Below are 72,089 nucleotides of genomic sequence, written 5' to 3' on the forward strand. Positions count from 1 at the left end.
GCCTCTCTCTGTTTCCCTTGCCCCGAGTGTCTCCAGTGCCTTCCTCGCCCCTCCGGGGTTGATTTAGTTTGACTTTTTGGGTCGTCCCTCCTCCGGGCCCCCTCCTCCCTCCCTGGTTTGTCTTTTGCTCCTTTCTTGTTTTTTTTGGACATCTGGGATCTGTCCCTTGGGGGTACTGTTATGGTTTTGGTGTCTAGTCTTATTTTGGTAGTCTGTTTTGTGCTCTGTTTCCTGTTTTATTTTGAAGTCTCTGGTTTTCTGTCTTGTCTTGTACTATTTACTTCCTGTCTTGTTTCCCTCCTTTTGTTGATTGCTCTGCCCTGCCTAATGTGTTTCACCTGTTTCCCAGCCCTTGTGTCACCTGTCTTGTGTCATCTCATTAGTCTGTGTATTTAGTCTTGGTGTTCCCCTTGTCCAGTGTCAGATGATTGTTTGTTTGTGTGTTTTCCAGTTTCCCAACCGTGTTCAGTTCTGTCTCCTCATCCGTGAGTTTTGGTCAGTAGTTCTGTTTCTGGTTTTCCGTTGTTTTGTTAGTCAGTTCTCTGTTGGATTTTTGGACTCTTGGTTTGAATAAACCTTCCACCTTAAACATTCTCCTGCCTGCCTGCCTGCTCTCTGCATTTTGGGTCCGCCATTCCCTACTCCTCCCTGCTACACCTGACACTTTCAGAGTTCAAAATCATCAAATGTGGATTGGGTTGTTGAACTTTCACTGCTTATATTGCCAAGAAACAATAATCAACAGGGCTCAATTTCTGAAGCACCTAATGGACCATGATCAATCATGGACCTCAAGATTGTCCAGCGGCTCCTAATCAGCCCACCATGGCCCCTCCAGATCCTCCACAGGCCACTGTCACCCCTCTAGATCCTCCACAGGCCACTGTGGCCCCTCCACAGGCCACTGTTGCCCCTCCAGATTCTAATATTGCCATGTAATACAATAGAAACAGGCAGTTTTGCGGCACTGATTCATGGTTGTTACATAGAAACTACCAGAAGCATTTCCAGGTAATCTCTACACCTGTTATTCTAATATTAACATGTAATACAATAGAAACAGGCAGTTTTGCATTTTGCGGCACTGATTCTGTTAGGCTATGGTTCTGACCCAGCAAACAGAGAAACAAACACGGACTAGGAGTATGATTAACACAAATTATTTTTAATGAATATTCAGTTCTTTGGGTGTCCAAGGAAAGCAAACGCAGGGTAGGTTGGCTCTGGGCTGGATAGAGGCTGAGGCAGACAGGCAGAGGAATGTCCACAACTGTCATGCAGTAATCCGAACGAGATTGTTGGAGTGAAGGACTGGATTGAACTGGCAGCAAGGCACACCACGGCAGCAGGTCTCGCAGTGTAGGTCTGAGCAGGAACAACAAAAGGACGTTAGCAAAAAACACAAAGTAACAACTCAAAGACAAAAACTAGCTGACTGATTTCAACTTGGGAGCCTAGTTACCACACTGGTAGGTGCAACAATTTGGAACCAAGGAGAGCCAAGCCCAGAATATATACTGCAGGTTTGCTGAGTGGAATTGGAAGCAGCTGTGCAGAGAGGTAGATTCCCAGCCACGCCCCTTGACCTACTTCCAGGAGAGTAGTCAAACACCCATACAGACACCCAACACACAGTGGGGACAAACACACATACACACACCACAGACACAGTGGGGACAAAACAAGGGGAGAGAGGCACACAGAAACGGGGAGAACAGCTGCCCACATAACGGATTCTGTGATGGTTGGGGTCGGCTGGCTGTGAGTTTGTTTTATTTTCCAGTTTCTATTTTGCTCTCACTGTCAGTTTCTTGGTTGCTCCGCCTCTCTCTGCGTTTCCTCTGTTTTTTTTCTCCTTCTCCTCCTACCTGCTACTGCAAGCTGACTACACACACCTGGTCAACCTTTCCTCATCACCCCCCTGCCGCGCTCACCTGCTAGTCATCTACTCCAATCAAGCATCTTCGCTGGATTGTTGTTTCTGCCTTCCTTGGTGATACACGCTACAGCTCTTCTTAGATTAAGTATTACTCGTAAACCCTATCAGTTCTGTATCTAATTTCTCTCTGTGTCTGTCCTCCACAGTTATCATCACCTCATCTCCATACCCAGTCAGCTGGCTTCACCATCCGGTCCCCTCCTTGCGGCTCTCAGCCCAGCCTGCCTCCACCTGCTTCTCCAGCCTTCCCCCGGCATCCTCTCTGCTTCCCCCCCCAGAGTTCCAGTGCCGTCCTCTGGCCTCTCGGTCTCCCCGCCTTCCCAGAGTCCCTCTTCCCCTGGCTCCCAGAGCTCCAGTGCCTCTCCCTGGGCTTCTCACTCCCAGGTTTCCCTTTATTTCCCAACCCCTTCGTTACCTTCCTCCTTTTTTCTTCCCAAATAAAAACACTTTTTTTCCCCCTACGTCTCGCTTTTGGGTCTGTTCTGTTACCAGCATCACAGATTCATGGTTATTACACAGAAACTACCAGATGTGTTTCCAGGTAAGAAGTCATACGATTGAACATATCATTTGTAAAGTATTACCTTGAAACAAAAGCGAAATGTTTGGAACATAAAGGGTGGATGAATTTCAGCATTATAATATGGTAATTACCAATTTTAAATTCGAAGAAGTTTTATCTAATTTGGAAGGTATTACGCCGATAGTAGCCTATAATACTGTGAAAACAACATATATTACCCCATTATTACCATGTTATTACAATATTAATATATCTTTATTTTCACACTGTTACCCCACTATGACCATCTTATTACCGAGCCGTAATTTGAAGTGCTACCGAAAGGTGTTTTCAATATGCCATGTAAGTTTGACAAGTTTTTGGTTCTCATAATTTATAGAATTAAATGCTTGTCTCATAACTCCTCTCTCTGAATTATTAAGCTGAACAGTCACAGGGTTTCCACATGTCCTGGACTACTTGACATGTTGTCCAGGAAATGCCTCATTTTATTTAATTTGATAATAACTCACACCTTTCTTGTTTTTTACATCCTTGTGTATTACTCTTATAATCATCCGAAATGACACAATTTACTTGAAATTGTTTTTCAAGTTGGGGGAGCCCAGATTAAGCTAACCAGGACTTTGAAAAAAAAACGTAGAATTCACTCAATTAATTTGTACTGTAGACATCTAAACACAAACTTTTTCTTAAACACTCAGTGACACCACTGCTCTTCTAAAAATCACAAACGACATACTGTCAGCATCAGACAGTAATATGCTGACAGGTGCTATATTTATTGATCTTACCAAAGCATTTGATATGGTTGACAATTATCTTCTCTTAGATAAATTACATGCTATTGGTCTTTCTTCAGACTCTTTATTATTTTTTTATTCTTTTCTTCATCATAGAAGTCAATGCATTGCTTTTAAAGGCAACCAGTCTGGCTTTAAAATCATTGATAAAGGTGTTCCACAAGGTTCATCCTTAGGCCCGCTCCTATTCTCGATCTTTATTAATGATTTACCGCAAATGTGTACTGACAGTTTAATTCACTTATATGCAGATGACAGCGTAATATATTCATCCAGTTCTGATGTTTCACAAATCCAATTATCACTTCAATCGGACTTTAACCTAGTTCAAAAATGGTTTTATTCTAATAAACTCCTATTGAATAGAAAAAAATCATACACTATGTTGTTTTGCACTAGACCTAATTCTTTGCCTATATGTAAATGCTGGTCAATTAGTTTTCTTGATAAAACTGCTTTAACAATAGTTGAAGAGTATAAATATCTTGGTCTTTGGCTTGATACCCAGCTTTCCTTCAAACCTCATTAATTCAATCTGCAAGAAAATATATGGACAATTGAAGTCACTTTATCGCTCTGTAGATTGCTTTTCACAACAGGTTCGAAAAAGAATTATAACTCATTTGATACTTCCAATAATTGATTATGCCGATACTATATACGGGAATACTACGGATTCAAATCTTCATCCTATTTCTGTTCTTTATAATAGTCTTTGCAGATTTGTGCTTAGATGTCCTTATAGAACTCACCATTGCCAAATGTATGAGTCTTTGAACTGGCTGGCTCCCAAGTCAAGAAGGCAATTCCACTGGTTATTACTTATTTTTAAGTGTATTTATTTTCATTTCCCTCCATATTTGAAATGTCTTCTAATTTCTTTTAATACACAGTACAATTTAAGGCATACGGATCAGCTCTTCTTTTATGTACCTAGAATTAACAAAGAAGTAGGTCGTCGTGCATTTAAATTTAAAGCACCATCAGACTGGAACAATCTCTCTTGCTCGCTCAGATCTATAACTTCCTTTTATGTTTTCAAATCATCTCTTTTTACTTATTCTCTCTATCTTGTTCCTGTTTCTGATCCTTTTTTTTCTTTTTTTTCTCATATACTGTACATGTTTGCAGTTATGTAACTGCATGCGATAGTGAAGTGCATAAACATATTTATACCTTGATTTTGTATTTGCATTTTCGCAGATGGCTCACTGATTGACTTTGATTATGGTATGGGCTAAAGGGAAGGGATTAGGTTTGTGGGAGCATTGTTAGTGAGTGCGTGTATATGAATGTGAATGTTGTTGTATTTAAATGTTTGTTATTGTCTTGTGCTGTATTTACTTTAATTATGATTCTCCATCTTGATGTTGGTTTCTTTTGTATCTTAAAGGACCCACTTGAAAATGAGATGGTGCATCTCAAGGGGTTATCCTTGAAAATAAATAAATAAATAAAACATCAAGGGGCCACCCCAAGACTATGATGGACAGGTGGACATCAACAAATTCTGGGATGCTGTTGCCACAGAAATCATCAGTTGGGGTTTCATGACATGTAAGTCATGCAGAAACGCGATTTTGAGAACAAAATGTTATGAAAATAAGTATGTGAATTCATTGAAAGTGGTCCCTAACATTACTACTTTTTGTTTCCCAAGGTGGTCGAAACAATCCTTTTATCGTGCCCCCAAGCTACCACAAATGGGCTCCATGGATTGGCCCACATACTAGACAATCCACTGTAGTCCTGAACACAGAACATGACAAATTACAAGCACCTAAAATGACTACTGATGTTGATGACCAAATGTCTAGTGATGGCGATGACATGCAGGTAACAGAAGAGCGCCTAGCTGATGAACTCCTTGACTTAAAGGTGAGTTCTAAAAGTGAAATAAGATTTCTGAAATAAATGTTTTGGCACTGACAAAATATGCTTAAGATAAACAGTGACTTAGAAATGCTTTTGTACAACAGGTAGAGGAGTAAGGCCGTGAGAGCACTGTGCAAGCAGTGTGGTTTGGACAGCAAAGGCTCCAAGATGGATCTTGTCCTAAGACTGCGTGACAAGATGTCCTATAGGGTCGCCTACAACAAAGTTTTTGAGAAGGTCTGGGGTGCCTCTGGTGATTGAAATAAAATGACATTTCAATAATTTGTAAATCATTTAATCCCTGAAAATGTACATAACTATTAATAAACATGTTGTGTTATAGGTGGCAGTGCTGAAATTACTTGTCCATGTGGCATTGTGTGCTCTGTCAAATTTAATCACGAGTCCACGTGATTATATGGATATGTTACTGTCATGGAAACACTTTCCCAACATCATAGTCTACGACTATGCAAGGGGACTGGTGTTACATGGCAACCGCCGACAACCAGGGACTTTCCATCCTTTTCAAGGACTGTTGGTGGAGCCTAATGTGGACAACATTAAGCAGGCTTCAGAGGGAAAACTAACAGTGAATATGTCTTGGTTGAAGCACGCCAAAGTACCAACAGATGATAATGGCCATCCTCTCACTGGGTCTTCAGAGCATTTTGTTCTTAGAGATGTTTTCCACCAGGGCAACAGCAGAGATGAGAGGGATGTGCTGAGAAAGATCCAACACGTGCCTGAGCTTGCTGGTTACATCAACAGCCAGTGTGTGGAGCAGCTGTTTTCAGGCATGAAGAAGAACAGTTACTTCTTGAACATGACGACACCCTCAACCCATATATTTCTACAAAGAAATATACTGCACCTCTACAATGTGGAAAGGAACAAAAAAGCAGAAGAGAAATACAAAAAGATTGTTCCAGAAAATGGGGTGATGCAGTTGGACAGCTATGGAAGATTCATGTTGGGCGTGCTGTTCCTTTGTGCTTTTTTCTCCTTTAACACTTGTGCAAAGCTGGAAACAATATAAATATGAAAACTTGTATATTTTTGCTGTGTTAATGCCAATGGCATGACATTTGGGAAGTTTTTATAGAATTCCAAAATTGTAATCTCAGTTACAATTATAGATTTAAATTGTGTTGTGCACAAATTTAGCAGATGGCCTCCTGTTTAGAATGGGTACATTTGTAAGTTTGTTAGAGTGGTGCAAGAATTAATCCCTTTTTTCTTATATGCTGTTATGTCAGAAATTCTTTTACATTATTTCATTGAACAGCTCCTTCCCTACAACCTGTGATGTCCGCTACGTCCTTTGGCTACAGTGGAGGAAGTGAGGAACAACAGAAGTGTGAGTCAGCTGCTCTGATTGACATTAGGTTTTATGAATGTTCTTTCAATTAGTAAACAATGACAAAGAGCAGACAGACTTCACCAGTCTTCATAAAGTCAAGCCAAACAAGGCATGCTGGGGTCAGGAGTTTCAGAACATGCAAAAAAAAAAAGGTGACGCAAAGCAACTGTACTATGAATTGTGCTTACTATTAAAAGGTACAGGTCTTGATTTTTTTTTCTTCCCCTTAGTTATTGGAGGTTTTGGATAGGACCAAAGATCCTAATGAACACCTAGCTTTTGTGGACAACGTAGTCCTCACTCGATCGGACTTTTGTAGCCTGGGATTGATTGAGGACATGGATGGAACAGTAAGAATCAAGACCATACTGTCTTTACGCTAATGAGATGATGCTTATTGATTATGCAAGTTAATTAATTTCATTTCATTGTTAAAAATTTTTTATAACCCATGTGTCTACATTCTGGCAGATCCTGAACAGCTGTCTCAAAGTTATAGAAAAGGTAATGTTTGTAAAATATTTAAACAAAATGGAATCGATACACACAATTTCTTTTCAACAATAATAGATCAACTATATCTGTAACAGAGAGTGGCGGGAGTGTTTGCAACAAACAGCCATGTCACAGCAACTTGGTTTCCACCAGTGTCCTTGATCCCTATGGATCACCTGCCGGTAATTTCTTTATTGATTCTTCAATATGTTAGCTTTTTTGTTTTTTAACTCCTCAGTGCATTCTACTCCCAGTTTGGATGCCTGGACACTGGACTATATGTGTACGTAAATTTAGTTTTAGGCTTTTAGGCTTTTCTGTTTAAACTTACTATAAAACAAAGTTTCCCATTGCCAATCTTAATCATTGCCATGACTGCAGTGCATCACAGCTATACTTCTTTAAGCATTGCCTGGAGTTTTCTGTTGTGTTCTGTACAAGGTCAACCTCAAAAGTCATAAGAAAAATGACAGCAAAAATGTGTGTATGTGTATCTGTTCATATTCTAACACATTTAACAGATAATGAAACCACAGAAAAGGGAGATTTATTTTCTAGATCCCCTTTATGGCATTGGCTGGAGGGATGATAGTCGAACCCTACCATTCAGGTTTTTAGGGCAATAAGGTTTCGTTCCATCTGGATGGTGGTAGTTCTGTTTTAGACCACCTGTCCTTTTTCTTTCTTCTTTTTTTAAATCTACGGTTCTGTTTTATATAAACTTTAGATGTCACATTAATGTATGACACACAATTCCTATTTGGTGCTTAAAAGCGATGGAAACAGAACCATAGATAAAATTTCACAGCAGGGTAGTTATGTTTGAGCCCTTTATGACAAGAGTCTTATAACCATTAAGAGTTCCTCGGGACATTTTCTGCTATTTTGCCTGGTGGGTGGGGTGTGTGAATTCTTGTCAAAAAAAACCAACAGATTAACACACCAGTAGTTCCTGTGATCAAACAATGGCCAATTTACTCCCATTAAAAATGTAATTTTTGATCCTTTATTTTTTGTAACTTAAACAAGTGCTTTCCATTATCTTAAAATGTAATTTTGGACTACTGGCCATACATTTTTAAATTTTACCCATGTCCACCAGACTTGGTCCCATTTTAGACATACTGAAAGTTCTCTGCCACAAGGAACGAGAAATTTGCGGTACTCTTAAGGTTAAGTTGAAGTTCCAACCTCTGGAAAGTTTCTAAATGTTCAAAGAATTGATTATATGTTGGTGTATAAATGTTTTTTAAACTTTATATTACATTTACTTTTCCAATACACTGTTTTCACAGAACTATCGCTCAGACCTTGTCCCCTGGACCTTGGAGGACTTTTGGTGCAGATGATAAGGTATTTATTTAAATAACTCTTATGAACTGTACCACTTGATCATCATTCTTTTATTAAAAATTGTATATTGCTCATACCACAGGGCCTACAAAAGCAAGGTTCATCCAACAACTGCGGCGTGTTTGTTTTGATGGTAAGATGTTGGCTATTCAGTATATTTTACTGGTCATATTAGTGTAGAAAAGTTTTTCAACTTATTATTCTCGCACTTACGGCACTATTGTTGCTCATACTGCTTGTATTTCTTGACATTGTTAGACATGTTGAGTAAACTTTTTACACTACATACACTGTCCTAGGAGATAGATGCTGATTTGATGACATGATGTTGTGGTGGAAGTTTTTCTTGAAGCAGCAGGGTTTTGCGATCAATGATACAAGCTGAAACGAATAAAGACTGTTTGAGAATTAAACCAAAGTTTGGTCTTTGAGTATTTATTATACATTTGCAAATGCAGAGAATCACTGTTTCACAAGTGCCGCAGCACGTCCTGAAAGAGTCCTTCTAACCTAAAGTCTAAACATCCAAACATCATACAGTGAAAACCTCCGTTAAGCCACCCCTCTCAACTTATCTTTAGCTGCTGACCATTTGGTTGAACACCATAAATAAACATAAATGAGTTTACAGCCCCCCTTCTGCTACCGTTCTTCTCCTTAGTCTAAACACCTGCCCTCAGCAGGAGACAGAAGCACATATAGTCGTCATTCCCTTCTTCACCTTATCTGTTAAAATAAACAACTGTGAGGAGGTTCAGCAAGAAAAAGAAAATAACTCTACTAGGCTGAAAGGTCACAGTTGTCAGCTGTTTCACTTGGAGCCTTTCAGTCTGCTCATAAAGAAACCAAATATTGTGGAATATTAAACAATCATTAAAACAATAAGGTTAAAATAAAATGTTGCCATCACAATGTGACTTCATGGCACCTCTTCTAAATCCTCAAATATATTCCTGGGGACGTCATCAAAATTGATACATTTTTTCTTTTTTTTTTTACTTTTACAGTATGCGTTTTATGTGGCAATGGAGGCACAGTGTGACTTCAACGAGGTATGCATAAATTATGACGACATTTCATTACTTGTAATTTTGTTTTTGAGATACGATCCAACACTTTACTAAAATCAAGTCATATGTTATTTTGATTGTACTATGTTATATGTAGCAGCCTGTATGTCCAAGACAAATTTCCCTTGGGACAAATAAATAATCTTGAATCTTGATTGACTTACTGATTTCCCAGTTGATTCCACCTGTCAGACTTCTGCTACTGCCAGGAAGAGCCTGTCACTCTACCTGTAGCCTTCATGAGAAACATGTTTCCAGTGTATTTTGGAAATGACCATACAATTGTGTTATTTGTGATTTATTTATTCTTTTCCAAAGGGAAACATGCATCAAATAAGGAGATGGTGTTGCCTGGTTCTCCTGGAAAACTTTATTTGATGTAAGTGTCTATAAAATTATTAAGGCTTCATTTCAAATTTTAACATCAATTGTCTCAATGATAATTATATTACTACATTTTTTGTATAATGAATGGATATCATTGACTCACACAGATCTAAAGAGGAGATGGCCAAAAACAGGAAAAGACGACTTGAACATCAAAGAGCACAGGTATGCTGTCATGATTACTGGGATAGTCTTTAACACACCCGTCGCTATGGGCGGGCCATAGGGGGCCGGGCCCGCCCCCAAAAATGCTTGTGCCCCCGCACTTGAGGCACAGACCTCTTAAAAAAATTACTTTAATTTTATATTATCATAGTTGCTAATTTTGTGTTGCATGTTGCATTCTTTATCATTAAAACATTAAAAATATAAATAAACAATGGTGTGATTTTTGTTTGATTGATGGGAATCTACACTGCAACAGCCTATCACGGCCTTACTAAAAAGAAAGTTAGGCTACGACGTGACGTAGTCTACGTCAGTGTAGCCGCTCAACAGTTACCGCACATTTTTGAAAGCTGGATGAGTTTTCGCCGGCTTTACTCGCTTCAGTTCGTCATGGATATCCGTAAGTGGTTAAAAAGCCCACCAACATTCTCCTCTGCCAAATTGGAAAGGACACCGACGCCTCCTGATGTTGTCGTTGGAGAAGGAGCCCCTGGACGACAGTCTGAGCCTGATGCTAGTAGCTCCGTGGAGCCCGACCCTGGGCCTGGCAGGACCTGCAGGTCAAGTGCAACTGCGACTGGGGCAGCATTTGGGCCACAACTAACTGTTGAATCAGGGGGTGTGATGGACAAACCCAAACAGGTTGTGTTTAGGAAATATCTAGTCAAAATGTTTGGTTAAAAAAAAAAAAAGTTCCTCTAGCTGGTATTTGAACAGGGACTGGCTTGCGTAGGCTACTCGGTGGAAAAGGACTCCGCATTTAGTTATGCCTGCAGGAAATTCACATCTATATCATCGGACGCGACCTTCTTTATTAAGGGCTTAAATAAGCATGCAGCTTCAAATGACAGGAGGGACTGAAGAGAGGACATGCTGCCTCCACTCAAAGTACCGGTAGGTTCAAAGTCTCTGTGCGTGTGTGTGTGCGTGCGTGTGTGTCTCATGGCACATGCATAGCAATGCATATCCTTCTGTTGACTGCTTTAAAATGCAATGTTTGAGAGATGCTTCTGGTGTTACATCTAATATGTTGTATAGTCAAGTGTTTTATGGATATTCATAACATTGCTTCTATGTAATGTGTTGTAGGCTATATAGGCTACCTGGTCATATTGCTGTTGGTTATGTTTAACGTGATTATTACGTGCAAATAGTATAACAAGAGTATATGATTATTATAAATATACGTACTGTACGCTAATAATAATTGTGCCCTCCCATGTATTTCATATGCCCCCCTTAAGACTGAGGTCTGGCGACGGGTCTGGTCTTTAACCAATGTGAAAATCCATGTACACAGCAGGGATAAGCCTAGGTGTCAACTGGTGTAGGATAAATGAGTGTTAAACATTGTCTAATAATTATGGTACACTTCTAATAAGCACGCTCCATTTATTACATATTTGCGATGGATCTGCTAAATTTTGTATCTTGTTTATTTTTCCATTTAAACACATTGCTCAGTAATGGTTACGAGTATCAGTAGTGGGACGCAGCTGTATTGTGGGCTGTCTATCAGCAACTGAGGATTTCAATACACACCTGATCACAAATGTAAAAAATTGTATGTACTGCAACGTTAAACAAAATGCCACTGTAATGATGGATTCATTGTAACATGTTTAAGAACAAGCCATTGGTCAAAAATGACCAATTTAAATGGAGTTATGACTATATGTGGGATTTATTTCTGATTTCAACTTGGGTCTTGTAACCAGGTCAAGCACCCAATCCTGAATGACATTCAGAAAGCAATGAGCTGAATCAACAGGCACCAGCTTTTACTCCGTGGGGAGGTGATGGAGCCTACTGTTCTCCAAATGGACCCAGCAAATCAGATAAAGGCACTTCAGGACGTCCTAGAAGGACAAGTGGATGATGGAAACGGAAAGGATGATTTTCTCATTACCTTTCAGCACCAAGACGACATGGAAACGTTCTTCAAACTTTGTGTTGATGAACAACACTTAAAAATCAATGCCATGTTCTTCGAAGAGTGATATAATACGATCCGTACCTGAGACCCAGACCAGTACATGATTGTTATAGTTCTTATTGTCATTATTATTGTTGTTGTTATTAAACTTATTTTCATAGTTATTGGTGTTATTATTATCATCATTATTATATTATCATTATCATCATTACTATTATTATTAATTTCATTATTATTAATAACATTATCATTTTTGTCATTATGTTCATTAATATCATTTTAGTATTTCATTAAAATTTTTACTGTTTGCCTGCTTGTTTTATGTTAATATTTGTTTGTTGTTCAATAATTTGTTGCTAATAAAAAAAAAACAGTGTAGTGATCCCTTTAATTTTGATAACATTAAGAAATTGATTTAAGAATTAAGAACTTGATTATGATAAATACACATTCAAATATATTACTTTTTTCATAATTTAATGCATAATTAAGGTAATTTAATGTTTAGTTAGTAATACCAAAGATTAAGTTCATTGTGTTTAAATCGCTGCATTTCGCCACATTCATTAAGATTTCTTGTCCCTCTTCGGACACCATATTAAATGAGTTGGGCAGTGGGCAGGGTTAAACGTTTAACTCCGCCCACATTGAGGTCTGCGGGTCTGCAGTCAGGGGCTTCTCGGTTGCTATGGACTCATCACTAGGCTTCCTCAGTCATTGCATGTTTTAGCACATAGGTAAAGCTGCCAAAGTTGAACATTATATTCAAAACATATATGTTTATTTTTAAAGCAGATTTAAAATTACATTGTAACAATTTAACAGTTCGCCCTTATGAATGCAATGGACAGACGGTGGCGGAATGCCTCGACACTTAAATTCAGTGAACACTCAGTGTTCGACCTACAGTCTGTTGAGATGCCTACCCAAACGCAGAAACCAAGCGCAATCACACCATAAATTGTTAAGAAAAAAGATCTGTATTTTGCCGTTATCCAATGACACGAAAAAAAAGTAATCCACAGCGATCAGTAGATCCATAAACAGAGTCACGGTGTATCCAGCAAGCGTCACATTCACCAGCCAGCTAAACAGGTGAATGAGGCCTCTCCAGTTCGCCGTTTAAACAAATTGGAATAAACGTATAAAAGTCCAAATCTACACAAAACCCGCAATCAATTAGTAAGATGACATCAAATGTATAAACATGGCATTTAGGAAACCTTTATTGCAACCTTGGCACAGCAAGGTGTCCAGACATAGTGCAACAGTAATTTTCATTTTTTACGTCCTGCTGCTCCCATCGTCAGCCAGGTAATATGTTTTTTACTAAAGCAATATATGAAATCTGATGTATTACCTACCACAATTTAGTTTTGTGTTATTAAAGATATTTATAAAATATCTGGTCATGCCAGACGTAATTATTCCACTCATTTTTTAAACAATGCAATTACCCGTTTCAGCCACCAGGGGAGTAGTGCTCCCCCTGCCCCACAGCAAACTCATGGGTCAGACCCATCTGGTAGCAAAGGAGGACAGAGACTGAGAGCTACATGGAAAAATATGCACCAAACAAGCCACTTTGAAATTTAGCTGTTTTATGAATACAAAAGTTGGGTGACCCGCCCGAGACTAAAACGTTTTGGGTAACCCTCCCCTCAACAAAGAATAAAAAGACATGACCCTCCCCTATTTTCCTCCGGTGGTCCATTCCATAAATACCGAACGGTCCCTTACCAAGTAGCCTACCTCTAAGTAGCTAGCTCAAGCATGGATGACCTAAAATTTTCTGATGTTAAACTCAGACAAAACTGAAGTGATTATGCTGGGCCCTAAACACCTCCGAAACTCATTATCCAAAGATATAGTTACTTTGGATGGTATTGCCCTGGCCTCCAGCACTACTGTCAGAAATCTAGGAGTTATTTTTGATTAGGTTATATCCTTTAATGCCCACTTAAAACAAACCTCAAGAACAGCCTTTTTTCACCTTGGTAACATTGCCAAAATTAGGAACATCCTATCTCAAAACGATGCTGAAAAACTAGTCCATGCATTCCTAACTTCCAGGCTGGACTATTGTAATTCCTTACTATCAGGATGCTCAAATAAAAACTTTTAGACTCTCCAGCTGATCCAGAATACTGCAGCGAGAACTAAGAAAAGAGATCATGTTTCTCTTGTATTAGCTTCTCTGCATTGGCTTCCTGTAAAATCCAGGATTGAATTTAAAATCCTTCTCCTGATCTACAAAGCTCTAAATGGTCAAGCACCATCATATCTAGAAGAGCTCTTAGTACCTTATTGCCCCACTAGAGCACAGCACTCCTAGGATGCGGAGTTACTTGTGGTTCCTAGAGTCTCTAAAAGTAGAATGGGAGCCAGAGGCTTCAGCTATCAGGCTCCTCTCCTGTGGAACCAGCTCCCAGTCTGGGTCCGTGGGCTGACACCGTCACCACATTTAAGAGTAAACTTAAAACTCTCCTCTTTGATAAAGCTTATAGTCAGGGAGTGAGGATTTGCAGCGTCCGACTAACCCGGCCCACCTGCTTCTCGTCATAGTCGTCAGATTCATCTACCATATAATCAATGATACAATCAAAGTAGAGGGAGACAGGCCAGTACAGCCCAATCTGGTTGGGGAGAGTTCTAGCCCGACCAGGCTCCTCTCCTTAACCTGACTCTCTTAATTGTGCTGTTATAGTTTTAGACTGCCGGGGGACTTCCTTTGACACACTGAGCTTCTCTCTCCTCTCTCTTTCCATCTGTGTGCTTCCATGTTCCAGAAATGCTTGTTACTAACCTAGCTCTGGGGAGCTTATTCCCCGGAGTCCTTATGTTTTCTTTTCGCCCAGTATGTTTCCTTGGATTAGGGTGGCCCCTAAAACATGGTTGCAGCCTGTCGCCATGGTCCTGCTGCACGCCCTGCTATGCCCTGTTACACCTGCTACGCTCTGCAGTGCCCTGCTACGTCCTGCTGCGTCTTACTACGCCCTGCTACGCCCTGCAGTGCTCTGCTACGTCCTGTGACGCCCTGCTATACCCTGCTACATCCTGTGACATGCAGTGCCCTGCTATGCCATGAACTAATACAACTACTATTTCTAGTCACTGATCCATTATCTTTATTGTGACTATTATTGCCATTGTTCATCACACCCCCAACCGGCACCGTCAGACTAGGGTGACCAGGTTTCCGGGAGCTGAAACCGGGACACTTTGCACGTTACCGTAGTGCTTGTGCACTATGGAGGAAATATTTATTCATAATTCAAATTGAAAGTCCAAAGAGAAATTGAAAGTCCAAAGATAAAACAAATCGAGATCAAATTAAAAATATATATATTTTTTTTATTTTCCATTTGGCTTTGGCTTTTGAATTTAATATTTGGCTTTTGAATTTCAATTTAACATTGACTTTTAATTTTCATTTAATATTTCGCTTTTGAATTTCAATTTAACATTGGCTTTTAATTTTCATTTAATATTTGGCTTTTAAATTTCAACTTAACATTAGAATTTCATTTGGATTTAATATTTGGCTTTTGAATTTCAATTTAACATTAGAATTTCATTTGGATTTAATATGTGGCTTTTGAATTTCCATTTAATATTGCCTTTTCATTTGGACTTGACACATGTCAATGTAAATGAGGAGGCGTGGCCCAAAGGCTGGTGGGAGGGTCTGAAACGAAAGGGGCGCAGAGGCATCTTATGAACAGCAGGGGGAGCAGACTGCTGAGGAGCACACTGTTAAGCGTCTGTCTGCAGCTTCACCACTAGGCTTGGCCTCTTGTTTCACATGATAGAAAATGATGATGTAGGTTAAACAAACGACATTTCATGCAACAACAGTGAAGTTTTCATGTAGTTACTATAATTGGGCCCGTGTTAGTGAGGACTAGATTAGGACTGTATTTAAAGCTGATTCTGGTTCCCAACTTCACCCCAGGTGTGTCTGTTTAAAACACGACTCAGACAACTTCTCTCTTTTTTTTTTTATATAACTTTATTTTTGGCTTTTTCAATACACAGAAACTTACATATACAAACAAACTCGGGACACAGTCCCACATTGATGCCCTCCCCACACACCCTCCCATGGGACCAAGAGTGCAAAAGTAAAAATAAATAAATAAAATAAAAAATAAAGATCCAGTTCTACAGCGGCATATTAATGGGCTAGTCAGACAGTTGACTAAAGAGAGCGCTTAGATAACATGGGCTGTTAGAGATTCAACTCCTTCACATATTCGATGAGGGGAGTCCACACTCTATTGAATGTGTCACAAGAACCTTTCAGTGTGTGTCTAATCTTTTCTAACTGAAGTAAAGATAGAACCTCCTGGATCCATCTCCTGAAGGGTGGGCATTTATTAGATTTCCAATTCATTAAGATTACTCTACGTGTTATGAGACTACAGAACGCTACTGCTCTCCTTTGTGTTCTTGTGGTATGTATTTCCGAGGGTGTGACTCCAAATATAGCAGTGAGTGGATTGGGTTTGAGTGATGTGTTGCATAGAGCTGAAAGGCAGTCAAATATGGAGGACCAGAAACCAACTAGGGAGGGGCATAACCAAAACATGTGACCCAATGACACAGAATTTCCACATCTAGGACAAATAGGGTGAACAGATGGGTACATTTTAGCTAGCCTGTCATTGGAGTAGTGTACTCTATGAAATACCTTGAACTGTATTAGTCCATGCCTTACACATATAGAGGAGGTGTGTATGCTGGAGATGCATTTAGCCCAGACATCATCCAGGATTACAATTCCCAGGTCCCTTTCCCAGGCTTTGCGTATTCTAGTGTGTAATGGGAGGTCAATCTTATGTATAATATCATACGTCTTAGAGATCAGGCCCCTGTTCCATGGATTCAGATTTAATAGGTCATATGCTGTGTCTTTATTTGGTGGCTTGGGGTAAGTAGGGAAATGTTTGGAGGTAAAACTGCGGACTTGGAGATATCTGAAGAAGTGTGACCTTGGGATATTATGATCTCTAACTAGGGCTTCAAAGGGCAGAAAAGAATTCTCATCAAAAAGGTCAGCAAAGAAAACCAGTCCATGCCGATGCCAACCAGCGAAATTCTGATCCATCTGTGAAGGCGTGAAAAGGTGGTTAAAGGATAAAGGAGAGAGGCTATTCAGCTGATCCAGGTTAAAATGTTTACGAAATTGTGTCCAGATTCTAATGGAATTAGAGACAACGGGGTTGAAAAGAGTCTTACTATTGGTCTGAGTCGACAAGGGAGCGGTTATTATAGAAATAGGGGATATAGATGCGTGTGATGAAAGTTCCATCATTGCCCAGACAGGCCCGTTTTTGTCAGAGAATGCCGTCACCCAGTATGCCAGTTTGGAAATGTTTGATGCCCAGTAGTAATGGAGAAAGTTTGGGAGACCCAGCCCCCCTTCCGATTTAGGTCTTTCCAGATAGGTCTTCTTCATTCGGGGTGTGGAATGATTCCATATAAACAGTGAGATATAGCTATCCAATTTGATAAAGAAATGTTTTGGGAGCCAGACAGGAATCGTTACAAACAAATACAGGAACCTAGGTAGTATTGTCATCTTGAGGGCATGAATGCGGCCCGCCAGCGAAATGGGAAGGCCCGACCCCCTCTCCAGATCCTTTTTTGTGTGTTCTAGTAAATTGTCAAAGTTAGCCTTCTTAAGTGTTTTGAATGAGCTGGTTACATGTACATCTAGGTACTTAAAGGATTGATATTCCGTTTTAAAAGGAAATACATCATAATCTAGTGTTCTGCTAATATCATTTATAGGGAAGAGTAGACTTTTTGATAAGTTTAGTTTATAGCCAGAAAAACTCCCAAATTCCTGTAATAACTGCAGGAGGTGAGGTATAGATTGGCTTGGGTTGGCGACAAAAAGGAGCAGGTCATCTGCGTAAAGCGCAGTCTTATGGGTTGTGTTTCCTCTTGTGATGCCCTTGATCCCTTCGTTAGCCCTGATTGCAATGGCAAGCGGTTCTATGGCTAAGTCAAATAGGAATGGTGACAGACAACAGCCCTGACGCGTACCTTTGTATATGGGAAAATATGCTGATACATAGCCATTTGTTTTCACCGCCGACATTGGGTTGTAGTATAAAATTCTAATCCAGTTGCTGAATGTATCTCCAAATCCAAACTTCTTCATGACTGCATGTAAATACTCCCACTCTATCCTATCAAAAGCCTTCTCGGCGTCGAGTGACAGGATTACCTCAGGCTGTTGTGTTGGACGGGTGGAGTACATTACATTGAAGAGCCGCCTCAAATTGAAAAATGACTGCCGACCTGGAATAAAGCCGGTTTGATCTTGATGTATAAGGGATGTAATCACATCATTCAATCGGTTTGCCAGGGATTTGGTCAGAATTTTATAATCACAACAGAGGAGACTGATGGGTCTGTAGGATGAGCAGTCAAGTGGGTTCTTATCTTTCTTTAATATTAGTGATATAGTTGCTTGGGTGAGGGTTGGTGGTAAACAGCCAGTCTCCAGCGATTCGTCATACACTGATTTAAGTAAAGGCACTAATCTGGAGGAGAATATTTTGTAATACTCGGCTGGAAACCCATCAGGTCCAGGGGCCCGGCCATTATGCATGGAGTTGACTGCAGCTTGGATCTCACTAATGGTGACAGGTTGATCAAGGGAGAGTCGGATGTCTGGACTAAGAGTGGGGGCGTCAAGAGAGTCCAAAAAGGATTGCATTTTAGTTGTATTCGTAGCATCATCTGACAAATATAGATTTGAGTAATAGTTTTTGAACTGGCTGTTTATAAGTTTTGGGTCACCTGTGGTTACACCTGGACCAACGTTAATCTCTGCAATTTGGGAGTTGCTAGCTGTCTGCCGGAGTTGATGTGTGAGCATTCGACCAGCTTTCTCACCGTGCTCAAACAATTTTTGCTTGGTTCTAAGCAAATTTCTTACTGCCTGATGAGTAGAGAGGTTATTAAATTCCATTTGTAATAACATACGATCTTTATGTAATTCTGGTGTGGGGGATATTGCACACTTTTTATCAATGTCCGTTATAGACCGCTCAATGTCTAAGAGGAGTTTGTTGCGTTCTCTGTTCTTATATGCCACGTATGAAATTATCTGACCCCTAATGTAGGCTTTATGTGATTCCCACAAGGTGCGACGTGATACGTCCGGACGGTCATTTATTTCAAGAAAGAGGTCTATTTGTCCAGCAACAAAATTTTTTTAATTCGGTGCATAATAGTAGAGGGGTCAAGTTGCCATGTTCGTAGCGGTAGGATGTTTTCTGGAAAATGAATGTCTAACTGTACAGGAGAGTGATCTGACACTACAATACTATGGTATTCTGAATTGGTAACATGTGGGAGGAGATTATTATTAATAAGAAAATAGTCTATCCTTGAGTAGCTTTTATGGACAGGTGAGAAAAAAGAGAATTGTTTTGTGTCTGGATTTAGTTTCCTCCATGGATCTACAAGACTATAGGAGTGTATGAAAGAATCAAGGACAACTCCAGATTTGGACAGTTGGCTATCCGGTTTTGGATTGGATCTATCTAATTGTGGATGCAGTACGCAGTTCAGGTCTCCAGCTATAATGAGCTGATGGGAGTTGACATCAGGTAAGGATGCAATTACTTTAGTGAAAAATTGAGGGTCATCCCAATTTGGACCGTAGATATTAACCAGGATAGTTGGCGAGTTGTAAAGCTTGCCAATTAATATGACAAATCTGCCATTGGGGTCCTGAATTGTTCTAGTATTATCGAATCTGACTCCCTTCCTAAAGAGGATTGCCACACCCCTTGAGTTATGGTTAAAGTTAGAATGATAGACCTGGCCGATCCAATTATTTCTTAGTCTTGTGTGATGATTGACTTTCAGGTGCGTTTCCTGCAAGAACACAATGTCTGGGCCAAATGATCTCAGATGACAAAAAATCTTATTACGTTTAACTGCGTTGCCCATGCCTCTAATGTTCCAAGAAATGAAGGAGACAGAGCCAGGCGCTCTATGCATCTGTCTCTTTGATATCATGTTATATCGGGTTTGTAAAGATATGTTGTGTCCTCAAGCCCTTGAAAAAAGTAGTTGGATCTAATAATAGAAACATACAGTGCAAACAAACTTAAAATACAACTCTGAAAAGTTGAAAAGCAGTTAACAAAAAACTCTTGGTACCCTTCCTTGAGGGCTATTAGCCCACCCATGTAGGTTGCTCCATCGCCTGTTGAGCATACCATCGAACAAGAACACTTGGTGTCTATCTTCTAAAACAGTGGTTCTCAACCGGGGGGCGCGCCCCCCTGGGGGGGCGCGGACACTCTCCCGGGGGGGCGCGAGTAGGCTACAGGATGGGAGAAAAAAATAAATAAAAAATTCAGAAAAAAAATTTCCCTCATGTTGAAATGCAAGTGGTTGGACTGTAACACACAATCATCCTCCTGGCGACTTGTTTGTAAAAAAACTAATCTAGCGACTTTTACTGGTGATTTTGGAGACTTTTGTGGTGTCTGGAGACAAAAAGCAGGTATCACTCTGCAGCTACTGTGGTCAACGAGCAGCGGGTGCTGCCGTGAGCCCCTCCCCCGTCCAAAAGCCCTCCCAGGCGGTCAGTCTCTCAGTAGCCTCGCGCAGCAGTCCCAGCCTGCAGTCAGAGCAGAGAGGAGACACACACCACTCCTCATAGAAACTCAGATTTTGCTCCTTGCAGACAGAGTGGACGCCTTCACACAAAAACTTGACCTATAGCATGGCCGCATCAGTCAAGGGAACAGCGAAATGTTCCCCAGCCTCGCAGACTTTATCACTGATGCACGTCACACGACTTCTCCTCTCTATTTCAATCAGCGTCTGAGCACCTGTCAGCAATGAACAGCCACTGACCAAGCGGGAGTGAGAACGGGTCAAATTAATTTCCTTGTTTCTGTTATGAAGACGATCGTGTGTGTGACTCGAACATCTCACATTTACCAACAAAACGTACAGCGAAAGACCGCGCAAAACATTTCAGACCGTCCTGCCAACGTGTGTACATTTTAACATCAATGTACGCTGTAACGTTTTTTCATTATACAGTCACTGAAGCGGCTGCTGTTTCAGTAATGTCTGCTCTCTGCAGCGGGCGGGGCTGCTGCTCCATTTCCCCCGCGACTGACGCGCGCACACACACACACATCCACACACACACACACACACACACACACACACACACACACACACACACACACACACACACACACACACACACACACACACACACACACACACACACACACACACACACAATCACACACGGTGGATGCAGGAAAAAACGCAGATGACCTAAATTGAGGACAGCTATGCTCGTTATTGTAAGTGCAATGATAAGTTAAAGTCCAATAAGTACTTTATCAAACCGTATGAATGTGTGTGTGTGTGTGGCCACTGGCCAGGATTGGACATTAATTAACAATGTAAAGACCAACAAGCCACTGACAGTGACAGATATGTTCATATTTGATTCATATACACATTCAATAAATTATTTTTTGTCTTAAATCCACCAGCCATTTTCCTATTATACCAACATTTGCAGCATCCAGAGCCTTTTAAGGTTCCTAGGAAATTCAGCCCAGAATAAATAATTAATAGTACTAGTTATTATTCTCCCCCAAAACAAGTTTCCTTTTTATTTTTTAAAGAAAAAAAAAAAAAAATTGCAACATACAAAAGACACCACAACTTTTATCGCAATTTTAACAAAAGCTCCCGCGGAAATCAGGCATTTTGGGCCGCAACAATCTCAAAAAAAGGCCACGAAATCCTGGAGGGACTGCCCTTGTGTGTTTTTTCATGTGTTATGATGCCATTCACCGGTGTTTTTTGTTGTTGTGGTGCGCGGTAGGCTACTCCTGATTTTGTCAGTCATCTCATCTCTTATATGCTGTGTCTCTATGATCCTATCCTGTCCTATTCATGGTAGCCTACTCGCGGGACATTGCGCCTCCATCACATGCTGTAGTAGGGGGCCGCCTTGATAATCCTGCATAGGCGCCGGGTGTTGGCTAGTTACGCCACTGACCTCCTGCCCTCTGTCGTCATTCTGGGCAGCATTGATGCAGGAATACTCTCAACTCTGTGACGTCACCTTGGAGATTCTCCTCCCTTTCACGTCGGCATATTTGTGTGAGGCAGGATTCTCAGAAATGACTGCACTCAAAACGAAATACCGCAATCGTGCACAAATCAAGGATGATTTGAGGCCATGTTTATCAGACATTTCGCCAAGAAATTGGAGGGGGGGGGCCCAACTGCAATGAACCAGCTTTGGGGGGGCCCAGCTTGCAAAAGGTTGAGAACCCCTGGCTTAACTGATATATGGAGAATTAAATTCCCAGATGTTTTATCCTTCACCTGGAGTAACAAAGACAAAACTAGGCTTTCCCGTATAGACTTTTGGCTAGTGTCAAATAGTATTAAAGAACAGAATGTGACAGTTAACATTCTTCCCTGTCCCTTAAGTGATCATAAAGCCATTTACATTTCTATAAAATTATTTCCCTCAGATGGTTGCAAAGCCAATTATTGGAAATTAAATAACTCTCTCCTTAAAGTTGAGGAGGTTAAACAGAAAATCCCACAGTTGATAAAACATTTTTTCAACAAAGCTGAGATGGAAAAATCCTTTAATGTTAATTGGGAGTTGTTTAAATATGAATCAGCCAAATATTTTAGGAAGCTTGGCAGCAATCTTGCTAAAATGAGGAAATTAGAGGAACAAAAAGTCATCACAGGCATATCGGTCTTATCTCAAATATCACCAGATGCTTTAACAGAGGAGGAAAAAATAGAAATGTTTAATTTACAAGAGAACCTGGACAAAATATATAAGAGCAAGGCGGAAGGAGCTTTTATAAGGTCTCGGAAGCAGTGGTTAGAAGAAGGAGAACAGAATTCTTCATATTTCTTCAAACTGGAAAAGTACCATGCAAAAGTTAATACCATTAATGAATTAATCATTGACAACTCTATAACTGATGATCAACAATTAATATCTAATTTTTGCTCTTCATTTTACAAAAAGCTATATACTTCAGAATATTCAGAAAATGATACTTCTATATTCCTCAACTCTCTACATAACACCCCTCAACTCGATAATTCGGAAAGGGACCTTTGTGATCTCCCTTTAACCCTGGCAGAGATCAGTGAGTGTTTGGAACTTTTAAAAGACAACAAGTCCCCGGGGACAGACGGTTTATCGTCAGAATTTTATAAATTGTTTTCACAGCAGATGGCGCCCTTCTTATTGCAGGTATTTAATGAAAGCTTATCGACCAATACCTTACCTTGGAGTATGACTCAAGGTTTGATCACTTTAATCCCTAAACCACACAAGGATTTACTTTATATTGATAACTGGCGTCCAATTTGTCTTTTAAATAATGATTATAAAATTTTGGCCTTAATCTTTGCCAGAAGAATAAAAAAAGTGTTAAACTCTATAATTGATGAAACACAATCAGGTTTTATGCCCAATAGGCATATCTCCAACAACATTAGACTAGTCTTAGATCTAGTTGACTATTCATATTTAATTTCAGATGACAGTTTTGTGTTTTTCTTAGACTTTTTCAAGGCTTTTGATACTGTCGAGCATCATTTTCTCTATCATTCACTTAAGAAGTTTGGCTTTGGGGATTTCTTTTGTAATACGATCCAAACTCTCTACAATAATGCAAATTGCTCCCTTAAACTTAAAAATGGGTCCTCGCCCAGATTTGAAATCAAACGTGGAATTCGGCAGGGATGCCCTATATCTCCTTACCTTTTTTTGCTTGCAGCCCAACTTTTATGTGAACACATTAAATGTAGTCATTTACAGGATATTTCCATCGCTGATAAGACAATTGCTTTAAGTCAACTGGCAGATGACACAACGCTGTTTCTAAAAGACAGCTCCCAGGTTCCTCTAGCAATTTCTGTAATAGAAGTCTTTAGTAAAGCCTCTGGTCTCCGTTTAAATCTTAAAAAATGTGAATTACTAGCACTTAAGGATTGTGATGTTGATGTGATCTCTAATATTCCTGTGAAAAATAGTATTAATTATTTAGGGCTTATTATTGATAAATAATTTCACTCCTATTGTTGAAAAAACAAGAAAGAAATTCAACCTTTGGCTTTTACGTGACTTATCATTAAAAGGCAGGATTCTACTTTCGAAGGCTGAAGGAATATCAAGATTAACATACGCTGCTCTATCTTTATATGTAGATCAACAAATGTGTAAAATTATAGACAAAGTTCTATATGATTTTGTGTGGAAAAACCGCACTCACTATCTGAGAAAGTCTGTTTTAATGAATGAGTACAATAAAGGTGGTCTCAATTTCCTGGACTTTAATACTTTAAATAACACATTCAAAATTAATTGGATTAAGCGTTACTTAAAGTGTCCAACTTCATTGTGGAATTTTATTCCCCATTTTGTCTTTTCCTCAGTTGGTGGACTCCAATTTTTATTGGTATGTACCTATAATATTGACAAAATTCCTCTGAAACTTTCTTCATTTCATAAACAAATTATGCTGGCTTGGTCTTTGATTTACAAGCATAATTTCTCTCCTCATAGGTTTTATATTTGGAACAACAGATATATTTTGTATAAAAATAAATCCATTTTCTTTCAGCAATGGGTTGACAACAACATATTGCTTCTAAGCCAATTACTCAACCAGCATGGTCAGCTTTATAATTATGTTGAGTTTATTCATCACTACGGCATCCCTGTCTCTCCGAAGGAGTTTGCTATTGTTTTTGATGCAATACCTTCAGCTATCGTTGCACTCTTTAAAGGTTTTAATGGAGTTGGTGATCACCCTATACTGTTAAATGTGAAAGAAACAACTGTTGGAAATATCTGTTTTTCACTACAAGCTAAAAGTAAGAATAAGGCGACTCGTCAACTCTTTCAACAAGACGTTAAGAGTACGCCTGCTGCTTTATCGTACTGGTCTTCATATGTTGAGGATATTTGTTGGGAAAAGGTTTGGCTATTGCCACACAAGTTCTTCTTAACCAACAAAGTTAAAGAGATCTCTTTCAAAATGCTCCACAGATTTTACCCAACTAACCATTATCTGCAGAAAATGAAAAAGGACATTGATATCAGCTGTTCTTTTTGTGGAGAACTAAATGAAACTCTTGTACATTTATTTTGGTCTTGCCAATATACCAAGAGACTTTGGAGCAGATTATCACATTTCATTGCTGTTCACATTTACCCTCAATTCACATTACTTTGGGAAAATGTATTGTTTGGATTCATTCAATATGATAAAAAGCTTTACTGTGAGTATTATGTGATAAATTTGATAATTATTTTAACAAAATTTTATTTACATAAATCAAAGTTTTTGAAAAAGAAGCCAAGCTTTTTTGAGCTGGCTGCCAATATTAAACAAGACATTTTTTCCATTTCTACCTGTACAAACAAAAAAGCTGTCAGATCATATGATCTTTGTAAGCTTTACAAAATATTTGTATGAATTTTTTATTTTTTTTGCTTTGTTTTCTTTTTGTTTTCCTTAGTAACCCCCTGGCTCGTTTAGAACATAGACTGTTAAGATGTACAGAAGACGTTCCTTCCTACTGTATGTCCACATTCTTCAATAAAGTTTATAAAAAAAAAAAATAAAAAAAATAAAAACTCATGAGTTGTCTGCGAGCCGAGCTGAGTCGAGCTTGTAATGTTTCGGACTGTCTGCTCAACCTAATTGCATTTAGCATACTACATTTATACACCAAACCTACAGTAGGCCTAGCTAGGCTACGTGCAGAACATTGTATGTTATTTCAGAAGTGAAAGAATGGCTTTTGTTGTTGATTTGCTTTACCCTGAGCTAGAGGAGAAGCTGCACCCGCTCGATGCTCGCTCGTCTGAATCAGATCCACTCATGACAACGTAGCCGGCTGATTCAGTTGATTCGCGGGATTTTCTGACTCCGCGAGAACTCACGAGTCATCAACAACTCATGAATCACCAACAACTCACGAGTCATCGAGGGCTCGTGAGTTCTCGAGTGAATCCCACGGTCTGCGAGCTTCCGGCTCTGAGTCTGCGGGTCGGGACTGTCTCTCTGCTCACTCAGGCGCTTGAGTTGACTTGTGGAGTTGCTGTTAACTACGAAATTGTAATTAGGGCCCGAGCGCCGACAGCGGCGAAGGCCCTATTGAAACTGAAGGAATTATTATTAGGGCCCGAGCGCCGACAGCGGCGAAGGCTCTATTGAAACTGAAGGAATTATTATTATTCTTTCTTTCTTTCTTTCTTTCTTTCTTTCTTTCTTTCTTTCTTTCTTTCTTCTATTATTTTCCCGTCAAATGAATTGGCTTTTTGAGGGGCTTAACATATTCAAAAACTCACCAAATTTGGCGGTCGCATCAAGTCTGGTGAAAATTTACGTATTTTAAGGGTTTCGGGAATAGGCGCACAAAAATGGCTCGCTAGCGCCCCCTAGAAAGTTAAGAAAATTGAGCCCCTGCAGTGCGTTTAACGTAGACTCACGAAACTTGGTACACATATGTAACATGTCAAGATGTACAAAAAACGTCATTACAGCCATACCCTAAACCCAACAGGAAGTCCGCCATTTTGATCTCAAAGTTCGAAATTAGTGCGATTTTGGCCATTTCCACATGTCGTACTTTAACGAACTCCTCCTAGAGATTTCATCCGATCAATTTCAAACTCGGTCTGTGCCATCTTAAGATATTAAAGATGAAAAGTTGTTAAAAGAAAAACTTTTCGTCATAGGGCGTGGCCGTGGCGGGGCGGCCATTTTGTGCGTTTCGCCGCCGAAACAGGAAGTGGGTGTAAGTCGAGTGTACGTTGTCCGATTACCTCGAAACTTTTCAGGATTCATAAGAGTCCAACCCTGAGGACAAATAAAGGCCGATATTTACTTAAAGTCATAGCACCCCCTAGTGGCAATAGGAAGTAGGCCTAAAAGTCAAGGTGCTATACTTTAACGAACTCCTCCTAGAGATTTCATCCGATGGACTTCAAACTTGGTCTGTACGATCCCAACACCTTAACGATGAAAAGTTATTAAAAGAAAAACTTTTTGTCAGACGGTGTGGGCGTGGCGGGGCGGCCATTTTGAGCGTTTAGCGATGACCAAAGAAGTTGTTGTAACTTGAGTGTACGTTGTCGATTCTGCCCGGAAATTTGTCACGATGGAAAAGGGTCCGGGCCTGAGGACACCTACAGGCCAAAATTGACTTTTGGTCATAGCGCCCCCCGCTGGCATCAGGAAATCTGCCTTATATGACAAACATCATCTGATTTACATGAAACTTAGAATGTGTGGTCTACATGTGATACTGAGCCGCCCCCTATAATACGACCACGCCCACTTACTCAGGCCACGCCCCCTTTCATAACATTTGAACCGTTTAAGGTAGAGACTCGTGTAAGGTGTCATTGAACTCAGCAGAGACTTCCTTTTTAATTGGTTATGGTTTGACCCGCCCCCTATGCTTTATCCACGCCCCACTCACAGCTAATGAACCGTATGACGAGTCTTGTGTGAGGTATCGTTGAACTCGGCGGGGAGTTCCCTTTAATTGGTGACGATGTGGTAACCGAATGCCGCGACGCTAGGATGCTCGTCCATCCGCTATACCTTTTCGCAGTAGCTTTAATTTATAAAGCTTTTTGCAGCTAAGATGGCTAGGAATAGTAGAAGCTAATGTTGCAAGAGGTTTGTGTGTGCCGCTGTTATCATGTTAGATTGAATTGTAGTAGGACTCAACTGAACCGGGTTAATGATGCTAGAGACTCGTGATTCGTGAGTCAATTTAAAGACTCGGGTTAAAGATCAGAGTGAATCACAACTCGAACAGGTCTAGTAAGGATGGCATCCACTTTGGCAACTCCACAAAAATCCACTTTTTTGCTACCCTCTTTCAGCCCAATGACTCGGATGTTATTTCTTCTCAATCTATCTTCCAGTTAAACCAACTTCAACTCAAATTTCCTGTGGTCATCAATGCAGGCTTTCACAGTGTTTCTCATCTAAACTGCAACGGGGTCTGCTTTTTCGCTCCTGCAGGTATTCCGCTAAGTTACCTTGGTGACAAATCAAAGGATTGGCGTTGAATAAAAAATAATAGACCTGGTTTTTAATAAAAATACGGAGATGGGGCGGGGAGCTCTAGTCTCGAGCAGCCATGCAGTTCGTTGGTCACGTGATCTCTCCTTCCTGCCTAATTTTTGAAGACATTTGCTGACAAATTATCCCCACTCCTATTAGATGTTCAATTAATCCTTGCAATGTGGCATACTCCCCACCCACTCTACGCCATGCTATTATTTCTCTTATTTTAAAGTAGGATAAAGATCCCCTTCTTTGTGGTATTTATCGCCCTATTTCTTTGCTGTGTGCTAATGTCAAGGTTTTGGCTAAGATGCTGGCAAGACGTTTAGAGTTAAAATTCTCTGTAAAGAAAAGACACTCTTTTCACAATGTTTTTTCACATTTGCCTTTGTCCGCTGATAGCCCAGAGCTATCTTTACAATGGATGGATGGATGGCGGAGAAAGCATTCGACCGTGGAATGGTCGTATTTGTTTTTTACATTTAAAATATTTTAAATGCAAAAAAAATCCCAGTTCGTATGGCACAAAAGAACACCCAGGATCAGAAAAAGCATCTTAAAAAAAACAAAACAAACTGGGTGGTTTACAGATGGAAGATGCCTCATGTGGTTCATCCTCTCTAGTGCCTCTTTTGTGTCTCCCCTTGACGCAACAACGTTATATTATATTATAAAGTGATGCACGCAACGTTTTAACCCCTATAAATTCCAATCCTTTATTCCTCCCCTCTATAACTGGTAGGACGTTTGCCATTTGGGCGAATCATGGGATTGTCTCTGTAAAGCATCTTTACATTGATGGTATTTTTTGCGTCAGTTGACCTGTGTTTACAATCTGCTAAACACCCACTTTTTCAGGTACTTGCAAGTCAGAGACTTTATTTGCAATCGATTTCCTGTCTTTCCAGCTATCCCGCCTTCTACTTTGGTTGACACCATTCTCAGTATTAATCCTTACCGTAAAGGTACCATTTAAAAACTGTATGACATGACTACGGCCTCTGACAATCTCCATGCTACTTGGTCAGGGGATTTCGACATAGTGATAGAGACCGAGGTTTGGCAATCAGTTTTGAAACGTGTCCACACATCTATTTGTGCCCGTCCTATTTGTGCCCGTCATGGAGTCATACAGTGTAAAATATTTTATAGAGCCCACAAGTTCAAAAGTAAACTGGCTCGCATTTAGCCTGACATTGATTCAAATTGCGATAAATGTCACCTAGGACCAGACTCACTTTTGGCCATCACATCCGTTACTATCAACCCGTCGCCCTTGATCGGCTTGTTTGATGTCCTGCCAACTGACCACTCACTGCCGTCCTTTCAGGCTGATTTTGTTGCTTTTCTTACACTATTAGCAAGGCATGCTATCCTTATGCAGTGCAAGAGTCCCCATCCTCCCTCCCACACCCACTTTATAAAGGATGCCCTTTATGTTATGAAACTAGAGAAAATAAAACTACTCCTTCATGGCTCCACTATTACATTTTCTAAAATCTGGCACGTCAGGTCAGGTCCCTGCGGCTAGATATTGTCCCCATGGGCGGTGTGCCCCCCGACACTCCACCAACATCATAAACCCTCTAGTCTAACCCTGCTTACTTTGTTTCTGCAGTACTCAGTCACCAGTGTTACAATATAAAGGCATGCCACCTGCCAAAGTGGCTAGTGAGAGAGACTGTGTTACCCGCCACTGCCAAAATCTTCCCGCATTTGGCAGGTTGGTGGGTGCTAATGTCAAGCCCTGGTAACTAGGCATATTAATCACCATATTCTAGAATCGATTACCCATAAAAATTGTAATGTAAATGAATAAAAAGCTTATAACATTACAACAAAATCCAAGTCATAACAGTGGTTACAGTGTATAAACTAAGCTAAGATAGTCTACCTCAGCCTTATCAAAAATGGCATATGTATAACAAGGGTTTGAAGTTCTACACATTAAATTCAGTATGAATGTTCATTTCCAGTGCTAAAGAGTACAGGCAGTAAAACGAAGAAGAAGAAAAAACTGTTCAAATACAGAGTGAAATGCATGACTTCAACCTAAATTAATTAAATATACTGTGTAGAAATTAAATTACATAAAAGTAGGTCACTTCTTGGGAATTTGGATAAAACAGGTTTTAATTTTGAAAATAAAAAATTTGTTAAATTACAAAATCTGAAGGTATATCATTCTCAAATTCTTGGCTGTTCAGAAATGTACTGGTGCAACCTCCTCATTTTGTATTTTTTTCATAAAATAGACGTTTTTCCAGTTATTACTTTGTTTTTGTCAACACCGTCAGACACAATAAAAAGCACATTATTTTTATTTGGTCTCATATGTCATTAATTTCATTTTCATTTTTTATACTGTTTCACGTGTACTCCTTTAAAAGATCTAACATCATAAAATGTTTACTTTAAGCCGAAATAGAAAAAAGTAATGTTTTTTTTATTTAACAAACATTTATTTGTATTAAAAGAGACTAGTACCTTGGGTGCCTGGATAGCTCTGTTGGTAGAGTGGGCGCCCATATATAGAGGTTTAATCCTTGATGCAGCGGGCCTGGGTTCGACTCTGACCTGTGGCCCTTTGCTACATGTCATTCTCCCTTTTCATGTCTTCTGCTGTCCTATCAAAATAAAGGCTGAAAATGCCCCCAAAAATTATCTTTAAAATCTATCTTTTATTCATTTAAAACAAATAAAACTCCCTCTGACGGTGGTGACTTTAGAACTGAGGTTGGTGACACTAATCTGGTGACAGTGGCCTCATGACAACATACAATTCCAAAATGTATACCACACAAGATGGCTTCTTGCTTAACAACTTAATTTAACTATTGGGTCCAAAAAATAACAATCCTGAGAATGCATATCATGTGAGTAGTTTTTTTTCACCACCGTCAGACATCACCACCATTTTCTGTGACGTACAGCCTGATGGTGGTGACAAAAACCTCCAAATGGTCCTTAACAGAGGCTAGAATATAATTGTTGATCACAATAAATACGGGCTCATGGCTGTGGTTTGGCCTCAAGGCCGAATCACAGCTGTGAGGATATCCACGAAAACCTGACGGTGACGTCTACCTCTACTCTTTCACATGATATGCATGAGTTGTTCACATTAGCCATCTTGTTTCCCCTCTATTGCTAGCTACTTCAGACCTCTTCTTAAAAAGTATACATTTGTCATAATCTAATCTAATATTTTTAATACAAAAAAGACAGTGTTGACATGTTATGGTTGCGACAGTGGCAGTGTCCAAATATATGAACGAATATATGAAGTTTAAGAGAAAATAGCAAACTTAAAGGGATACTTCACCGATTTAGCATTCAGCTTTGTATCAGTAGAAACCCGTTAGTATTTCTGAATGACCGTGCTTCCCTCCCTCATATCTCCCTGAGACGAGAGATCTCTGCATTGGGGGTCTGGAAAAAATCTTCCAATGACGTAAAATGACGATTTTTGCGTCATCGGAAGATTTTTTGGCCAGAGGCAAAGGACCATAGACAGTATATAATGGACCAATAGACCCCGTTGCTCTGGATGGAGACCAGTGAAGGCTATTAGAAGCACTTTTCCGGTGATGGCCAGCTTTACTGCGCAGCCTCCAACTGAGAGAGACAACGTAAATGTGACGTGAGCAACGTGTCTGAAAGTTGTAAGCCTTCTGGTAGCTGTGCCAAGAGAAATCTCAATCATTCCCAATCTTACAGAGATGGAGAGTGTAGGTATATGTAAGGAGATAACATATGCACAGGCTAATTATTGCTAACTAAAATGCTAGTTAACATTAGTAATTAAACCTAAACAGCTCATGTAAGTCGAAACTGCCTGCAAGCTGTACTATACGGTAATTCCTCTACTATGTGACACAATCGTTAGCCTATTTTTATAAAAACATCTGCTACGGAGCCATAACGTGAGATACAAGCTAATGGAGCCTTTTATACATTGTCTTGTTTCTTTAGAACTAAACAATGGACAAATAGAGTCTTTAAACGCTACCAGGCCTGCTAGCCCTCCAAGCTAGAGATGCTCTGTCGCCGGGTAAAAGAGGTGGGCTGTGTTAACACGGACTGGTGCAGAAATGAAATCCAACTAGCTACTGCTAACTGCTGGTGGAGCTTGTGACTGTTAAATGCCGACCATTCGACATTCCACGCTAAATTACGGCTACTCAGTGTTTAGCTACACCAATGCTAGTATGCGTTAGCTGAACTTTACGTATCCTGCTTGAAAGTGTCCGCTCATTAGACAACAAACTGGACTACATCCAACTTCAATGAAACTCTCACCGCGAGTTCAGAGACTGCTGTGTGGAGTTTGTGACTGTTAAATGCCGACCATTCTACATTCCACGCTAATTCATGTCTGTGTTTATACTCAGTGTTTACAGCCCACCAAGCGCTAATGCTAGTATGCGTTAGCTGAACTTCACGGAGCATATAATGTGTGTGCACCAAATGTAGCCTGTTTTTATATAATGTCGTTTTTATATATTTTAAATGTGTAACACCACTTCAGTCACAATGAAACGTTGTTTCGTGTATATGGTTGAAATGACAATAAAACTTTGAATGCCTCTGTTTGTCTGTCAAGCGGTAGGCGTGGCTTGGGAGTGGACTCATAAAGCAGCGAAGCAGGTGCATTCCGGGATTTGGTGTCTTTCATCCATATAAGCCAAAAACACATTTTCTGGCTTTTCTCGGCCTAGAAGGCACCAATTAAAAAAAAAAAAAATCACATTTCTACTACATAAGTGACCCAATTTAAAGATATATTCAGCTTTCCAGTGGTGAAATATTCCTTTAAGGGAGCTTGAGTGATCTTGAAGCATGCAGTAGAGCTGAAGGTTTGAAAATGGGGTCCGCAGGAATGTAGTTGACCTTGTAGTTGCCTGATTTTATTGCTTTTTATAAATATCTAACGGTGGTGACGAATATGTGGGACACATTTTGAGCAACCACAAAATAATAGTAAATATTGTTAAAAACTCACTGTTTGTATTTTTTAAAACATATTACAATGTACTATTTCATGTGGTAAAGATATTATTTAATTCAATTATTACTTTATCAAGTTGAAATGATTATCTCCTATCCGAGGACGACTGATTTTGTAGGCAATGGGCCAGCAAATAATCATTAAATTAATTAAAGATTTAAATAAACCTATAAAAGAACCACATATGTGCAAAGGACCCCCTGATTATAATCTTGATTCTTTTTATTCATGAAAATGTTATTAATTTCCAACAGAATTGGCACTTTTGTTAGGGGACATGTTTTTGCCAAAGTTTCAAGAATCAGTGAGGTACAAACACAAAAGTACAAGATATGATTTAAAATGTGCAAACGCATAAACCAAATACTACAAAACAATCTTAACAAGGCTATCAGTCTGCTTTTAAACTCAGTCACATCATTGTGGTGGTATCTAGGAATAATGCTATAGTTGATATTTATTGTAAGCTGATACATTTTAAAGTTAATGATCTCATGAATAAATTTAATTTACTTTATACTCACTGACATCATTTCAGCTAAACTAATGACAGATCAGACTCTGAGAAACAATAAAGTATAACGTGCAAAATAGAAGTATAAGTAGAATAAAATAGACCCAACTTATGACAAAAATGAATTGCTACCTATTTTAATAAATTTTTATTAACGTTAGTTGTAACATTGTAATGCCCCTTATTGCTAAATCACCTCAACACACTCCTGTAGGGAGTTGGGTTGGTCCCCCAAGTCCCCATATGGACCAAACTATGGTGGTGGACTGGTAGCTAGAGAGGTGCTAGTTCACCTCCTGGGCACTGCCAAGGTGCTCTTGAGCAAGGCACCGAACCTCCAACTGCTCGGGGGGCCTGTCCATAGACAGCTGCAGCCCCCTCACTCTGACATCTCTCAATTAGTGCATGTATAGGTGCTGATGTGTGTGTATTTCAGGCCTCTGTGTAATGTGAATTCTAATAACAGAGTGAAAACATTGTAATTTCCCTTGCAGGATGAATAAAGTATAAATTATTATTATTATTACCATTCATCCGGTTCCACAGCTGAATGAATGAAATGCTCCAAATGTAACAAGATACAAGTATCTCATATTTTGGCATTAAGTTTTCACCATAGTTGATTCATTTCCTGTGAAGTTAACGTGCCACAGCGCCACTCTGCCATTGCAACCCATTTTGGGGTTGGAGGGTGTAATATTCTTAAATCCTAAAATCCTGTCAACCATGTTTTCAACAGGAGAAAGCATTTTGCTGCCACCTACTGTCTACACAGTCATCAAGTGCTGCCTACACTTAATCCCCCGCTTTCCAATGCCACGGCCTTGGCAACAAGGGCGTCAAATAAAACCAGTGACAGTGTTTGCATTGTTTTACTACTTACACAATTATTTTAAGAATATAGTATAATATTTAAGTATAAATTATTAAAGTATAATTATTTACAATACAAAGCGTGATTTCTGCCTATGTAACCAGTGGCACAAATGAAGGTGTTACTCTTTATGGAGAACACTACCTCATGAGCTCTCAGTCCCCTCTTTAACTGCAGGCTTGCTATACTGCTGATTGTGTTTTTTTGGCTTCTAGGGTTGTGAATCCAAATGTTATTTTCAGATATTGGTAGGACGAACAGTCTCCAGCGGCGGCTGCTGCAGTCTATATCTGATATGTGGGTCTACTTGAGTGAGAAATCACTCCTCTCCAGTGTTTTCCTTTCAGCATAGTTTACATTCCAGAGGATGGAGGATTCTGTCTCCAGAAATCACGGTTAGAAAACAAAATGTGTTACTTTTACTGTACAACACGCCCCTCCTGTGTCATTAGTATGCATAACAGGCACACTCCGGTGAACAGGTCGAGGTTGGAGGTCAAGGGTGAGTGGAGCTAATGCTTTCATGCTCTTGATTCAGCTCCTCTCGGGTGTAATATGCGCCTGTCAATTTGTTTGAGCTGCGGATTTACATAATGAATTTATATTAGCCAGTGTTTTCCATACACTCCCTCCTTTACTCCCCCTCTCTCTTAAGTTTCTCTCTTTCTCTCTGTTGCAATTACTTCCCTTGCTCTCTCCCTCTCTCTACACTTGCGCTCGTTCTCTGCACCTCCCTTCTCCACTCTCCTCATCCTCCTCTCATCAAGTTAACCAAGTGTCCAGAGAGCAGTGTTTAAATGCAAACAGGCCTCATTTCCAAACTGACGCCACAGCTCAAGTATGCCTTGCATACAAGAGCCTGAGCCCCGCTGAGAGGCCTCGACAAGAGATGGATGGATGGAGATGATGGAAAAAGAGAGAGAGTGACTGACTGATGGAAATGGAGAGAGCACTGGGGACGTAAAGTGCGAGCATAATAAGAAACAGAGCAGCAGGGGGGCGGAGCTCGTAGGTGTCGGGCCCTATTGACATTTCTGCCAGAAAAGAGGTGATGAAGAACGAACTGCTTTGTTAGTCACAACATTCTTCTTTCCCCTTACAATGATGCATTTTTAGGTCTGCATCAGCATTTAATCATGTTCACCACAAGTGTAGTATTTTCTGTTTTTTGGACTTCAGTAATATACCCCAAAACAGATTATAACAGAGTATTTGAGCTCTGTAGACTTTCATGATTCTGTGTATTACACTCATTGTGTGTTAATGTTTGTTTGTACTGTAAAAAACACTCAAATAATCGCAGAGTCTTCGATAATAATAGCAGAGATGTTGCAGGCTGGTCACAAATAAAGGATGGGTGAAAAACTTTGGATGAAAAAATGTTGATGAGTGGGTGAAATTACCTGTATTTAAATAGCTAACCTGCTAAATTCAGCATAACGCATATTTCCACAGTACTAAGTCCATCATTATAACAGTCATGTCACATTCACCACTGTTTCACTTTTTTCCCCTGACAGAAATACACTTTTTTATACTCTTACTAGTTCCAATAGCTTCTATTTTGCGGTTTATAAAATTTCCGTTTTAAAGTGAAACTATACAACCTTTGAAAGACAAGTAGGCTAGGTTGTGGTGGCTGGTATAAACTTACATTAGCAAACTGACATTAGGCTACTGAGTTATTTTGCCGACTTAATGATATTCTACTTCTACTGTAACATTACAATTGCACATTTAGCTGTTTGTGGGAGACAGAATGGACCCAAACGCTAGGCTCAGCAAAAACAGGTTTATTAGGAAAAACAGTAAAGAGGGGTGGAGTGGGGAGGCAGACGCCAAGGACAAGAGTGAGGGCTCAGGGGCTGAGGTAGGATGGTGAGGGAGCTTACTGGGATAGGATGGCGAGGGAGCTAGGAGAGCGCGGGGAAACCGGGGGGCCGAGGGACCCGAGGGGGAGGCACTGGAGTCCGGGAATAGGTGAGTTGAGGAGGGGATGGCTGGAAGTAGAAGCGTAGGCAGGGTGTAGCAGAGAGCTGTGAAGAGGGGACCGAATGGTGAAGCCAGCTGACAGGAGGTAACTGAGAGGTATGGAGGAGATGGCTGCAGGGAGAAACACAGAGAGAGTCAGTAACAGACAAGGACAGGTAAGTACAAAGATTTTTAGAGAGCTTGTATTGCGTGTCAACAGGATGACTGAAGCAACAATCAAGCAAAGATGATGAGTGGATCCGGGGTTCATATATTGGGCTTGATTGTAGATGGCTGGCAGGTGTGTACGGCGGGAGAGGTGATTGTGGAATGACGAGCAGGTGTGTGTAGTCAGCTGGCAGAAGCGGGCAGGAGGAGGGGAAAACACAGGAGACACAGAAAGAGGCAAGGCAAACAGAGAAAACTGACAGTGGAAATGAAATAGAACTAAGAAACTAGAACACAAAACAAAAGCTCACAGCCAGCCGACCCCAACCATCACATTTAGCATTCGTAATCATCACTTGTGTTTAGCAAAAGTTATATATGCTTAAGTTCTCAACGAACTCAACAATTCTTGCAGATGTTTAACAATAAAACAGTATTTGGGCACTTTGAATCTATGAACCTAAAATTAGAAACTAGAGTGAAAGCTATTTTTGTAGAGTTGAAAAACCCATCTCCCCACAAGGTCCATTAGTTTGGTGTTCGGAAGCTTGCAAGGTTAAAGGTGTTTATTTATCATGTGCACAACAATTACAGGGAAGCAGTTGACAATGAAAATCTTAAGTCTCAGGCTTCCTCCAACAATGCTAATAAAATATGTATAAGAAGAAAAGCAGGATCACACAGGAAAAACAAAATCACAATCTAACACAAAGTAGTGAAAGTTAAGATAAGGAATAACATTTAACAAAATAAAGTAATATATATTTCACATGAATAAACTACAATAACCATGTATAAATACATTCTAGTTTTTTAATTCTGAAAAAACATTTGGGAGAAGGAGGCAACACACAAGCATATTAAGCAGCTGTAGAAAACTTTTCGTTAGGTCATTGTCTGTACTATTCTGTAGTGCAGAGACTGCCTCCTTTTTGGGTTCTCAAGTACAATGAACTTTGATATATCTTCAGTGGCCCTATCTATTATTTGATAATGTAATTATTCTAACAGACTGATATGATCAACACCTATTGGCTAAATAAGCTGACTGCATCATAGTGTCCATGGACGCCTGACAGCCCAACTGAACCAGCTGCTGAGAGATGGGACCCGCCCAGAGTGGTTGCACAACATGGAAGATCCTATCAGGCATAATTGCATCTGAGATAAGTAGACACATGGCTCAATACGTGAGCGGGGTCCAGAAAGTAATTGGCAAAGACACCAGGGGAGCCAACTACTGGTTGACAGAGCAGTCTGCCGTGACTGTAAGAACAGACACACTAACCTGTGCACTGCCTGGATCTACTACTAGAAAGCCTATGACTCAAAGCGGCACTCATGGATACTGGAATTCTTGTAACTGTATAACAGCAACAGTACACAAGAGCCTTATTCAAAAAAATCACTGGGGCTGTGGAAGACGACTCTGAAGACCAACTCAAAGCCAATCGTACAAGTGAACATCAAGTGCAACATATACATAGATAAGAAGATGCTCTGTCCCCCGCTGCTGTTCCCCCTCAGTCAGATCATCGCTAAGAGAGGCTACAGATACAGGTTCTGAATTGGAGTAACCATCAACCACCTCCTCTAAATTGATGACGTCAAGCTGTATGCCAGAAGTGAGCGGGATATTGACTCACTGATCCACATCACAAGGTTCTACAGCAATGACATTGGAATGTTATTTGGACTAGATAAGTGTGGTGGATTGGTATGAAAGAAAGGTTAGTCTGGATCAACGACAATTCATTTACCGCATAATTGCCAGAACATCCGTCGCCAGCGGGACTTCCACCAGATGTCCCTTGACTTGCAAAACTCTGTTAGTTCGAGCTAGCAAGTTATTTGCTGAAATGGCAAGTTTTAAAGACAATTTGGATTGTGCAACAAGGCAGGCCTGCTTGGTTCAAGGAATTGTTAAGACAAATAATGTTTACGGCATTTACTATCCAACTAGGACATTTTGGGACTGATTGGCGGTGATTTGCTATGGACAAAATACACACCGCGATACACTGGTAAGAGCATGTTTAACCATGTGTCCAGCTAATTTAAATAGCTAACATTACTGTATTGTGCAGTGACTGACTGGGAACAAAAAACGGCCCTGGCATTTCCACCTACCAGCGGCCCAACGGTGGGGAGGGAGGTGGGGAGGGGGTCGCAGATAGAACTTTTGACGCACGGAAAGAACACGCACTTTTGATAGCCCCAGTGATGGTGAACGTAAGCTCTCATGCTATAAACAACTGCACCAAAACATAGACATATATAAAAGAAAAAATGAATAAATCATCAAAGCCAGCCGCTCCATAATAATATAATATTCTGAAGTAGCCAAACTTACTGTACTACACTCCCTCCTGCAGCATTGGTCTCCATCTCTGTTGCTTCTGGTAATCCACATTCAGACCCACAGCAGGATTGTTGTTCTGTGTTGGTTAGTTCCATAGATTCGTTATCCATGTCTATCTCTTCATCCTCCTCTTGCTCGTTTTGTTCTTCCTCTTCCACATATTCCTCACTGTCCTGTCTTTCTCCCTGGTGTGCTGGCTCAGATGTGTCGCTAACATACTAGCTAGCAGTATTAGCGCTAATGCTAGCACTAATACTGCTTAGCTGCTTAGCAGACCATAGACAGTAGAAAAGACGCAGACTGTCTACTCGATTCTGTCTTGAAATTCCCAGAAGGCATTGCTTCATTTTAACTTTTGCAAACAAATATTTACATAAAATAAATGCAGGTAGATCTGTTTTATTTCAAACCATGCACGTTTAAGTTTTTGAAAATCTGATCTGAATAATATAAGTAATTTTGCTACAAAACAATACAGACTAATGTAAAAGTTCGTGACTGTAGAGGGTAACCGTGACTGTGATCGAGAGACTCATATGTGTTATAAATACTGATCAGATAAAGCCTTATCTGTATAGGTGTGAAGGACTTGAACAAATTTGGCTATTGGATGGCGAAAGAACTTTATTATTGACGCTTGAAATGGGGCCGAGAGAAATTATATGGGCCACTGATTACAATTAAGTGGCCGCATGGCTGTTACAATCATGCGTCTCTCTGATTGGCCTGCCGGCCCAAATGCCAGATTACCAGTCCTTCACTGGTATTGTGTGAACAGGGTGTTATGGTTGGGGTCGGCTGGCTGTGAGTCTTTGTTTTTGTTTCCTAGTTCTATTTGATTTCCACTGTCAGTTTCCTCTGTTTGCCTGCCTTTTTCTGTTTCCTGTGTTTTTCCCCTCCTCCCGCTTTCTCCTGCCAGCTGACTGCACACACCTGCTCGTCGTTCCGCAATCACTTCTCCCTGCCGCCAGCCAGCTACAATCAAGCCCAGTATATAAACCCCAGATTCACTCATCATCTCCGCTTGATCGTTGCTTCAGCCACCCGGGTGAAACGCCGTACAAGCTCTCAGAGACTCATTTTGTACTTACCTGTCCTTGCCTGCGCTAACTCTGTCTGTGTTTCCTCTTACAGTTATCTCCTCCATTTCACTCCGCTACCTCCAGTCAGCTGGCTTCACCATACGGTCCCCTCCTCACGGCTCCCTGTTCCGCCCTGCCTCCGCTCCTGTGTTCAGCCACTCCTCCTTTGACTCCCCGGACTCCAGTGCCTCCTCCTCGGCTCCCCTGGCCCCGGTTTCCCCACGCTCCCCCAGCTCCTTCTCCATCCTACCTCCAGCCCCAGAAAACCCTCACTGCTGCCCTCGGCATCCGCCTCCCCACTCCCATCCAGTTTCTGTTGCCCAATAAATCTGTTTTGTCGAGCCTTGCTTTTGGGTCCGTTCTGTCTCATCATAACACAGGGGTCCATTTCAGAAAGCAGGTTTAGTGAAAACTCTGAGTTTGTTAACCCTGAGATGAGGGAAACTCTGAGTTTTCTGTTCCAGAAAGAGAGGTAACATAACCTCAGAGTCAGTTACTATGGTAACTCAGCCTGTGAACTTAACCTGGTCGGGAGCAGGTTTTCTTCAATAAACCTTGAGTTTCTCTCAGTCTCCTCCCTCTGACACAGCGCTCTTTCATTTCCTCATTCATTCATTCAGTCTGTATCAGGCGCATTTTAGCGCAGTTTGTAATCTGCATGAATAAAACAACAGGGCTGGTTTATTAACTGTGTTAGGCAAACTATAAAACGTTTTTGTTCCGAACATGGCATTTCCTTTTGTCATCGATCCTGTTGATGAAGAAGCTGTAATACTTTGTTAGTTAAACATACGTCGGGAGATGATATTGAGGCCCCGACTATAGATGTATTTTCATTTCCATCTAACTACCTATTAAAGCTGTATCGTTTTTCTTCACAGTCCATCAGATATGTAGATAAACTTATTCGTCCTCATATCACTAACGTCACCACCCATTGTGGACATGCTCTTACATCCCAGCAGATTGTCGCATTACATTTTTTTGCAAATGGCAGTTTTGTCAACATTGTTGATGCGTAGCATATTAGTAAAGCCACTGTAGCAAAGCGCTGTCAGAAAAGTGTGACTCGCTCTGAAACGTTTCGTAAACGTTTTTGATTGGAATGCACTTCAAAAAACCCTGAAACTCAAAACCCTTATCTCACTAACTGCCTTCTAAGTACGTCTGTCTGAGCTCCTGTCCCATCACTGTACATGCTAACCATATGTTGTCCTGCACGCTTACGCTTTTCTTGGCCAGGTTGTCGCTGCAAATGAGAACCTGTTCTCAACGGCCTACCTGGTTAAATAAAGGTTAAATAAAATAAAAATACAAAATCATAATTCTGTTAACGATGGTGCTGCAACCTCAGAATGGGATTAGTAGTAGTTTACTTTTTCGCCCGCAGGATTGCACCTAAATAAAATAATAGGTGTAGCCTACTACCACTCCAGTTTTCACCAGTAATATTATAGGTTACCTGTGATTAAATATGAAATTAATACACTATTAGACCTTACGCATTGACTCGAGCAGCAATTTTCTCCCATACCAATTCTTGTTATTTTGCAGCAGCAGCCGTGTTGCTTTTTTTTAACAAAATACATATCCAAACTCGCTATATGTGCGCATGTGTATTTCCGCCGACCAGTTTGTTTGTGGTTGTTACCATGGTGAATCGTAGTATCATGGCTCCATTCATGCTGCCTTTTTATTGTGGTGGTGCACACACTTAACTGATTGAAGCAACTCGAATCAGCTGTTCTGGAACCGAAAACTCAGAGTTTCTCCCATCTCAGCGTAAATCAACTCAGAGATCAGGGTTAGACTTAAGCCCTATTCGCACGGGATAAGTATTATCTAGGGACCTCGTGTGAATTATAAATTACCCACCCACGTCTGAGTTTCATCTGGCGCATTCGAACGGGATAAGCGAAGCCTGGGATTTTACTCGAATTTACTGACATTAAGCAACAGTAGAAACATGGGTGTGGGTAGCTCTGCTACGTGTGTTTGTGTAAGATGGTAAGATCTCGAGGACACACACGCACACACACACACACACACACAATCTCAACCGGGTAGTCAGTCATCGTCCGAACTGCGACCTCTCCTTTTTCTTTCTCTCACTTTTTTCTCCGGGTGGTGTCAAGCTGGGTCCGGTTAGATGGATAAAACAAAACATTTCACCAGGTTAAAATCTATTAGCTTGATTTATTTGTAACATTAACCTCTAATTATGAAGTGAGCCCCCTCGCTTGATTGTGCATTATTTTTGATAAGCTATTGCTTGGAGATGTCTTGTCGTTATCTCTAGATGTATGATACAAACATAAAAAATATACTTACCACATGCTGCTATACATGTCATCCATCGCCATCTAATCATTCTTTTGTCTTCGCACTTGTGGTGGTTTTCATCTTTCTCTTTCTGCAAATTGTATATGATGTATAGCGGACATGACCCAGCACCCAAAACACTGTCAAAACACTCCAACGCACCCTCCATTCTTCGCCAAAGATGGATAAAAGGCGCAAAAGAAGGAAATAGGTACCTTGAAAAACAAAAAGCCCCGCCCAAATCCTGGACAAAGCAAAGATGCCGATTCGCACGGGACTAATATTATCACAGGACCTCCGTTTTCAGCGAAATATGGTAGGTCATTTGCGGGGGAATTATTACTTTACAAATTACAGACATGACCGATTCGCACGGGATTAAGATCACAGACAACCTCCGCAATTATTACAAATGACTGGAGGTCACCAGGTAATACTTATCCCGTGCGAATAGGGCTTTAGAGTTTGTTAAACCTGCTTATTGAAACGGACCCAGTTAACTTAATTTAATATTTGATGTGGCATTTTCTTTACGGGGTGCAAATGTTTCGCAAAAACAAGTTCCTTGCCGGGACCAATTTGCAGATATACCACCGCTGCGACCAGAGCTTTTCACCGCCCAAGACCATTGTGATTGATTTAAAGAAATGCAAACAACCCAGGCTGTTTTCTTGTCCTATCCAGGAGTGAGACTAAAGAAAGGTCACATCAAGGCGTGGAACTACCAAAAAGCAACATTCACTTGATAGATCTGCAAAGCCACGATAATTACCATCCCTATAGAGATCATTAAAGGGACACTTCACCGATTTAGCCTTAAGCTTTGTATCAGTAGAAACACGGTAGTATTTTTGAATGACCGTGCTTCCCTCCCTCATGTCCCCCTGAGAGGGGAGATCTCTGTATTGTGGGTCTGGAAAAAAGCCTCAGATGTCGCAAAATGACGATTTTTGCGTCATCTGAGGATTTTTTTGCCCAGAGGCAAAAGACTACAGCCAGTATTAGGAGCCACTTCCGCATAGCCCATAGGGGGTTGGACTGTCGGCTTTTTCCGGAGATTGCCGAGGAAAAAATTAGTGTCAGCCATCTTGAATCCTCGCTTAGCTTCTCAGCAGGAGCAGAAACTGTTCATCCCGACGGAAATTTTAGAACAACAATTATGTGCATTCAAACTACCGCACACGTGTACCACCGGGATACATTGGTACACATCGGAGAATAAGCAGGACACTTTATTACAGACGCAATACTCCACACACTACGTGAGCTTCGCCTGCATGGAGACCAGCGCTGGTGCTCGATGCCTCTGGCCGGTAAAGAGAACTCATCAGCGGGGAGTGTTGAACGAGTGTGCCGGTGGAAAGCTAACGCTAGCCGGCCACCTGTTCCACCAATCCTGCTTGCAAGTGTCCGCTCATTAAACAAACTGGACTACATCCAACTTCAACTTTTTGTTGTTGTGGAAATATTGCTGTGGACAATCCAGCCTTCTGCTCTGTCACCGGGTAAGACTAGCTAGTGGAGGTGGGCTGTGTTAACACGGACTGCCTGTTGCAGAAATGTGGTGATTTGTATCCGACTAACTGCTAACTGCTGGTGGAGTTTGTGACTGTAAAATGCCGACCATTCTGCATCCCACGCAAATTTACGGCTGTGTTTATACTCAATGTTTATGCCACAGCCCACCAAGAGCTAATGCTAGTAGCTATGTGTTAGCCTTCTTTTATGGCTTGGTTGAATTCTAATGTAGAATGCGGTCCGTTATTTCTTGATAACAGACCGCTGCTAAGGATAACACACCGTTGCCATGCATAGCAGAGCGTTGCCATGGACACAGTTCTGTTCACTCTGGAGCTATCAATCAATCCGCTGAAAGAAGTCCGGATAATGTATCAGCTGTGGCAAAAAAGTATATGTTTTAAATGTGTAACACCACTTGAGCCACGGTGAAACGTTTTTTCGTGTTGAAATGACAATAAAACACACTTGTTTAGTTGATCGCCTCACTGTCTGTCTGTAAAGGGTAGGCGTGGCTTGGGAGTAGACGCTAAAGCAGCGAAGTAAGTGCATTCTGTGATTTGGTGTCTTTCATCCACATGAGCCAAAAACACATTTTCTGGCTTTTCTCGGCCTAGAAGCCACCAATTTCTAAAGCAAATTCACATGTCTACTACATAAGTGACCCAATTTAAATATATATATTCATCTTTCCAATGGTGAAATATTCTTTTAAACGGTTTCCAGGCCTTTGTCATGCCATGTAGAAAAATGTGGTATCAGATAATGCAGACTGGAATTGTTTTTTTCAGTAAAGGAAATAACAAAAAAAAAAAAATATTAATAAAAATGTGACCTGATGGTGAACTAGTTGGGTGAAGGACGAGCTCCGTATAGTGCACTGCTGTATTTATCCTTTTCAAGATTCTGACCAGTCACTGCTTGACGCTCTGTTAAACTGCCTCCTTCTACTTGCAAGAGAATAAATAAAATAACATTGATAACTCCAGTGAGTCAGACAATCTTAATTTCCAGCTTCATCACCGAACACCAAGAGAGATTTTCCACAACAATTTAGTGTCAGAAGTGGGATCGGTTGAGAGTCCGTCGGAGATCCGTAGGGTACCGAGGCTGATCACCTTCCTCTACCTCCACAAAATGAGATTAAGAGACGAGAAGATAAAGACGCCCAACGGTCACCGATCGCCTCCACAGCGATCCAGACGAAAATAAATAATCTCCTAAATTCAGTGGGAAGTTGAAATTCCATTTTTCTTTTTACTAGACAGTTATCATATACAGTACATGAAGTATATTTTGAATTACAAGATACTGTAAGACAAACAAAAAGGTTTAAAACAAACTGTAAAGCTCGGGGGAGTTCTGTTTTGTGTTACTCAGTGCCTCGGTGAGCCAGAGCAGACCGGATTTCACTCCCCCTACAGCTACAACACCGATGACAAACTGTACCAAGGTTTGCCAGAAGTTCAGCCCGACCTTGCCTGAACTAAGAAGACGAATGATGCTTAAATTAGAAGCCACAGACTGGTCAAAGGGAAAAGCTGATAAAGACTCCATGCTGCAGCACTGACCACATTCCCAAGGCAAGGCCACATTCGAGCAGCACAGCGCAGGAGCAGCGCAGCAGCAGCAGCCCAGACAAAACATTTCCACCTCTTCCTGAATTACTGGAATAAACCGGAGCCGCTGAGCAGTAAAACTCTTGAGAAACTAACAGAGCTGATTTTAAGATCAGAGCAGCAGTCAGCACTAGGCCCAGCAGCAGCCTTGGGAAAAATCTGAAACATCTAACTGAAGCCAAACTCAGAGAAATGCTGGATCAACAAAAAACTCTGTATGAGGTGATATCGAAGAAATGCAGAGGCCAGTGTGGGAGAGGAGGCATGCTTCACATGTAACAAAAGACACTTTTGTCCTATGTGAAGTATCAATTGCACCCATTTTAGAAAATACCAATGTTTGGCAAAATATAAAATTTGTGGTTGATTCAGTTGAACATTCAAAACAAATTCAGTATTTAAGGCCTTGTCCTTCCTGATACAGCTTCTTTCAAAATTAGTCACCTGTTTGTCTCCTGATGTGACAGCGCGATTCTTCCCTCTCATAGGGAGCCTCGGTGATGCCGGTCTGGTCTGGAGCCAAAGCCCATCTATCAGGATCTATTTTAGGACATGGCAAGAGGACAAATCGAAGACAACCAGTGTAGTAGCCAAAGCCCTAATCACTGAAATAATTCCAAGATGGGGAATTCCAACCAAAATCTCAAGTATAGTGGTTTGCATTTTGTGAATGAAGCCATACAACAAGTTAGCACATCCACATAGACCTGAGAACACATCGTGCGTATCACCCAGCCAGTGGGGGAGCAGTGGAGAGAGAGAACCTCACAGTAAAACAAATATTGGCTAAATGCTGCACATAAACAGGCCTACCCTTGACAAAGACAACAGATAGTAGCTGCCCTGCCTCAGCCAGCCCAGAGACCTCTTCATAAGATCCAGAAAGAGCTACATGGAAAAACGCCAGCCACTATAGAAAGTGCCCACACCTGAAGAAGTAAACGGCGTACATCACTAGCAGAGTGTACCAGAAGCCCTTCCCTGATTGTGCATTGAGAGTAGGGATTGGTTTGCTCCAGGCGCCTTTATCTCAGCAGTGCAAAGGTTAGGGGGAAGAGGTGGAAGTCACATTGCTACTTAGGGTGACGCCAAGAAATAAAGCATTGGCATCTATTTAGACAACCGGGCATGTGCGGCCTACAAGCACCCACTCAGGCGTTGACCCGATTATTCAGACAAAAGCGTGATCTGTTTGTTGATACACCTTGGAAGCCATGGCATTGGGACAAAAACGAGCTGTCCCCATATATCCCAGAGCATAACTCATGGTAGTCTTTCTTAAAGTGGTCTGTACACTCAACATTTCCTGACTCATTGGTGATTTTGGCCTTCCTATCACCGCCTAGCCACGAAGATCTTTGTCCTAGCCCCTCAGAAAGCAAACAACTGCTCTCTCATTGCGATAGAGGTGACTTTCCACTACACCTGCAACGAAAGAGTTAAAGACCCAGACAGTTGCACAGCCCAACTGTTTCGTTGGTATAGCCGGAAAGGCAGACTGAAAGAAGTCACACGTGAGCGTATCATAGTCCACTGCCATCATAGTTATCCCTTTAACGATTGTGAGCGCGGTAACTCTACACCCTTGTCCATCCCTCTCTTCAAGACTAAAACCGAACAAATTCAAGATATGCTTCTGTAACAATGGTCTGGAACAGAATATGAGTATGACCTTGTGTGAAAAGTATTATACTAGCCACTTAACCCTCCCCTGGCCACAATCCCAGTGTAAAGCGCGAAATGGCAGTTTTATGACTTGGAGTCCTATCACTGGGATATCTCTCTAAAAAGAAAACGAGAAAAACGGGAGAATGTGCGGTCCTCCACGCAAACTTTGACCCATGTGTACACACATTTTGGAGACAATGGGAATTGGAGACGCAGATGGTGGGGTGGTGAACTGAAGTCAATCATTACACTTAATGTCCTTGTTATCGGTCCGAACTTTAATACTGATCGTGACAAAACCTGCATGAAGAAAAGTGTGTTTGTCTATTAGACTTTCGTCTTCAAATTGTATCTCAGGGTGAGGGATACCACTAGTTTATGCTGTGATTTTGGCAAGGTGTCTACAATCTCTGACAACCCCTCCCAATCTGTCTGCCTGTCGTGTTCTGGTCCTTTGTTTGCAGGTAATGGGAGTGGGCGGGTAGGTGGAGCTGGGAGGGTCGTCTGTACCTGGCCATCTGGGCGTGGCTTACAGAAGGCATAAAGGACTGCCCCCCTGTGAGTCTCAATCTCTCTCAGCTGGTCCTACTGCATCCATCCACCATTTTGTTCTTTGTTTGGTTTGCTGCACCTTACAACACACATCACATCATTCATTCTGTTATGGATCAGCTGTTTTCCCCTTTCCATTTTTGTGTTCTCTCCCCTTTTCCCTATGTGTCTGTCTGTGTTGGTTTCCACCTGGAGGTTGCTGGAGGCGTGGTCGAGGAAAGTAGGTCAAGGGGCCTGGCAGTTCTTCTCTGCACAACTACCTGCTCAGCTGCAGCTCATTCCATGATTCAACCCAGCAGTATATATACCCGGGCTGGTCACCTTATTGGTGCCAGTTTGTTACAGCAATCCATGTGGTAACTTGGCTCAGTGTTTCATGTCAGCCCTGAAGTATTCTTATACTTTGTGCTCCTACTTACCTTGTGTTCTCCATCTAGATTCTGCTCTAGACCTGCTAACTTCCCTGCTGTTCCTGTTGAGCTTCCAGTTCACGCCATCCAGTCTCATCGTCACGCTGGGATTTCCCTCTGCGTATCTGAGTGTAGTCACCTCTACCTGCTCACCTTGTGTCCCGGACCTACTGGGGTCTCTTCTGTCGGCCCGCTTCTAGCCTTCTTCTAGCTTCCCTGCCCCAACTCTACTGTCATTGCCTCGTTTAAGTACAATCTGTTCATTAAAAACTCCTTTAAAACTGAACTGTGTTTCCCGTGTTTTTATCTCTGCGTGTTGGGTCAGAACTGAACTGTAACACATTCACTCATCTACACATGGCAAACACGACTGATGTCTTCTACGCTTACACACCCCACCATTTAGCCAAAGGAATGGGGTTCCATAATTAAAGCAGCCTGTCATCCTTGTCTGGTGGTGGTCTTGCCTAACTGTAGCGTGTTGGTACCGTATTTGTTGCGGAGAGAAGGTTCTATGTCTGGAAAAATGGGTTCAATTGAAGACTTTGTTCAGTGTCCAAGTGAAGATTTGCTTTATTCTTACAAAAAAGAACAGTTATTTAGAGTGGCTGACCATTACAGTGTAGATGTCTCCAAGAAGTTAAACAAATATGAGTTGTTGGACACCTTAAAGGCTAAATTAGTGGAGCAGGATCTTTTGCTTGTCCTAGTGGAGACTGCTAGTGTGCCTATGGTAGTGACTAGTTTGTCTGATGTAAATGAGGAAGATAAAGTGTCTATAGCTCCTGTTCTGGCTGGTTTTGGAGCTGGGTTGTCATTTGAGGAGCAGAAACAGCTACTCCTGCTACAATTGCAGCATGGATGCAAGAACGCTATGGAGTTAGAAAAGGCACGACAAGATGTTCGTCTTCGGGAAGCTGAACTAGCCCATGTTCAGGCAAGACAACAGGTAGAGTTGGAGCGCTATAGCTTGGATCTTATAAGTAAGGAAAAGCCTCAGCCTGAGCCACAGAAGGCTGAAGAGTCATTATGGCTTGCTCCTCATACTCCATCATTTGAAGTTTCTGTACATTTGCGGTAAGTTCCAAAATGTAATGAAAGGGACCCTGAAATTTTCTTTGTGTTGTTTGAACGTTTAGCCGAGGCCCGAAGTTGGTCTGACACTGACAGTACTCTACTGCTTCAGTGTATGCTCACTGGCACTGCCCTGGGAACGACCCGCGGGGGGGAGGGAGTTCACCTGCACTGCGGACCCGGGTGTTTTCTGGCCGGAATTAGAGGAGGAGGAGGAGGACATGCTACATCCACGGATCGCCCTGCGCCGCGAGGAACCAATGTGGTCACACATCTTACAAATAGGGGAGGGGGTCTGCGGTCTCAGAAGGTTAGGGGATTTATTTATTGTTTTTTTGTCACACCTTGCACAGAGCTAACAGTTCACCCTTTACTACATTTTTTTTCAGCAAATTACGGTAGGGTACTCGAGACATGTATGCGTGTACATTTTGAACATGGCTGAGCTTTCAATCCTTTCAGTTAACATCAGGGGCTAAATGGGCTGATCAAACAAGCTAAATTCCTGGACTATTTAAGAAGGAAGAACATAGATGTAGCACTTATACAAGAGTCACATTTACGTAAAAGAGATGTAAATCGTCTACAATATAAATACTTTAAGGTTGCTGCCTCATCTAGTGACAACACCAAAACCAAGGGCGCCATTGTGTGGCTGTCGCGGAAATGCACCCTCACCGTAGACAAAAGCAGTAAGGACTTATCAGGCAGAATATATATGTACCACAATAAGGAGTAGGAAAATAGCCTTTGTTTCGGTCTACATATGATGAAAGCTTTTTCCCGCGCCTAACCAATGAATTGCTCTCTCTCAATGAATATTCACTAATTATAGGGAGAGACATGAATGCAGTACTAGACTTAAATCAGGATAGTTCAGGGGTCAACCACACCAAAGCCCAGAAACATATATCAGACAAGTTCAAAGCAGTTGTGGAATCCCAACATCTTACAGCTATATGGAGGAAGCACAATCCTACTAGCAAGGATTAGACCTTCTTTTCCACACGTCACCTCACCCACTCCTGCATTGATTATATTTTGTGCTCCAGTGAACTTAAGACAATGTTCCACACGATAGCAATAGAACCAGCAATTCTGTATGACCACAATGCGTTGATTTAATGAGTCCCTTCTCCAGAACATAGCTTTTGATGCAGAATTTGGAACCAAACTGGCTGAATTTATATCAATTAATACTTACTCAGTTCCTGATCCCGCATATACATGGTAAGTAACTAAAGGGTTTATTAGGGATTTCACATCCTCCTTCGCGGTCAACTTGAAGAGGAAAAGAGAGGCAAGGATTGCGGAGTTGGAAGAATGCTTTAAATCGTTAGAGCAATCTCTTAAAGCTGCTGTAGGTAAGATTGTGAAGACCCAGGACTTTGCCAACAAATTTGAACATCGACAACTTCTCAGTCCCTCCCCCCTTTCTGCTGAAGCCCAAACCGTCTCCTAAGCCCCTCCCACACAACGGAGTTTGACAGAACTGCATGTCAGACAACATTTTCAATAACTAAAACACTAACACAATGTTAACTTTACTCACCAACATAACTCACCAACAGTAAAACGATGCTAACTAGCAGGCTACTGTTAGCCATTTCAGCATCATATCAGACCGACCACTGTGCAAATGTTACTATTATCCTCACCAACGTAGCTTTGTGGACTTTTGACTACTAATAACCAAGTCAAAGATTAATCATTCATGGTAATTATGTTACCTGTCAAGAAGAAATGTGGCTACATCTGCATCGTTCTTCAGATCTTTAAAATCCCGGAGCTCACGCCACCTCTGAAAAGCCACTTCACCACCGGAGTTTTGGGAAACTTTTCTGCAGCTCGGGGAAGGGGGAGGGAAGAACGCTCTTATATGCGTGTGTGTGCATGAGCAGTGATTGACAGGCAGATAGACACCCCCTGTGGCCATGATTGGAGAAAATCAACCGGGAGCGGTGGAATTTTGCCAATCGCACTACAGGCTGCAGGTAGTGCCAGAGGAGCTGGATTTTTTTTATATTACATAATTCATGTAGTTCTACTGGATCATAGGGTCAGTTTCAGCAAATATGACAGAAAGTTACTTTTATAAGACTTACCTACTGCATCTTTAAGACTTGTTTTTCTAAATCTTCACATACTCTACTACTCAACCAACTGCTTCTTGTCAGTTATTGGAGTTATCGTTTGTGGAGCCTGGGCTGTCTACAGAGACTGCGTTTTTTTACAGTGTGAGGAGATGTTTGTTGTATGTGACAAAAAATGTTGTAGCCTAAAAAACGCATCACATCACTTAGAGCACCTTTAATTCAGCAGTATATTTGGAATAATAAACAACCTATGCTAAAATACGCTACCCTGCAATGTACCACAAACACGGGAGGCCTGGCCCTCCCCAACCTTAAAGTGTACCACAGAGCCTTTCAGCTACGGGCCCTCAGAGTGTGGATGGACCCCTCATCTACAGTCCCATGGAGAGAAATAGAGCAAAACCTCACTGGAAGTCTAAGACTGCAAGATCTTGCCTTTACAGGTGTGTGTCCAAAAAAGTGTATGCTAGCCTATGGCCCTATTATCACCAACACATTGACCAACTTTAGGTCGAGGAGCAACTACGCTACTCCAATAAGTGGCATTTGAACACCCCAATTTGGCACAACATACACTTAATGTCTGGTAACAAACCTTTTGTTTATAACCAGTGGAGTGACAGAGGTATTTATACTCTAGACCAGCTATTCAATAACGAAGGTATGTTAAGTTTTGAAGACCTGAGAGCTAGCTTTGAGGCCCCTAGGACATCCTTCTTCCTTTATCTTCGCTTAAGATCAGCCCTAAAATGTTATGGAGTACCATGGGGGAACAGTCTTGAGAAGCACCCAATCATTAAATGGCTTGTTGATCCGGTGAGAGGATTAGTGTCCGGGATTTATGCTAAACTGATGCAATTATCTGTAGGAGAACTCCCAATACTAAATAATAAAATAATAAAAATGGGAGCAAGAGTTGAGCTCGGAGGGGAACTTAATTAATTGGGAGACAGTTTGGGGCAACATTTCCCACTGTTCCAAAAACCCAAATCACCAGCAGATCCACTTCAACATATGCCATAGGACATACTGGACTCCTCAGAAGAGATACATCTCTAAAGTCATTCCTACTCCCTATTGCATGTTCTGCCAACCTGAACAAACTGGAACTTTCCTGCACATGGTCTGGGAGGTGACTGCTGCAGCATGACCTTTCTGTTTGTTAGAACATTTTGGTGTGAGGGGCCAGAAAGCAGAGACAGGAGGACCGTGTCATCTGCAGCTTGACCAGGTGGCAGGTAGTTTGGTTGAGTGGACCTGCAGTTGTCAGTGTAGAGGACGAAAAGTAGAGGATGACGAACGCATTCCTGCGTGAAGCGCGTGGAGGTGTGTATGAGATCAAATAAAGTTTTGTTGACCCATAATCTCTGTGGACGGTTGGTCAGGTTTTCCATTAACCACAACCAACTGGTTGTCCAGATAAAAACAAGTGGAGAGTTTATTACCAAGAATGTGAGGCTGCAAGGCGTTAGCCTGGCCATGTGTTAGGGGTTTCCAGATGCCTCAAGATGGTGTCTATGATGAATAATGTGGCATCGTCAATCCCTTTGCCGGCCAGATATGTGAACTGCAGTGAGTCCCGTTGTGAGTCTACTGCATGGATGATGTGCTTTTTAATGACCCTCTCCGTAGACTTTATAACAAGAGATGTGAGAGTTACAGGCCTGAGGTCGTTTAGGACCCTGACAGTACCCTTTTTAGTAATTGGAATGATTGTGTCTACTGAAACTGGATTTACAAGCCATTTGTTTTCATTATCAATACACAAAAAACATTAAAGTGATATGCTACTTACAGCTTGCACTTGTGAATCATCAACACAACTATTTATAGATGGAACAGCCCCATCTTTTGGCTTCAGCTTAACAGAAAATGCAGTGATGAAATTGTCCTTTGAGAAGTGCTGTGAACAAATATAGACGTGTTTACCAGGCTCTTGTTGGCCCCAAAAAACAAAAACAAATCCAATCTTGTTTGGCTTTCTTTTTTTTATTTTTTTTTTTTATTGTTAAAACAAGATCCTTGACAAAGCATCTCACACAACATGGTACAAAAACAGATAGTATTGACATGCACTTATATACACAAAAATAAAATTGTAATATTTTAGATATGACAGAAGATACAGAAAAGCATGGTATCCTTTAATGTCTTGTCCAACAAATGTAAAAAATCTTTTGAAATTTGAAATAAAGGCCTCATTTTCTCTGCTCCCAACTATTTGAGAATTTACGTTACGTGTGTGTGTGTGTGTGTGTGTGTTTCCCACAATGTGGTCTCAGCACGCCTTTTTCTTAAGACTACTCTGCTAGGGAGATGTGTGACCATTCATCCCCTGCCATCAAAACACACACACACACACACACACACACACACACACACACACACACACACACACACACACACAGCTGACAGCGATAGGGGACTTACATCACTGTTTGGTAGTTAGCTGCTTGTCTGCCCCCTCCCTCTCCCCTTCCTCCTTTTCAGTTCCTTTTTCCTGGGAGTGTATGCTAGGTAATGATGAGTGCCCCCCTCCTCAACGCATACTTTGTTTGATAGACTTCTCTATCCTCCTCCTCTTCCCTCAGTTCATGTGGGCCCAGTCTGTGTAATAGGTAATGGTGCAGCTGGGCCATTAAAAGTGGGGTGCTATTTGACAGCGCCCTACGCCTTTCATTCTCTTCACCACATGGGTAAGGAGATAGAGAGCTGAAGTTAGGTCTGTGTGTCTCTGGTAAACCACATAATGTCTTTCTCTTCTCTCTCAGCTGCCCTCCCACTTCGTCTTTCGAAGGTTGTGATGTCCATGTTTGAAGTCTGTCCATTTGTCTTAGGGGATTGTGCGGAGCTTGTATTGACTATTGAGTGTGTGTGTGTATGTCGCTGTGTGTTTGGCGTGAAGGGGGAACTGAAGGTGTTGAAGGCTTGATGTGAATAGCCTTCATCTGTCAGCCACAGAGGCCGGCAGTGACACTGAAAGTACTGGGTGGTCCAGCGTTTTCATGAAAAAACCCTGCCATTCATACACACATTTGTCTACTGTAATAGATGGGTTGATGGTTGGGAGTGTATATGCACATGCGCGCACACACACACACACACACACACACACACACACACACACACACACAAACACACACACACACACACACACACACACACACACACACACACACACACACACCCACCTGTGTATGTTTGGTTAAGGATTAACTCTACAGTATATCCAAGGTTACAGATACAGGGATACTTGTACTGGTCCTGTGAAGCTTTTTCTTAATGTTGGGGTTAAACTAAGGCTTAGACCTACATCTGTAGTTAGACTACATACAATGAGGTTATTTGGTTATTGTGGCAGCTGGAAATGTGATTTACTGATAAGAATAAGACAAATGAAAAGTGTAGTAGGCTAGAAGATATTAAAAATAATATTGCAAACATATAGTACAAAGATACTTATTGTTTCCAATGTTCATGCTACAGGGGTTGTGCAAGTGTTTATCATTAGCTTGATTTTATGTCTAAACAGTACTGACATGCCATTCATCCTCCACACTGGACTTAAACCTACATTGTGTAATTTTTTGAGTTGATTCTTAGCAAAAAAACCTTTGTTCTTTCACAAATATTAGATTGCGCAACTTTATTGTCATTGTGCAGAGTACAAGTACAAAGACAACGAAATGCAGTTTGTGTCCAAATATGTGGTCATTTATGTGTAATTACTTCCACTAACTAATCAAAATATTCTTGTAAGCGTAGAATCTGCCACTTAGAATCATTCAGAATACATAAGAGCGAGTCGCTCGAATGGCGGCAGCCATGTTGCGCCTCCATCTTTAAAATATATTAGCCAAAGAGGGACATACCTCCGCCTTTTGCGCTTTTACACTCAGTGGCACTGTGACGAATCTCCGGGAGATTACTCGTGACTGCAGTTTTGAAAGCCTGTTGAAGATGGAGGATCACACCAATTCTCGAGGACATGTAACGGAATCGCCAAGAAAGCGAAAAAGAGAATTAAAACCACAACGCGACAGGCAAAGCAACAAGACCAAAGTTAATATTGGAGTGGCTAGAACAGCTGCGTGTAAACAATGGAGATACTAAGAGCTAATTTCAGGTTTGGCCACCATAGGAGTTAAAAAGCGCTCGGAATGGGAAGGGCTAGAAAGTAATATTCAGTTGGTTGTCATACAATTTCACCACTAGATGGGAGAAATTCTTACACAATGTAGCTTTAAAGCAATTCCTCTGTAGCACGACTACATATAAAAAATGTGCAAAAGGTTAATCTGAAGTTTGTGTAATACAATGCTTTAGCAGTCTGAGTTGGTCAAATTGACATTGGGTAAGAGTACTATATCAAGACAGACTTGGGGAAAAAAACTTTTTTATCCCCTCTTTTAACTCTTACCACAATTTCTGCACCCATACTTCTCAGTGATAACTCAGTGAAACAAGAATACAAATACTGTTATTTTTATGGTGATGGTTGCATCCCCTGTCCACTCAGGATAAACATCCACAGTTCAGGCACGTGCAGGGGGAGGGGGGCGGAGGGTGCTTGAGCACCTGCCCCTTTGCCCCTTGATGCCCAAAGTGCCCTTTTGTCAAGGCAAAAAAAAAAAAAAATTTAATTAAAGGCCCTTTTGTGAAGGCCTGCCCAAATCTAACTATTAGTAAAATTAATGAATAATAATTTATTCGTAGATAAAATGAACCACATGATGACCTTTCACCTGACGACCTCATCCAGACCGGGACGATTTGCCGCACACGCGTTTTTCAATATCGCGCACACGCACTACTACCAGAAGGAGAGGATCTTCAATACCGCGGCTGCTGGTAAGTGCTGTTCTCAGCAAAGCGGTGTTTTTGTAATGTTTACTGATTATTATTATTATTATTTTACAAGAACGACATGAAGAGAGCATGGAGCTGTTGTTTATATTGCTGTGTGTGTGTGTGTGTGTGTGTGTGTGTGTGTGTGTGTGTGTGTGTGTGTGTGTGTGTGTGTGTGTGTGTGTGTGTGTGTGTAGCCTAGAAGTAATGTTTAGTTTGCTGTTTTTTGAGGGAGAAAAGTTCCATGGGCGTAGAGGGGTCTTGTCTTTTTATGTTATTTGACTAAAAACTATTTATACTTTGAACTATTATTATTATTCCAGTATTTATTTAAGGCGAGACACGGTCAATTTTGAGATTTTGGGCTATTTGTCTTCAATAACATGTATTCTTTCAGAATTGTGGTAAAAAAAAGGCAAAAATACACATTTAGGTCTTTATTTTACTACACTTTGTCTGTCTGCGTCGGTAGATTTCTCCTAAATTCAACAAAAGTTGGCATTCTAAATCATCCCACTGCTCCGCGATCGCTGTTTGCACCCTGTCATCTCATGGTTGCATATACCGTTGGAAAGCTCGCTCTCTCCTCTGCAATGCTGTCGGATCCAAATATGGTCATTTCCTTTTATCAGCAACCAATCGTGAAAGTAAAAGGGGGGGGGGGATTTAACTCTAAATGCGCAATCTCATTGGCTGATACCAATTTCTGACAACGTGATTCGCTTAGAATCATCACGTGACGCGCTCTGACATTTCCGCGGTAATTCCATAGTTAGTATATAGGGTAGTTCAGAATGTCGAAAGAAGTACGTCCAAAACGGTCGAAAATCACCTCAGATAAGACGAAAACAGTTGTCATTAGCAAGAAGACACAGGGGATTACACACTAAGACAGCAGATGATGAAATGCCTTCACATAGTGCGTTGATGTGTCAACTGTCTGAGGTAATCACACTGACTCTCTCTCTCTCTCTCTCTCTCTCTCTCTCTCTCTCTCTCTCAGCAGTTTACAGAAATTCATAGCCTACATGTCATATATTAAATATGTAGGTGCCACATATATACTATTCTACTATAATTACTATAAAATACTAAACCTATCTGTAATTTTGGGATCCTAAGTGGTTGTGAGTCCCTCAGGCTGTGGCAGGCAGATCCATATTTAGCTGTCAGTAGAGCTGCTGTCCCCTCTCCTAGGAGAACTACCAGCTTCTTTTCTGGTGTTAACTTTGGGAAGTTTAATTTTTTTGGCTATTTTTCCAAGGTGTAAATCTCTTAGTGAAGATAGTCTGACCCAGTTGGTGGTCATTGAGCCTGTCTCTCTCTCTCTGACCTGTCTGTCTGACCCAGTTGGTGGTCACTGAGCCTGTATTTAGTCAGGATCTTCATATCTCTGACAGTGTGAAGATACTCTGTCAAATAACAATTTAGTCTACTTGATTGCTTTCTCCAATGTTCTAAATATTGGTCTTTTGAATGATCACCATAAGAAGCTCATCCCTGTGTATCACCGGATGTCCAGTGACAGTGCAGCATGGAGGCACTCAGAATACCAACGCATGCCTCAACTTGGTCATATGGGCCCAATGTCCAAAAACTTTGTGGGGAAAAGCAGGGTTGTCTATTCTCAGATAAACTCCAGCAGTATCAGCAGCAACAACAGCAGCAAATGCACTTAAGATTTATTTAGGATTTTACCAGAAAAGGTTTTAGACATTAATGTTAAAAATGTTGTATAATATTAATAACTTTATATTTTTATTGTGTAAATGTAACTTTTTTATTTTTTATTCAGTTTTTGCCATGAAAATAGCCACATATGCTGATAAGGCATTAAATAAAACTATACTGTACTGTACGAAACGGGCCACGTTGATTTTGAATAATGACGATGTCCTAGACAGAGTTTACTATAACAGCTATTCTTTACTATTCTGTATAACAGAGAAGAAAAAGCCTTCAGATTGGGACAACTTAAGACACTTCAGTTTGTAATTCCAGAGTTATTAATAGGTGCAAAGAAAATAGTTTTTTAAACTTTTGACCTTAAAATGGTCTTTTCTATTCTGATTCTTTTTCAAAACTGCATAACAACATTTGCTGCCATATAAATACAGAAGCATTCGTATCGATACACGTATCAGAAAGGAATGTGTTATAATATATTGATGTATTGATATTTTTAGCACAGCCCTATTTAAAGCCTTGTTCCATGTGTCCCTTTTATACTTTGAGCACCTGCCCCTCCAAAGGTCTCTACACGGCCCTGCTGCACATGCTAAAGAAAGGCTCGTCCTTATTTCCACTGGATTCCATCCAAGAAAACTGTCCATACCCCTTTAAAGAGAAGCCATTGTTGTCGCGGTAACTTTTAACAGTGCATTGCTTAACACATCCATGGTAGCTACGTTGTCTAAACAGTCAGCTAGCTAACGTTAGCTACTGAAGGCAGCCAGGAGAGTCTGCCTTTTGTTACCGTAGCAACCACCTACCTTCCAAGGCGTCCTAATTGTTTGATCCTTATTCTCTGGTTTAAACTGTTTAACTGTTAAACTGTTTCTGGTCCATGGTGATCGGTAGGATCTAACAGTAAAGTAGTCTTTGTTAGCAGCTGCAACAAAGTTGTTCAATTCTTGATTGCTGGCCCTTATACAAAAGGGTTGTCATAGTTCTTCTGATTATTTAATAGCCACATTTTGATTTGACCATTGTAATGTTGTGCAACAAACCATAATAATAAACCCAGTCACATATCAAAGCACTATTTATTTCTCCGACTTGCGCAAAACATACGAGAACGCTTGAAGTGTGGAAGTGACGTCATATCCGAGGTCCGAGTCGGTTCGTTGAGAATAATAGAACGCACCATAAGACAGGTTTTTTTTTCCTAGAAAAAAGTCTGAAAAAGTAGGATCGTCCTATAATCGGGGTCTAGACTTTCAGCTGTTCAAGTCGCAGAACGTAAGGGACGTCACCTGTTTCAACAGCCAATAGAGAACTCAGCTATAAACTATAGAAATAAAATGATCCATAATCCATTTTATTTTAATGTTGAATGCAGCAAAAAGCAGAGTTTTAGACGGAGCCTCAACGAGTGCCCGAAAGCACGATATGGGGGAGAGAGATAGGGAGTGACTGAAGAGAGAGAGAGCCCAGCGGCGTTAGAACAAAGCCGTGACTCAGAGAAATAAAACGTGTTTTCGCCGATTCTTCACTAGAAGTGTAACTGTAGCAAGCGTCTCACTATCACTAAAGTTATCCACATTCATACATAGACGAAACAAATGATATATCCAGCTACAAAAAGCCTGGAAGTCTGAAGTAGAACGGAAGTACAACAAGGCGTTGTCATGGAGATGTTACACATCTAAAAATGCAAACAGCCAAAGAAAATCTTACCATGGTCCTCAAAAGCGGCCGCTTCCAAGAGATTGACAGGAGTGTACCCTGATTACGTGACTGAAAAACAGAATGATGGGATGCCCATTACCAAAGCAGTAATTTAGCTGAAGGCCTTGAAAATATTTACCATTAATTTAAATGACAATTTCATCTAAAAAAATATTGAAAATATTATTTTATTCAAAAGATGTTAAAAATAACAACCTACCTTGTTTTATTCAATGTGTTTTTATTAGAATTATTTTCAAATAAAATTATTTTCTTTATGAAAACAATATTTGGCTTTTATAAAGTATTTTTCCCAAAATTAGTCTTGAAAAAGGGTGCTCATCTTATAATCAGGGCCGTCTTATATTCGGACCAATACGGTAATTAGCCATAGACAGAAGCCTCGGGGACGGACGCTTGCACCAAAGTTGTAACGTAACTTTGTAGTGTTTAAATGTACAGTGATAATACTTTTGAACAAAGGGTGTTTGTATGAGGTTTGAAAATAAATAGTAACTACGTTATTACCGTCAACAGCAGGAACTGAGTTAACGGCGCGGCGAAGCTTTGCGCCTCGCTGAGAGAAGCAGTTCCGGCCGGGTGTGAAAGATCGGATGTAAAATAAGACCGGTGACATTATTTTTATTATATATTATTATTATTACTAAAATAGGCATTTTAGGTTAGGCCATATTTAATAGCTAAAATAATTTGATTATGACCTGTTTAACATTGAAGTAATTTAGGTTGTATTGTTTGCATGTAAAGATGTCTTTGAAGGAGGTTACCCAGCACATATATGTATCCGTTTGTGTTGTTTCCCTCTAATGTTAGGTGATTCAGACAGGCTGGACTAGTGGCTGCGCAACCTGAGAAGACAGAACTGACAGACTCCTAACTAAGACATATCTGTGCATTGAACACTTTGAAAGACATCACTTGTTTTAAGACATTAAAATTTTGCAAAATTATAACACTGGGTTGTTAATCATCAGTTCTATTACAGTACAGTAAACCTTCTCACATCGGTTACATAAAATAAACAGAGTTGGCCTGTACAAGTGGTAATATGCCCAACATGGGCCTGAGAGTCCCTGAGGCCAGTTCTGTCAGCACAGTCAACTACTAACCACAAACCACTTTAGCATCAAGTAAATCTTTCTGTCCATTAGGAAACTCCGTAAATCACCAACTGTCACGGTTGTGGGTTTCTGTTGTAGTTCTTTCCTGTTTTATTGTGTTTATTCATTCTGTTTTATGTCTCATGTTTCTGTCTTCTGTGTTTGACCTTGTTGTGAATGTTTAATGCGTTTATCTGTGTTTTTTGCACCCAAAGGCTCCTTCCAGGCAGGGTTTCATGCTTAGTTTCCTGTTTTATTTTGCAGCCTCTCTGTTTCTCCCATATCATGTCTTGTTTTACTTCCTGTCTTGTGTTTTCCCGATTTTGAGATTGTCTGTCCTGCACTGATGTCTTTCGCCTGTTCCCCAGACATTGTGTCACCTGTCCCTTGTTTCACCCTCGTTTATATTTGGATTTAGTCTGTGTGCTTTCTGTGTCTGATGGTTTGTCATCGTCAGTCTTCTATTCAGTATTTTGGTGTTCCTGGAGTTTTTCCCAGTTCCTTCCGTGTTCCTGTTTTTCTGGATTATATTCTCCAGTATACACGTTTGTAAGTCTCTTTGTGTTCCATTAAATTATTATTTATTCAAACTGCTGCCACTCCTCGCTTTCCTGCACTTGGATCTAAGCATCCAACCTGACACTATCAATTTATGACCATTATAGGACAAAGGGAGAACATTATCTTTGTTGAATATCATTAAAAGTCAAGTTAGGTTTTGCTGTCCGCTTCCCGACTCATTTTTAAAAAGGAAACGGGAAAGAGAGTGGTCTGCGTGAGACAGCGCCACAGTGAACGCTGCAGATGCATGTGTCTCAGCCAAGAGAGGGGGAGAGAGAGAGAGCGGCGATACTCTCTAATAGGCAGCTTTTTTCTTCTGCTACCGCTCTGCAAAAATTTACTCGATTCAATTTTGGAGAACGCGAGGGGGCGGGGGGGATCTTCTATGAGAATTTCGAGGTCAAAGTCAGACTCATCTGTCATGCTGGCTGCTGCTCTACACTTGTGTACTGATATCGCAAGACACTTTTTACCTCGTCAAGTTTGAATATCGTGGGACGAGATATCAGACCTAGCTTGACTTTGATCAGGATAACAACTCACACAGAAAATGGGATTTTTCAGAGCATGCTTACTGCTGTAATGAGCATAAATGTCACCCTTCAACTATCCATGTTCCAACTGAGTTATACCACTAACAAATCTGCTGTAATTACAGTACATTGAATTAGCAGTGCTGTATTTTGGTTAGTAAACCAAACAGATATCAAAGCACAACACAACGTATGTGTGTACAGCATTATCATGGGAAACAAGTTTAGGTTTAGTTTTTTTGGTGTGTGGAATTAGAATATTACCCTGTTGATTGTTTGTCTTCCAATCTAAGTGCTTATATTCAGCCCAACAAATGCATATTAGGAATATTGCACTCTGTCCATATTATTTCCCTCAAGTGCTGCTGCTGAGAAAGCAAAATGAAAGAAAATTGCATGTGCTCGGGTTTGAAATAATACAGAAAAAGGAGGGGAAAAGTCTTGCAATCCCTTTCTCCGAAGCACTTTTGCGTTATTGTGAATTAAATTGAAGTGGAACACAAGAGGAGGAAGAGTTTGTGATGCAGAGGAAGGGCAGGGAAAGATAAGGGTTGAGAGGATTAGAGACAGGAATAGAGCAGAATAAGGAGGAAGTATGGAGGAAAAGAAAGTAGTGGGGGGATGCTAAATCAGAGAGGAGAGAGATGCTCCGATAAGTACTGCAGAGAGGAAGTGGGGTTGTCAAGATAAAGACCAACTCAGACAGAGGGAGAAGGAGATTAGAAGCAGACTCCACATTTCGAAAAACGATGAAAGAGAGAACAACCGGAAAAATGATGAAAAAGTGACAAAGAATGGAAGACACAGAGTGATAGTGTCATTCGACAGTAGCACTGGTTGCTATGGGAACAAGTCTGGTCAACAAGGCCAAACTGACTGTCCTTTTTCTCAGGGAAGAAAACATGAGGAGAAATTATCTTTAGCAGTCACTATTTGTGACCTTTTGGTATTTTACCCAGAGTCACATGATCAGTTTTTCCACTTTTAATCCCACTTGTAAGAGAGATGGTGTGAGGAAAAAATGCATGTAGGACATACAACCTGCAGCACATAAATATGGGATGATTGCTGTGACATATTAAGGACAGATGGCAGAAGCTGCTGTTGTAGCTATAGGTCAACAACTAGAGAGTCAGCTCACTCCACTACTTACTAAAACTGTAGCACTTAGGCTGCATTGGGATTCATTGTAAAAATCCTTCCTGTCTGCATGTATCCTGCAACACTGCTGCTCGTCTGTTGTTTGTAGTAGAGGGTGTTTTGGAGAAGAATGCTTAGAGAACACCAAGATGATGTTATTTATTAACACAGATGTTTTTCATAACAAAGCAATTCGTTACTCACCAAAGCCATTACTGAGATTGGGGAACGCAAGAACATTATACACAGCAAAAACACAAGTGGTCAGATGATCAGACAGTTGGTAACCAGTGTTAGGAGTAACGACTTACAGAAGTAACGCAATTACAGTAATGTATTGCTTTTTGCTATAATGCAGTAATATAACCCATTACTAATAAAATGTTGGTAATATTATACCCATTACAATCTTACTAACGCAAGTTACAACGCATTTTAACCCAAAATTAAGTGGTGTTTAGGAATTCACCAACACTGCGAAACATTTCGGCAGCAGAGAAAAAAAATAAAGAAAGCCCTGCTCTCTAAAATAAACTTTAGCCTGGACTGTACTGTGATTTTATGCAAATGAGAGCTCTAAACCCAGCTTCACACAAGTAAGTTCTTGCTATGGGAACCATAAGTTTGAAAGTGCACATTAACATCTCTGGGTATTTCCCTCTTGCTCCAAACCAAAATTTCCTCCTCCAAATTCCTCCACTGAAACCCTATGAATGCAGTCCTTGTGACATCCAATTACATGACAGCTCAATCAGCTGTTGGATGGCACTGGCTGGTGGAGACGGCAACACTGTAAAATGGGTCAATCCCTCAAACACACAGAAGCTTTTTAATAGCTTGCTGACTTAGAGCACATCACAGGACGGATTGCTTCCTTTGCTACAGATACAGCTGCGCTGATTGCCAGGTCGTATCAATGTGCAGGTATAATTCAAGAAATAAATTTTTCTAACATTAAACATAACAATTTGTCTAATTTCAATTTGACTTTGACTCAATTTGAGTGACAAAAAATTAACTAGATTCATAATAACTTGATATATTACTTTCTTACAACCATTCATATCAGGCAACATGGTGTACCAACCCCAAGGTTGGGAAAGGACAATCTAAACCACTTTGTAGGTCAAACTAAAAACTAAATGTAAGGACATCTGTCTGAAATAATTTCTCATTGCACAGGAGAACTGAAACTTGGAAAATTCAGCGGGCAAGGTTGAATTATCAAGGCTCTGTAAACTGTGATGGATGTTTACAACCATGATTATGTCAACTTCTTGAGGAAGACAGGCAGTAAAATCCATGCAAATCGTGATAACTAACCAGATAATTTTTATTAGTGAACTGCTTGTTGTTTAATGCCTTTCATCTCCAGACATCATCTGATTAGCTCCTGTGCGGTCACACTACATTAAACAGTGGCAGTCCATCATAATGCCGGCTAGTTAATTTTACTTTCTTTATTTAGAAAGACGAAATTTAAAAGACTGTGTCAATCAAAGCTCAGCATTGGGAAAGGAAGAGATAAAGCACTAGATGGAGACTGAGAGAAAAAGAAAGAGAGAAGGTGATGGAAATGAGAAAGGGAAAGCAGGTACTGCCCATTGTGCCCAGGATAGCATTATGTCCCTGTGCTGTTCAACACAAACAAAAACTGACCTTATCCAATTCAAACAATGTAATTACCACAATGTTATTTGACAACTACAGTGGAAATTAAAGCTGCAAGCAGCGATGAACGGGCCCTCGCACTCGTATATTTCTGTGACTGCCGGACACTGCACGCAGGAGATAGACTTAAATCCCTCCATGGAGTGTATAGCGTTTGAAATTACATATTTCAAATTGCGCACAACTTCCTGTGTACACTATGTGGCGCTAGATAACACACACTATTATATGTCATGTTGTGTATCATATGTAGACCACACCATGTTAATTTCAGGTAAATTTAATGATTTTCATCAGGGCTTACTTCCTGTTGCCAGTAGGTAGCGCTATGACTATATATCATTATTGACTTGTATGTGCTCTCAGGCCTGTTCTCTAACAACGTTTGGGGCAGATTGGACAATGCACAATTGAGTTACAAACATAGACTGTTAATATTAATGGACAGAGCATGTGTGACGTCACCCATTGATTTGTAGAGATCAGCAATTCGTCGTCGAGTTTGCGTTTATGGGCGCAGCCATCCTGGTTGCGGATGTGACTTTTTAGATGAGAGGGAGGAGTGAGGGAGGAGCCATAGACTGTTGGGCGGTATCTGACTGTTTTTTTGTTTTTTTTGAGATGGCAACGCTTCTTACACTCTTCGTTACATTACACATGTTCACTGGCAATCTGGATGCAACTTCTGCTGAAAGCTAGCATACATAATTCGAGGTAAGATTGAGCTTTGCTAGGTTTTAAATATATCTTTGTCCCATAGTTATATTACATATAAGAGGAGTCACATTGTAAAGTAAACGTATCTGATGTTACCATGTAAATTGTCTGTAACGTTAGCTAGCCACTTATGGTAAAACATGCTAACGATAATTTCCTGCAAATTGAAGTTTAGCTACGTTTTCCTAATTTAAACGTAGTGTCAGCGAAATGCAAAATGGCGATTGTCAATGCTTATCATTATCTAACGCTAACTATTAGCAAATGTCTAACCAAGTTTCTTAGAACGTTTGGCTAACTGTAATAACCATAAAGCACCGATAATGTCTTGATACTGTTTGCGCCATCAGTCTATGGTTGGCGCATTTATAGGGTGACCAGATTTCCCGAAGCTAAAACCGGGACACTTTGCACGTGACCGTAGTGCTCGTGCACGCACGCGCTTTTTAACGTGAACATGTGCCAGCCCAGGTCAGACATATACACAGACAGTAACTTCATTATTTTGATCGTAGGCTCCTCAATAATAACAGTGTTTTTTCCTGTAAAATTAACAAAATTGCAGCAGCAGCCTTTTTCAGTTCAGTGTGAGATTTATGTTGAAATATTTTCTAAAAAAGATTATTTGAAATGTTATTTATTCCAATAACACCAAAAGAATTAAAATGATTTATTGAAAATTTTGAGCACAACCACTTCATTTCCTGCATTCTGGTGAATTTTTATGCACATATTTCTACCTTTTTCTGAATCAATGTATACTGCAACCTGCAAATATCTGTAGCCTAGGCATCATTTACTCCTCCCTCCTGTTTGGTGTCTTTTGGTGAGGAAGTAACCTCCTTAAATGTGCATATGACAGTTATTCACCTCAATGATACATTAATTCATTTTAATTTATAATAGACCCCTGGACTGTAATATTTCAGATGTGTTTGAGCAAGATTTCTGCTCATGTCCAAAACTTTGTGCACCTTCAAAGTACAGTATATCTGTGTTCTCTGTGATTTGGAGGAGACGATGAGTCGTGACATTTTGAGAAAAATAAAGTTAGGTTAGTAGGCTATTACAAGAATAAAGTCACTATATTTCAGAAACTAATCTATACCTGCACAGTAGTCTGCTGCTGTGCATTACCTGATTGCTCTGCTGATACGGTAGATCTCAGACCAGAGACCCCGTTTGGGTCTCTGGTCTCTGAATGAGACAAATTGTTTAGCTAGAGAAGTAACTGAACGCTGCTCTACATCGGAGGTGGAAAACGGAAACTACAGAAATACACGGAGCACAAACGCAACACATCTACCGCAGCATGCCCACAGCTGAACCGAGCGCGTCCATAAACCTGAAGCTGCGCTGCATTTTACAGAGAGTGGACACAAGCAGGTCTGCTTCAGAGCTCCGTGTGTCTGAGTCTGAACCGTAGACTGGAAAAGTCACGTCACAGGAACCTCAACCTAAATCATTACTATTGCGCTCCTAAACTTTGTGTTGATTGCATCAATGTATTACACTGATTTGGATTTGATTCCTCCCAAAACTTCACCCGGCTTTCCTCACGGAGAGACAGTTGCTAGGTGTTAGCAACAAATACAGCATGGTCGGACCCCGCACGTAGCTGCCCGTTCTATTCGCCTCGGAAAAATAAACTGGACAAAGTTACATTTGGGGCTAAACTCAAAAAATTCGTGGCTGAAGACCCGGCAAAATCGGCTGACTCCACTCCTGGTGTAAACCGGGACATTTTAGCGTCCGGACAGGCTTTTGTCGGGACTTGGGACAAACAATTGAAAATCGGGACTGTCCCGGTCAAATTGGGACTGTCCCGGTCAAATTGGGACTGTCCCGGTCAAACCGGGACGTCTGGTCACCCTACGCATTTAGCCTTTACATGCTTTTAAGAGCTAACGTTAGCAGAAATAAGCTCATTTAACTAAGTTAAAGTTACACGAAAGAACAATACACTGTTGTTGATTCATCTGTATTCTCCTATATAATTAATGAAGTACAGTTACATGCTACTGTGCATATATATTTAACTATGAGGGGCTCAAATTGAAATTGATTTGATTCAGAAATAGGAGTGTGGAGAGCCACGATGGCACGTGCACCCACCCAATAACTCAGAATTAAGTAATACTTTTCTTTTGCTATTTATTGTACAACATTAAACTTTTAAAGGACTTGTTTTGTAAAACTAAGCCAAGGTAATAATGCATTTTCAAATAACTGTGTGTAATTAAGAGTGCTGCTCATTTATTCCTTTTCTCTATAGCCTAAAATATGATACTTTTCTCACTATTACAATGTGTTTTTCCATCCTTGGCATTGAAGATATCTACATCTATTGGTTCGGCTGGGGTGGTCTGCGGTGTAGGAGCCTTCTCCCTTTTTTTCCAGTCCCTACAAAGAAGAGCATCCCTGGATGTCCTCCTTGTTCACTGTGGCGGGAATGACCTGGGAGATGTCAAGGAGTCACAGGAATGAAGGAGGACCTGCAGCACCTCTAGGTCTTTCTAAGGTCTTTCTAAAGCTACATTTGTTGTTTTTCTGAAGTAACCATAGGAACATACAGTACTGTAGTCATACAAGACATGGGTAATTTGATAGAATTTGTAATTGATGAAAAGTGTCTATTTTGGCTTGAAATACGTAGTCGGGCGCTCAGATAGCTCAGTTGGTAGAGCGGGCGCCCATATATAGAGGTTTACTTCTCAATGCAGCGGGCCCGGGTTCGACTCCGACCTGTGGTCCTTTGCTGCATGTCATTCCCCCCTCTCTCTCCCCTTTCATTTCTTCAGCTGTCCTGTCAATAAAGTCCTAAAAATGCCCCAAAAAAAAAAAAAAAAGAAATACGTAGTCAAGTGTTTAGTAGGTAATTGAAAATGCACTAGGTGCTGTTTAATCTGTGTAGGGTTATTGTAAATTCATTATAACAAGTATGATCAAAAATCACAAATTGCAAAGAAAAAATAAACAACTTATTCAATGTAATAATTAAATCAATGTACCTTATATTTACTGCACTGACATTTTTAAAGTATGACTAAACTAAAAACCATACATGGACATGCAATGTCAATATCTAATTCTAACAGTTTAATACACAAATTACTCAACAGATAGCAAGGTTTGTCATGAGCGAGACTAACCATAGATTGTAAATATAGATTGTAACATGTATGTGACTCATCTTAAAACAGACTAATGTGCTGACAGATGGTCTATAAATAGATTAGTAGACAGTAAGTGGAAGAAAGACATCAGTGTAACAGCATCAACAACATTGGTTAATAACTCCTGCAACAGCATGCTTGTTAGGTACATTAACAGTCTGAAATAATGTATTTAGAATTTTTTGAGAAAAGATCTTACATAGTGACGCTCCAATATTGAACCTGATGCTTTATACAATACATTTGGCTGCAAGATTTTTCAAGATGGAACACAATTCAATTCAATTTTATTTATAGTATCAAATCATAACAAGAGTTATCTCGAGACACTTTACAGATAGAGTAGGTCTAGACCACACCGCATTAGCAGTGGCTATTGCGACAGTGGCGAGGAGAAACTCCCTTTTAGGAAGAAACCTCGGCAGACCCAGACTGTTGGTAGGCAGTGTCTGACGGTGCCGGTTGGGGTTATGATGAACAGTGGCGTAATAGTCACAATAAAGATAATGGAACAGTGACTACAATGGTAGTCGTAGTAGTTCATGTCATAGCCAGGCACAGCAGGGCGTTACAGGATGTAACGTGGCACAGCAGAGCATGGGTGGACGCAGTGGACACGGCAGGACGCAGCAGGACGTAGCTGGACATTGCAACTCCCCAGAGCTAGGTTAGTAACAAGCTTTTCTGGGACAGGATGCACATAAAAGGAAAAAAAAAGAAAAGAGAGAGCAGCTCATTGTGTCATAAGAAGGAAGGAACTTCCCCGGCAGTATAAAATAATAATAGAATGACTAATGGCGTTTTTCCATTACATCGTACCTACTCGACTCGACTCGACTCTACTCGCCTCGACGAGCTGTGCGTCCGTTTTCCATTGCAGATTTTAGTACCGCCTCAGCGTGGCTGGTCGTCATAGCGACTGCCGTGGGCGTGGCTTAGTAGCGTTGTTTTTCCCCGACTCATTTCCTGGTTCTCCGTCTGCGTAAACAACATGATATCAAAGAGATAGTAAACGTTTACTGCTCCAGATTTCCCACCGTGGTCAGAAAGAACAGGGGAGACACTTTGTTTCTCTCACATATATATGACTCTAGAGTCGCTACTCGCTTTGTTTCTCTCACATATATATGACTCTAGAGTCGCTACTCGCTGCGGAGATAATTGCCGTCACTCTCTCACTTCTCCCTCGCTCACCAGCTCCCCACACACACACACATCACACATGCACACACCAGCGCACAAGTATAAACATCAGGCCACTTGTATGCTACGGAGAAAGCTCTGCGTGGAGCCTCCGGCAGCAAAAAAACACCGCTGGCTAAACTATTTAAAAATGGCAATGTAGTGATCAGTGACGATTCTTTCCGACCAGTCAGCAGCCTGCAGGGTTTCACGTCACCTTTTCGGCTCGCCTCAGCTCGCTTGGAACCTCGACTGAGGTGGTACTAAAAAAAGTATCTGTTAGCAGGTACCAGGTACTTTTTTTCGTAATGGAAAACCAAAAAAGGCGAGTCGAGGCGAGTCGAGCAGGTACCATGTAATGGAAAAGCGCCATAAGAGAGGCAGGTTAAAGAGAGGTGCCTGGTCTATATTATTGATTATATGATAGGTAAATCTGATGACTATAAAGAGAAGCAGAGAAAAGCAGGGGTGCTGTGTCTGCACTGCAACTCGTCTCTCCCTAACTATAAGCTTTATCAAAGAGGAGAGTTTTCAGTTTAGTCTTAAATGTGGTGATGGTGTCTGCCCCCCGAACCCAGATTGAGAGCTGGTTCCACAGGAGAGGAGCCTGATAGCTGAAGGCTCTGGCTCCCATTCTACTTTTAGAGACTCTAGGAACGATAAGTAACTCTGCATTCTCGGAGCGCAGTGCTCTAGTGGGACAATAAGGTACTAGGAGCTCCTCAAGATACGAAGGTGCTTGACCATTTAGAGCTTTGTAGGTCAGGAGAAGGATTATAAAGTCAATCCTGGATTTTACAGGAAGCCAATGCAGAGAAGCTAATACAGGGGAAATATGATCTCTTTTCTTAGTTTTTGTCAGAACACCATCCATCCATCCATCTTCGTCCGCTTATCCGGTGTCGGATCGCGGGGGGAGCAGCTCCAGCACGGGACCCCAAACTTCCCTTTCCCGAGCAACATTAACCAGCTCCGACTGGGGGATCCCGAGGCGTTCCCAGGCCAGGTTGGAGATATAATCCCTCCACCTAGTCGTGGGTCTTCCCCGAGGCCTCCTCCCAGCTGGACGTGCCTTGAACACCTCCCTAGGGAGGCGCCCAGGGGGCATCCTTACCAGATGCCCGAACCACCTCAACTGGCTCCTTTCGACGCAAAGGAGCAGCGGCTCTACTCCGAGCTCCTCACGGATGACTGAGCTTCTCACCCTATCTCTAAGGGAGACGCCAGCCACCCTCCTGAGGAAACCCATTTCGGCCGCTTGTACCCTGGATCTCGTTCTTTCGGTCATGACCCAGCCTTCATGACCATAGGTGAGGGTAGGAACGAAAACTGACCGGTAGATCGAGAGCTTTGCCTTCTGGCTCAGCTTTTTTTCTACAACGGTGCGCATAGATGGAATGTAATACCGCACTCGCCGGCTGATTCTCCGACCAATCTCCCGCTCCATTGTCCCTCACTGCGCAACAAAACCCCAAGGTACTTGAACTCCTTCACTTGGGGTAAGGACTCATTCCCTACCTGGAGAAGGCATTCCATCGGTTTCCTGCTGAGAACCATGGCCTCCGATTTAGAGGTGCTGATCCTCATCCCAACGCTTTACACTCGGCTTGCGAACCGATCCAGTGAGTGCTGAAGGTCGCAGGCCGATGATGCCATCAGGACCACATCATCTGCAAAAAGCAGCGATGAGATCCCCAGCCCACCGAACTGCAACCCCTCCCCACCCCGACTACGCCTCGATATCCTGTCCATAAATATTACAAACAGGATTGGTGACAAAGCGCAGCCCTGGCGGAGGCCAACCCTCACCTGAAACGGAGCCGGATTGCTACGAACCCGGACACAGCTCTCACTTTGGTCGTACAGAGATTGGATGGCCCTGAGTAGAGACCCCTCACCCCATACTCCGCAGCACCTCCCACAGTATCTCCCGGGGGACCCGGTCATACGCCTTCTCCAAATCCACAAAACACATGTAGACCGGTTAAGCATACTCCCAGGCCCCTCCAGGATCCTTGCGAGTGAAAAGCTGGTCCGTTGTTCCACGACCAGGACGGAATCCGCATTGTTCCTCCTCAACCTGAAGTTCGACTATCGGCCGAACCCTCCTTTCCAGCACCTTAGAGTAGACTTTACCAGGGAGGCTGAGAAGTGTGATACCCCTGTAATTGGCACACACCCTGTGGTCCCCTTTTAAAAGGGGAACCACCACCCCAGTCTGCCACTCCTTTGGCACTGTTCCAGACTTCCACGCAATGTTGAAGAGACGTGTGTCAACCAGGACAGCCCCTCCACACCCAGAGCCTTGAGCATTTCTGGACGGATCTCATCAATCCCCGGGCTTTGCCGCGCGGAGTTGTTTGACTACATCAGTGACTTCCGCCCGAACGTAATTCGGGACAATCCCCGTCATCCTCCAGCTCTGCCTCTAACATAGAGGGCGTAT

General features: G+C 41.2%; 3 long non-coding RNA genes across 4 annotated transcripts; 2 read left to right on the forward strand and 1 right to left on the reverse strand.

Annotated features, from left to right (window-relative positions):
• Positions 1-1,144: 1,144 nt before the first annotated feature.
• On the reverse strand, positions 1,145-2,121 carry LOC120562259. Its single transcript, XR_005639728.1, has 2 exons — positions 1,463-2,121; positions 1,145-1,365 (listed from the first exon to the last, which is right to left on the reverse strand). It is a non-coding gene; the product is annotated as an uncharacterized LOC120562259 (long non-coding RNA).
• A 35,562-nt stretch (positions 2,122-37,683) lies between these two features.
• Positions 37,684-40,392, forward strand: LOC120562257. 2 transcript variants are annotated; one of them, XR_005639726.1, is made up of 3 exons: positions 37,684-38,625; positions 38,977-39,047; positions 40,098-40,392. It is a non-coding gene; the product is annotated as an uncharacterized LOC120562257 (long non-coding RNA). The 2 variants fall into 2 exon arrangements; XR_005639725.1 differs by lacking the exon at positions 38,977-39,047 and having other exon boundaries at positions 37,686-38,625.
• Positions 40,393-47,520: 7,128 nt separating this feature from the next.
• Positions 47,521-48,369, forward strand: LOC120562258. The gene is made up of 3 exons (XR_005639727.1): positions 47,521-47,730; positions 47,920-48,080; positions 48,162-48,369. It is a non-coding gene; the product is annotated as an uncharacterized LOC120562258 (long non-coding RNA).
• Positions 48,370-72,089: the final 23,720 nt, after the last annotated feature.

The sequence above is a fragment of the Perca fluviatilis genome, chromosome 7 (genome assembly GCF_010015445.1).
Source record: "Perca fluviatilis chromosome 7, GENO_Pfluv_1.0, whole genome shotgun sequence".
NCBI lineage: Eukaryota > Metazoa > Chordata > Actinopteri > Perciformes > Percidae > Perca > Perca fluviatilis.